This window comes from Cuculus canorus, chromosome 1, assembly GCF_017976375.1.
Source record: "Cuculus canorus isolate bCucCan1 chromosome 1, bCucCan1.pri, whole genome shotgun sequence".
NCBI classification, from domain to species: Eukaryota; Metazoa; Chordata; class Aves; order Cuculiformes; family Cuculidae; genus Cuculus; species Cuculus canorus.
The window spans coordinates 122,518,185-122,589,934 of record NC_071401.1 but is presented as its reverse complement, the minus strand read 5'-3'; the positions used below and the strand labels follow the sequence as shown (position 1 = coordinate 122,589,934).

Here is a 71,750-nt window from a genome sequence, read left to right as displayed (position 1 = left end):
CTAGAAGAGTTTTTTTAAAAACTTGTTGTTATTCTGATCTATAGTTGCGTCTGAAAAGTACTTTGCAAATTGTTTATTGTTTGCAAATTGTTATAAGGGAAGTAGTTTCTTTGTGGGTGTATACGTGCGTGTGTGTATACATGCATGTGTGGGGGAGTGAGCGTGGGCGTGTATGTGTGTGACATATTTTTAGGAAAGGACATTTTTCCTAAAAAAAAAAAAAAAAAAGAGAAATAAAAGTAAATCCAGGACTGCTTTCCTTTGTGACAACCAAAAAAATTCTATAGCCTGAAAATATTTCATGTTCTTTGCTGTGAATCTCTTAAAAACAAGAAGCGCATTTTAGGGTTGAAAGAGAAAAAGAAAAAAACCCACATCTGCTATCCAAAGATTTTAGTCTTTTTCAGGGTTTTTTTGTGTGTCTCTGTTGCTTTATATAATGCAATATTTTGTAGTGAAAATAGATAAATCTGGTTTCTATCTGATGCGTTTTTCATATTTCTCATGAATGGTGAGCTGTTTTACATATAAATAAAAGTATCAAATAAAAGCTGTTTTTTCCTAATTATTTTTTCCATGTTGGTCTTTCTATAAGATGGAGATGTGACATCCTTACAAATAAGGATTACAAAGCTTTCTCAAGTCGTGCATGGGAAAGCTTCAACGTTACCTAGGGAGACTCCGCCTGCAGTCCCTTCAACACAGCTCTCCTGCTCCAGCTCCTCTCAGCTGGCTGCGCTGCCCAAATGCATAAGGGGGCACAGGACCACCACTTTCACCTTCTCCCAATCATGGACACAACTGGCATCTAGTCGCATGTTTCAAATTTCAGGCTGCAAAATGAAACTCCATGCTTGCCAGCACCAGTTTCGCCACATCGCTCTTCGATATGTCCAACTTTGCAACCAAAGTGTACGTGGTTCATCCCGCCTTGTATTGGATATGTATTGGATTTTCTTTCTCTTGTTTGAATTCACTTTTGATCCTTTTGCTGACCAGGTCCAATTCTACCAAAACCAAGTAAAAATCTTGGGCCATTTCCTTGTTTTTGAAAACCTCAACCATGCTCCTTTATAGAAGGGTTCAGTGGCAAAGCCTGTCATTTGAAACACAGATACAGACTCAATAACAGACAGGTTAATGCCTGAGTAACGTGAGACCTCTGTGCCATCCCATTTATTATATCCTTTTCTTGTTTACCACAAGGGGTTAATTTTACCTATAATTTGAATATTGCCATTGACTCGGCATCTGTGTCATCCATTGTTATTTACTGGAGAGATAGTGCCCTCCCCCCCATTTTTATAGCTGACACTTTGCACAGCAGTTTAATTAAGTGTGGGCTTGACCAGCTGAAAAGCTGCATGCAGAAAACCTGTCAGAGAGGCTGTTAAATCCACTTTCTACCAATGCACTCTTCCCATGTCCCAAGGGAGCACGTACCTCTTTGGTGTGGTTTTCAAATTCTGCATTTTTCAGGGCTGGAATAATTCCAACAACTTTGGAGCTGTTTTTCTTTGGGACAGGCTTGTTTCTTAGCTTTTGTCAACACCTGGACACTGGGTTAAGTTTGATAGTAAGTGCCTGAGTGGTATTGTAAATCCTGTCATCCAGCAAGTCTTCATACTACCAAAATTCAGAAAGACCTACTTAATAAAAAGATTAACATATTATTTCCAAAATTCAGAAAGATCTAGTTAATAAAAAGATTAACATATTATTTCCTTTTCAGATGCGGAAGGCACATTTTAGCAAAGACAGTACTCTGCGCTACCTTACTGTAAAGGATGGTATCTCCAATCACTGGTGGTTGATTCAAACACACAGAGCATCGGATAAAGAGATGTGGTCCCAGAGTTCCCTCTGGACACAGTCCCAGGCCTAGGGCTTTTGCAAACACAAAAATGGTCAAGTCGTTTTTTTTTTGGCTGAAAAATGCTCAAACTATGACTCTGCAGGGAAGTTTGCAGCCCAGCAGTGGTTGTTAGCCCGGTGTACTAAGGCCTTAGCTGCGGGCCACTGTGCCCAAGCAATAAGCCAGTGAGTTCTCTGTGTTGTAAGCAGAGGAGAGGGTAGCATGGAGATGTCTGGGAACAGCTCAGGTTTGGAAGCAAGGATAATCATAGAATGGTTTGGGTTGGAAGGGAACTTAAAGTTCATCCTGTTCCAAACTCCCTGCCATGGGCAGGGACACCTGACACTAGAGCAGGTTGCTCAAAGACCCATCCAACCTGGCCTTGAACACCTCCAGGGATGGTGCATTTACACCTTCTCTAGGCAACGTATTCCAGTGTCTCACCACCCTTGTAGTGAAGAGTTGTTCTTTATATCTAATCTAAATCTACCCTCTCACAGCTTAAAGCCATCACCCCTTGTCCCAACACTACATGTCCTTGTAAAGAGCTGCTGCCCATCTTTCCTGTAGGCCTCCTTTAGGTACTGGAAGGCTGCTATGAGGTCTCTCCAGAGCTTGGGATTGCCCCAGTCCAGATGCAGGACCTTGCATTTGGCCTTGTTGAACTTCATGAAATTTGCAGTTCATTGTCTGGGTCATCCCATTCCTGTGATCCAGTGGAACATCGGCGAGCCTGCTTGCACTCAGAGAGAGGGCAGGAAGGGATGATTTTTGTGGCATCCACAGGACCGAGTTTCAGGTTCAGCCTGCAGAAGGGTCATGACACTTGACCTGAAGAGTGTGTCCTTTTCTTCAAAAGTTTTACCTGAGAGAAGAAATTGCTTCTCCCTACAAGCCATATTCATCCGCTCACCAACTTGCTTACATCCTCTCACCACCACAACATCATCCCAACCACTTCTATTATTTCTGCTGGCATAAAAAAAACCAAACACATTCTTGTCCAATAGTTGATAACTGCTGAAAAGAAAACTTAGGTTTTGTTCCTTTTTTTTTTAGCTTTGAGAAATATCAGAGTAGCACATACAAGCTACAAGGCCAACGCAATAAAAAGGCTGTAGGGCTGAATGGTCAGAAGTCTAGACTTATGAAGAATGGGTAAACAATTTTAACTCCACCCCACTGCAAGTCTGTATGAGACAGCAATAAATCTAATTATATAATCAAAGTTACTTTGCTTATGCCTATGTTCCCTCAGTGATACAGGAACAAATGATTTTGAGTGACAATATTATAGGAAGAATGGTGTGGAATTGCTCAACAGAAGTTTTCATCACGCGTGGCCAATCTAGCCATTGGCAGGGAAGAAACACAGAGTTCATATACCCTGTTTTTTTCAGGGACTAAAGCTAAGGTTAAAGCTACATTCAGATACCTTTCTTTAACATTTAAAGAGGAGCTGATCCTATAAACCATGAAAGAAAGCATAATCAGAGACAGAGAAGGCAGAGCACTACTTCTGGACTTTCAGCCGAGGTGCTTTAAGCCTAGCTCCATCCAATATATAAAACATGGCATGGAAATCTCCAGCATTCACAGAGAGGAAATGCTTCTAATGGATAATTCCAGAATATCCCAGGACAACAGATATCCCAGCACACCCTTAGCATAAGGTGGTAACACCTAGTATGACACATTTGTAGACCTGTATGAACATATACCGACATTGAGAGAGATCCATTTTTACATAGGTGTTGTTAAGACACAAGGCATCTAATGCAGCCAAACCCTAGAAACAGATCCCGACCCTGATACAGCAAACAAGGGCAGACAGCAAGCCAAAAGCAACTTCTACAAATAAACTTACTGATTTCCACAGACACAGCTAAGGGGGACTCTTTCTAGGAGTACCATATACTTTCCCAAGAGTAAAGGACATAGAGCATGAAATATTCCAAAATAGAGACATTTATGCTGCTCTTAGATATACAAAAGGAAGGATTTCTAGACACCAACCATCCCTCACCAGCAAAGTGCGTGGTATGTACATGTGCATTCAGGATCACACTACTCACCAGCCTCAAAGTAATGCCTTATTGTTAGAAAGGGAGTGAGTTATATAGGATATTACAACCGATACTGACAGAAGAGAAACTCTGAGAGACTTGGATGTAATTTGATATCTTTGCTGTATTTGTAGCAGAGCAGAGCTTGTGTGCATATGAGAGAGAGAGATTGCGGAGTGGGCAAGCTGAAGAGGACGCTGTATATCAAATTCAACAAAGAAATGGATCTTTTCCAATACAAAGCCATGAAGAAATACCAGCAACATTCTATTTATCTATTCAAATATCTATCCATCTAGCCATCCTGTAACCCAATTAACCCAGTCCTTTTAGGATGAATAAATGTGTTCTAATATCAGCTATTATTTTTCAGTACTCTCAGTTTATTCTCCAGGGTGGGACAGATCAATAACCACAACAGCAACCGACCCAAAAGGAAAAGGCAATCTCTTGGCACTTCTTATTTATTTCTTCAGAGGCGATTTTGATTTTCCTGCCTCTTCCCCCGGTGACAGATTTTGCCTTTCCTATCCAGAATGGTCATGTTGTTTTATCCTGGGCTCTATTTGCATGTGGGCTTCAGATTCGTCTTTGGCTTCTTGCATGGTTTGGGATGAGACCCTCTCGTCCCCAGAGAGGGGGGCAGGTGTTGCTCCAGTCGAGCGAATGGAACCAAATTACAGGACCGTCTGTCGCCTCCTCTGGGAGCTGGCAGAGGGAGGGGAGGAAAGGGAGGGGAATGGGATGCTGTATGACAGAAAAGAAAAGCAGAACATCATACTGATGCTGATAAGAGCTTGAAAACATGAGTCACCCCAGCCCACAGCCCCACCCAAAACCAGGCAGAAGCCACCTGAAAGAGAAATGTCAGGAGTAGAGACAGAAATAAATGGAGTCACTGGGCTGGAATAACTCAGGCTTAAAATGAAACAGAGCTCAGATCCTGTCTGAAAGTGGACAGGAAAGCTTTTGAAAAAGCTCTGAAAGGTTTTTTTTTCCACTCCCTGCTGCATGCTTTGATGTTCCCATCTCTGTCCCTCTAGAGCAGGTTCCTCTGCCCATCATCACTCTCCACCAGCTTGTCACTGCCCAGCTCTGCAAGCCTCCCCTTCAGCCTCTCCTTCCTCCTGCCACTCCTCCTGCTCTCCTCACAGCCATCCTGCCCTTCGAAGTCACTGAGAGTTGCAAGACTGCACAGAGGTCCTGATCCTTCACCACTACTGGCTTACGTCCTCCAGCGCAGCTTGTCTTTGCTCCCACAGGGACCTGCTTGGTGCTCCAGCTCAGGGGCAGGGTGACAGGGCTAGTAGCTTTCTTCCTCTCTAATCCGTGCAGAATCTTACCCAATCAACCTGAGAGAGCAGATGATGTTATGGAACTTACACTCTTCTCACACCTACCCAGATGCCTCATGCTTTCTTGGCGATTTGATACACACACCCCTCCCCTCCTTGTTTCTGGTGCTTCTTCCTCCTAAGCTTCACATACACATATTTGCATGTGTAATGATAACCCTCGCAGTGGCAGAGCACAGAGACAGTTGGAAAGCAACAGGTGACATTTGTTCTGCTGTTCCTCACTGAAACATGAAGATGATCAGAGAAGAGAAAACTGCCCTGGGGAGAATTCAGAGGAGACAGGGAAGAAGGGATATAAAAAGGTACCATTAGAAACATTTAAATCAAAGCAGCACAGTGTAAAAGAGAGAAAGGCGGAGGAAGCCAGGTCACACAGGTGGAGGGGCCTCATCAGTCACAGACTGAGCAATAACGCAATGGATTTTGCATGAGGGTGTTGGGGTGTACAAGTGAACCCGAGCTACATGCAAGTAGAACAATGGGGGGAAAAAAACCCACATAAAAAGTCAGGCAACAAACATGAGAAAAGATAGCAGCAGAAAGTGTGGGGAAGAAGAATGTAAGTTGCTGGGTAGAGCTGCTAGTATGGGAGGATAGGGAGAAGGTGCTCCGTTGAGGCAGAGGCAGCAGCTCACTTCGGGGGTTCGAAGCAAGTTCAACTTAGGAACAGACAGGGAGGGAACTGGAAGGAGTCATCAGTTAGGTATTAGAGACTACTGAGGAGAGATCATCAGAACTTTAATTATGACCAGAGGGATGGACTCGCACAAGAATATTTTTTTCAAGGACTGAAAGACAAGATGTTTGTCATACATACAAAACCAATCCTCCAGAGAAGTCCTCTGTCTTTCTCCTTGCTCAAAACTATTCTGTGCAGGGAAACGTTTGCAGGGTCTGGCAGAAAGTTTTGCAAACCCTGCAGCTACAGCTCAGCACTGGCTCACAAACAAGACAAACACACAAAAAAGAAGAAAGAAAGGAAAGAAAAGAAAAGCAGAGCAGAGCAAGAGAGAGCAGAATTCAACTGTGTGCAGGTACAACATTCAAAGATAACTCTTTGCACATCTCAGACTCAGTATTCCCAACATCAAGTGCCTTCTGCAGATTTAAGCAATTTCAAGGTTTAAGACAGGCTTCAACACTTTCCAAGAAATGACCTCTATAAGATAGAGCCACAAACCTGTATTGAACTCTCATTATTCCATATAATAATCATAAATAAAGACAAGGAGTGGCCATGGGAAATTGCAGAAGGACTGTGCAAGACTGATAAAATAGCACACAAGAAATTCAATCCAAAAAAAGTGATAAGGTGATGCACACAGGGAAGAACATTTCTAACTTCACATCCTGAGTGAACCGTGGAAGCAAGATCTTGTAGATATGATATGTTGTTAAATGATAAGCTTGGTCCTTGGTGGAGTGAAAAAAGATAATGAGATGTTAGATTTTATTATCTTTGTAGAGAGAATGGAACAGGTGGAGAACAAGGCAGAGAGCATCATTATGCCATTGCTTAAAACAAAAGTAAGTCCGCATCCTGAATGCCATGTCCAGCTTTGGTCCGCCAGTCAGTAAGTACACAGTAAAAGTTCAAAAGCATCTGAGAATGGCTGCAGGATAACCCGAAACATGGAGTAGCTTCTGTACAAGAAATGACTAAGTGAAAAGAATTAAGTCAGTGGTGATTTTTGCAGAAAGATGTAGTACCCCAGTTAAGAAGGGAATGGTGGAAAAGGACTAGTTGTTCCCTGTCTCTTCCAATATAATTTGATAGCAGGAGGCATTAAATGTAACTGTTGTGTGTCAGGTTCAAAACAAAGAAAAGGAGTTGTCTCATCACCATCTGCATTAGAGTTGTGGAGCTCCTTCCTCAGGATGTTTTGAAAACAAAAATATTACAGAAGTTCAAGGACAGAAGCTCATGAAGAGAAATTTGCTGAGGATTTTTTAAAGATGTAGACGTTGTCTCCAACTCGGGCTCTTCTCAAGCCATAAATGGCTGAGGGCCAGCAGACTTCTCTAGTACTAAGTATTGTATATACCTTCACTACTGTGACATTCCCCAGGTATCTGGCTTTGGCCTCCATTTGTTCTGAGATGCTGGGCTAGATAGATGTTCAGTTCATCTCAGTGCAACTGCTTTTACATACTTTCTCACGATCTGAAGGAAATGGAACTTTGACAGATGCAAACTTCTTTCAAGTCTCTGTCTCTTTGGATCCAAACACAAAAGCTCTCAATGTGGTAAGTCTCCAGTAGGCCAGTGTGACAAGGTTAATATGAACTTTTGGATCAGAAGAGAGGAGGGCAACAAGAGAAACAAATGTGGTTTTCATGGAAGCCAAAGCGTTAGAGTCTGATGTCAGATCCATAAAGGTAAATCTACTGGTCTCAATGATGTTACTTGGAATTGTCACCAGACAATTCTAAGAAGGATCCCAGGGTTTCATAGGTATTCAAAGATGTCTCAAACAGACAATGAGTTGTGGGTTGACATCATATGTAATTATTCAGACAATCCCAGTATAAACAGACCAGCCTAAATTTTGTGGACAGAGGCTATTTCCAGTATAAGCCAGGTCTTGTTGCTCAGCCAGGTGTGGGGTCTCCAAAAGAAGTTTGGGGACACTCATCCCTGATTTCTTGATGAGGAAACAGAACATAAAAATCATCCAGAGATTCAGAAATTGTCTTTAAATACAAAAATCACTTTCCTGTACATGGGCATATGACTGTTTCAAAGTCTGTGCTCTCTCCTTCAGCCAGTAGCAGAGAAGGCATGGCTCAAGGAAAGTATCTCAAAAAAGCCGCAGAGTAGCCTGCCTGGCTCCCCCAGTCCAGGGCTCCCCACACAAAGCTCATGAATGCCAAAGGATTTCTTGAGAAGGAACTAGCAGATTTCTTGACCCATAAAATAGCTTCAGACAATGTACAAAATAAATCAATGGAAGACTTCCCTACTCCATTCGCTCTGTAACTCCATTCGGTTCTGTAAAGGTGAATTTACCTCACTTAACCTTTTCTTGAATTACTCTTAAAGCAGCTCTCAGTGGTGGGTTTACAGTGCATGCTTGACCTACAGACACTCATAAAACCTCCTCTGTATCATTTCAAGACATCCAGAACTCTTGCTACCAAACAACTTGCTTCTCAAAAGCATCCAAAAGGTGAAGTACTACATGAAATATGATTCAGACTACAGATTTACAATCTACCAAAGTGCATAGTGTTATGAGGAACCAAGGGCAGGGTCAAGTCCCACCAGTCACACAGGGATTCTGGCACCAGACTGTGTTGTAGCCAAAGGGTAGAACTCCCTTGTAATCTTTTTAACCATGCGGATGGTGTCAGTAGTCTCTTCAATATTTCCATAAGAAACATATGTTCAGGCAAGAACCAGCATGGCATGAGCTATTGAGGCAGATCCTAGTGGGATGACTGTTTCAAAATCTCAGAATCTGAAACCCAAAGGGTATTTCATCAGAAACCTCAGAAGATAGCCCGAGGACTAAAGGCACAGTGAAGCTTGCATATGGCCTAAACCACAGTCCCTCTAGTGTGGGGTCAAGTCACACTGGCAAGATGGCACAGAGAATCCTGCATTGCCTCATAGCATAAACAAGCCATAACAGCATTCATTGCCTTTCTACTCAGACAAACCACATTTAATTACTGTGTGTCCAAGTTGCAGTAATCTGGATGCAGATAGATCTGAAGTAAATTGAAAGGAAATGGATTTTATGTGACAATGTAGAAAGGAAAAGCACATTAAGATAAAGATGATTAGATGGATTGTAAGAACCTTGTAAAAGATAATTGCATTCAAAACAATAGCATGTTCAGCAGAGGGCATGGTGGTTTCTTGAGTTTCTTTAAGAGCTGCAGCTTCTGGCTTGACTGACACCAGCAAAGCCATTTCTCTGAATCTCTGAATCTTGCAGCTAGTCTGGTATTTCTTCATGCCTTACATCCTCCTGGGAGACAACATATGCTTTCCCTTCCCACCCTTGATATGTTCAGACTGCAAATGCTCTGTCAGCAGTATAAGGACCTGACCTACCCAAGTGGGAGGATTCACAGCCTGCCCAGTCCCACCCTGTCTCTGAAGCTTCTCAGTTCCATCTTGCTCCATCCCATCACGAGAGGTATATAAACCTTTAGCTAAGACAGTTGTTTACTAGATCCCACAAAAGGACACAGCTACTCTGATATACGCCTCGGAAAAAACAAGAACTGACTCTTTCTGTTTGAGATTAGTTGCATGGGGTTTTAATCCCTCTTTCCAGCAGCGACATCTGAACCAGAGAAAGGCAGCTAAGGAAGACTGTATTTGCCCATCTGTAGTCAGCCTACTTGTTAAGGCGTTATTAAATCCATCAACCAAACTAGAAGCCAGCTTTCAAGTGGTTCAACATCCCAGGCTGTTTTTATCTAGAACTGAGGGTTAGCCTCTGCTTTATTGCTGGCCACTGTGTTAGGAGAGCAGAAACTTTTGCTATTTACCGAATGAGAGTACAAGGCTGCAACTTTCAGTAAGCGCTCAGAAGCAAGGTCACCATCATCCATTCCTGAAAGTAGATGGCATAGTATGATGTGAGTCTCCATCCAAGTTGCATCGCCACTGTTCTTGCCTGCTTCTCCCAAAAGCCAGTTACTGATATGGTTCATCATATAACAGAATCTCTGTTTGACATCCCTGCAGCACAACTTTAAATTAATATCTAAAAAAACATAGAAATATCCATTTAGCTTCTGGATTAGCTGGTCCAGCAATGCCAAGTCTATTATGTCTCCCGGTTTCTTTAGAGAAAGCAGCTGCCAGCTGCAGAGCAGCTGTAAGTCCACTCGTGATCATGTTGTGCCAACTATCTTATTGTGTTTCTGCAGTCCTTGTCTGATGTCCTTCCAAAAAAGAGGTCTGCCTCACTCCAGCCCCATTTCTGCTGGTGTTGTGAGAGGGTGCTCCTTATTTCTTCACTGTATGTATCTATCTGACAAGTTTATTTGACAACAGTAGGTAGGGCAAATCCCACCATTTGCAACTTTGCCTCCTAATGTAAAGACCCATAATAGTGACTCCTGTGTCCCTGAATCGCATATTACCTGTTCTATCTTGGCTTTTTTGTATGTTAGAGTACTCAAGGACTCTGATTCCCAGCATTTTTATCATCATTTTTCTTGTTTTTCACTTTCCCATTGACCATGTGACAGCCCACACCACTTTGAACTGTAACAGTGATGAATACCCACCCAAAACTGGCACTGTGTCCTTCTTCAGTAAGTTCTTTAACAGTAGATCCAATAGATTAAGGAGTACAGATGTTTTGCTGTCAGGTATATTTCATCCAAGAAAAATTGCTTTCACGCACATGGAATCCTCTTGATTCCTGACTGCTGTTTTTTGAACGGGTCTTTTATAGCTTTTCAGATTTTGCAATCTTCACAGGATGAGCTTGCTTCAAAATCTTTTTTACTTCAGCCTCCACAAACCTTAGGTACAGTTGGTGGCCAGTGTCTCTGATTAGTCACTTTGGGCATCTCACGATGATGTTGGCCTTCCTTCCTGCTGGGATAAGAGGAAAGTGACTGGCACTTTCAGTGTGCTGTAAACTTGCTGCCATCCTCCTGTTACCAGAGCCTATTATCTGCCGTGAAGAGACTTGTGCTGGAGCCTGGTTGAAGTCCAGGCCTGACATAAACAGATATAGACATCTTCATCAATGTCTATAAATACGATTACTCTGAGTCATACCCTCAGTGCTCAATATAGATAAGCCTTTCAACCCTTGCTCTGTTCTCTTTCCTTGTGGTTTCACACAGACCCGTATTTCTGTTCCTTTTTTCACTCATGGTAATTTTACCATTTCACTCACAGTAACCGTACTACCTCTGTTACTTGTCTTTAGACATCTGACAAGCTTGATCAACTTCCATGAATCCACTGGCCTTCTGATGCCAGTACGAAACACTTTTGACTTTTCTCTTTGATTTTTTTCATTTCCTGTATACTTTTGATGCATCCCTTTGAACACATTTTTCTTGCCTACCTGGCTGTGTTAACTTCTCTTTCAGGCACATAATTTCCATTGTAAGAAATACAGAGTCTTGATTTTTACTCTGGGAACTCCGGCTTTTTTCAAAGTTGCTCCAAGCCACAGTCATGCTACTTATCTGTTCTTCCCCATATCCAAATATCACCTCTGCAAACCTTAGTATCTTTATACCACCACCCTTGCTGCTGTGTTCCTAGGAGAGGGTTTAGGTGTGAAATACAGACTGAATGACAGTCAAAGGAGGGGATGTTTCCCAGAAAGACAGTTGAACACACGTCAACAAGCACTCAGTTTTTCTAAAGCCTTTGCTGGAAGCCTGTTGATACATCACGTTCAGGTGATATATCTAGGATCACAAAAACTGTCTCTGTTGGCCTGCAGTGAAAAATATTCCCTTTAGTTTATTTGTTTCACATCAAGAACTAAAGGAAGAATTTTATCTGTTTCACCTATGACAGCAAATATATCTGCTTCATTGACTTTTCTCCTTGCTCAGCGACTCCTGTAGCTGTAAGGCAACCTGACTACATTTTTGGCCATTGGTGAAATGCAAAAGAAACTGTCCTGTGTGTCTCTCTCAGCTATATTCCCCGAACTTGCACTGCATACTCTCTCTTGTGGTACTCGGTACCAAAGCAGCCTCACATGGTTTAGTGAACTGCAAGGAAAAGGCAACTTGGGATAGCACACTTCTTTGCTCTCTTGGGAGGGGTCACGCGCAGTGGTGATGAGTGTGAAAAAATGGACAGACTATCTCTCTGTTAAACTCTGACAAAACCCTATTGGGCAAGTGCAAATGAGAATTACTTTGATTTTCTTTGGATGCTCATAATCTGGCCAAAATGGGGGAGTTTTCAGGATGTGACAGAAGTCACATCCCTTGCAGTGGAGGCCCTTTCAAGACAAATTTCTAGCTGCTGGTCCAAAGAAGTTTTAGGTCTTCTCAAAGAAAGGTGCTGCAAGTCAATTTTAAACCATAGATACATCTGTTTCTTTTTCTCTAGCCTTGTTCTGAGAAATTGCTTTTCAACTGCTTCAGATTAAACTCGGTTCCCCTAATCCAAACCGCCAGAGACCTCCACCATGGTGGATCTCAGCCTCAAGAGTTACATTTGTCTAGATTGTAAGACATTGGGAACAGATTCTTACAATCTAGCCTTGTAGAAAGGATTGTCAAAACCTGTGTTTTCTTGTTTTCCACAACTAGCTGTTACAGAAAGCAAATAGAGACCTGAAAGCAACCGCTTATTTTTCCATACCTATCTGCAATGGCAAAGGCCCTAATTCTGCTGCGTTCATTTTTCTGCCTCTCCAGTAAACCAGCTACTACCACAATCCTTTCTCTTTTCAACCTCTGTATACACCCACCTGCACTTTAATCCCAAGAAATCACCTCTTGTGGTTGCTTGATGGGTGAATTCAGCAGAGGCACGTCCTGCTAATATATCAGTAGTGTGCCGTTAGCCCAGGCTCAGGGGTCTGCTTTCAAATGATAGACAAGAGAGCGGCTGTAGCATGCACTCTATGTGTGAGATGGTTCCCCTGTGAGAAGAAGAGTAGAGAGGAGAGGGGATGTGCTGCTCATGCAAATTTTCTACATTAGATTAGCCCCTGGCATTGATGCACAAAAGCAGGTTGCTTCCGATTGCTAAGAAAGGGACACAAAGGAGCAGCGCTGGCCAGTCCTACGATCTCCATACTTTGTTTAATCCCACCTTAAAGAGAAATAGCTGATGACCACTGGAACTTAACAGCTCCCATCTGAAAGGAGAATGTACCTTCCTCGCTTGGAGTGGGAAATACCAACCAAAGCAGGATTTCATCCTGTAAGGAAACAGCTCCACCTGTGCGATTGAAACAAGATGTGAGACACTTAGAAAGATTTCTGAAGCTTACAATAGCATAACCACTACATGCACTCATGGCTTCTTAAATGTATTTATTTGCATTTCTATTGGCGTGAACAATTCAGCTTCAGCTTGTGCACTCTTTCTGATCCATTTCATTTTCTGTGACTCCCTCTCTTTGAGTCAGTGGGAGTCAGGCACCCAGCAGTTAGGCACCCACACGCACGTCAATAAACTTGCAGGATTGGTAGGCATGATAGACATGTTCAGTGGGATCTGTTGTGAAAACGAGGCAGAGCCACTAACACAGCACTAGAAATCTCACTTGAAATTACTGTTTCTGAATATTTTGACCAGGACCAGATTCTGTGCTTTACAAAACTCTCTTTTCTCCTCCACAAGACTGATTCTATTACTGTACCTGGATGCAATCGATTGTCATGGTGAATATCCCTTTAACAGTCCGACACCGATTATTGGTGAGCTATCTGCTCTAAGGAAAGGAACCAGTGAATCTCATTTCTTCACTCACCAAAGATTCCCCTGCCTTCCTTTCCTTCACTACGTTTCTAGAAGCTCTTTTCCTCCTTTTTATTTTAGTCCTGGGTGTCCCCTGAGCTCTGTGATTGCATTTAAAACAGACACAATGACATTATGAAGCATTAAACTAATGGCACTTGAGACCATTTTTCTCCCGTAAACCATTATGACACCCCAGGAATGGCTGGCAGAGGGCTGAGCACCACTGCTGCCAGCCAGGGCTGCATCCCTCTCTGACACTCTGTACCAGCTTTGGGATTTGAGGTTCTATCTCTCGTGCTGCTCTCGCTGTAACAGTCCCCGAGAAAGCTTTTTTGATCTTCAGATGAGTAGTTTGGCATGACCATAATGACAAATATGTGAATGGGGGGTTAACCATGAATTGCAAAGTACCCATCAAATCCCCAGGGTGGAGAGGAATATATCTTCCTTCACACCCTTTTGATGTATAGTTAATTACATGAATTTGGAACTGTTACCATGTGCAAACACAGTGAAAATTGACTTTCTAAGCCATCCTTGGTCCTTCTGCATATGTCACTCGCTCTAGCCCAATACTGTCCTCTCTGTCTGTACACAGCAAAATATATAACCACTGCTGTTTTAGACTCTTTTTTTAGTAATCTAGCTTTATAAAACATTAGAGGGATAGAATGGAATGTAGCATCCTTCAGGCCTGATGCAGCTTTTTTAAAAAGAAGAAAAAAAACTTATTTTATAATGGTTGTTCTTTCTTTTGCCTGAATAAAAGCTTTAGCACAGCTTGAAAGGGTTGCATGTGCTGAAATGTAGCCCAAGGATATGTGTTATTATCCATCCCCTCTTGACCAGCAGGGTCTCAGCTCTCTCTCCCTTTCAGCCTTTTGTTTGAACAGATGGGATTGGGGAACGAATGGAAAGAAAGGCAGTCTGTTCTCATTAACTCTCCCAGTACACAAACACAAACCTGAGCACAGGGGACCTACAGAACAGGACTGCTTCCACTCCATACACATCCACTGAGACCATATGTACCCGCACACAAAGGCAGACAGAAGATGCACATCGGGCCAGCTACTAGGCATTTACCAAGAATGATTCCTCACCAACTAATTACATTTTTTTTTTATGAAGCCCTCATAGGTAATTTCCTTTTTATTCAGCTGTACAATCTAAAAAATAACCTTCAACTGATGTGGTGTTGAGGCTGTTTTAAAAGAAAGATTGTAATCAAATCAGCCTTAAACCTGAGCTGAAAGCATTTGTTGTGTCTTGGTCTGATGTGAGCTATGTGAAGAGGTCTCAGGCTGAACCTGCCAGACCATGGATGAGGTTTATCCAGCCCAGCCTCCTGACAAGGGCCAAGGCTGCTTCTTCTGGAAAAGGTGCTCAGGAACCCCTCATCAGCCATGACGGACTACCTGTCCTTTGAGAACATAAACTGCAGCCAGGGTAGGTCATAAGCCTTCAAATCCAAGTTATTTTGTTTCTATCAGGACTCTTGCATATTTTTCCATATTCACTGACAGAGCTTTTGGAAGCACCATTTAAACAAATATTTGATGCTTTTTTTTGAATTATGCATGGTCATTGGTCTCAGTGATGTGTGGCAGTGAATACCTGCATGGGCAGCATGTGGGGAAACATTTTCTTCTAGCAAAGCTTGACTCTCCACTTTGGGGAAGGACAAGGAGCCCCAACCCCTGCAGCCTGGTGGCGGGTAGCCCTGCAGCAGCTGAGTAAAAGTGACTACCCACAGCCTATGACAAATTCAAAGCAACTTGAACTAGCTTGGCTTGCAAAGACAAGGAGGTGAGGCAGGTTTCCTCAGCCCCTTGCCGCATACCATACATCCATCACAGATGTGGGGGGCACACAGATGGCTACTGCAGTGCGGCTGGCACTTGGCAGCTCATTAAACCACTATACCACAACTACATGCTGGGTTTAGTCCATGCTCAGAACCACAGCAGAGAGGGTCCTGCCTTGAGCCCAGCAAGCTTCTTCAGATACCGAGCTTCCCCTTCATAGGTGGCAACCCTTACTGCAGTGCAAAAAGGGGTTTGGGGCAATTCAGGTCTCGTTGCCTCCTCCTTCTTCTTCAGGTCAGCTCTGGTCCTGTTTGTGTCACTTGCCCTCACCATATCTAATGGGGTCAGACCTGAAGGAAAGATGCCTCAGACATCTGCAGCTGCCTAACAAGGAGGCCCCAGATCAGAAGCATGACGGGCACTTGGCAGCTCTGAAACAAGCACCAGGGTAAAGTGAGTCGAGTCAGGAATCAATTCCCCAAATAGGCTCCTTGGTTAAAGCCCCCAACTGATCTTTGTATTTGATCATATTTCCCCAGGAGCCTCGCTACACCCTGATGAATATTATGTCTTTATTTAGCTGCCGTGTAACAAGATGAGTAAAACTCAAGAGTGGGTCTCCTCCAGCCACTGCTGTGAGCTGGAGACACGGCAGGCTCTTCCCTCAAGTGTATACGGAAATACTCGTGTATTATGTCCAGTATCAGGTAGATCTATCTTTCATTACAGCCCCGGGCATTTGACACGTAGTCTCAAGCAAAGAAAGCTGTCATTTTTTCCCCAGGTATTCCAAGCGTAGGGAAAACAGACCAGAAAATGAAGTGGTTCCCCCTGCAGGGCTGTTTGCAAAAAGATCACAAGGGGGCCAAGGTACAGAAGCATTAGTGCTTCTGCTTGCAAGCTCTCATGTGTTCTCTGGGCACGTAGAGGCAGGTTTCTGTAGCCCCACACCTCCTTTGAACATCATTGCATTGACACATGAACTTCAGGTTATTGCTAGCAGATGAGCAGCTAGCAAAGCACTCTCTGCTGACTTTTTTTCCATGCATAGTCCCCAGTTTCCACAAATAAGAGCAGCAGGAGCAGAGCCCAAATGCAGCAACCTCTGCTACCCAGCTTGCACAGAGTGAGCTAAAAGCTTACAGGCAGCTCTGTGGGTGGTGGGTCCAGGTTGCACAGGAACTATACCATGAAGGTGGAGGCCGCCATTCTAGCTCCATGGTAAGCCACCTCAGGCCCAACTGCTCTTATGAGCTGAAGCACAGCTTGTGTTCTGAAGCAGCACAGTCACTTCAGCATGGTGCAGAGCACAGCTAATAAACCTTGATGGGTCGTAACTGGCAGCAGGCAGGCACAGCACAGCCCTCCTCAGCTCACTGCCAGTGAAGGCAGTGAAAGTAGCACAGCAAAAGGAGACAGGACAGGACAGAACACTTGGTACAAAACAATGTCTAGAAGAACCCCCTTACCTGATTCCGCAGCACACCTCCCATATGCTCCCAGCCCAGACTGGGGTGACAGTGCACCAATATCTGCAGTTAGAAACATTCTTGCTAAGGGCCACCCACATCTCAAGCGCAATGGACATCATCTTTAGTTGCACAGCACTTCAGACAGGCAACACTTAGCAGGAAGAGAGCAAACCACCAACCGCCATGTTGAGCGTCCTGTAAGAACAACAGTGCTACATCTAGCTTGATAATCCCATCAGCACATCTGCACCTGACACTAGGAAGAGAAAATAGATCCTGTTCTTAAAACCTCAGTCAGTCAACCCAGGAACACAGGCCCCCAAGCTTTCTAAACAAATCACTTGAAATCTGGACTCAGCAAACACAATATATGTCAGCAGCCTTCCCTCTTTCCAGTGAGGAATGGCCATACTTTCAGCCAGACCATTACAACTTGTTTACAAAGCAAGAAAATTTTAAAACTTGAACAATCCAGAATATTAAAACTTAACAGTCAGGAAGTGACCAAGGGTCAGGTGAAGTCTAGAATTATAGTCTAGTTTTGCTCTGTCATGTACAAGAGAGTCTCTCTCAGACCATCTGTACCTCAGAGCAGAGCTTAGCACTATGCTACCTGAGCTTGCTGTGTCATGGGAGAGATCACCCTGTGCCAAGTTGTGTCTTGGTGCCACCAGATAATCCCTGGTGGAGCTCCATTCTTTGATGTTTGCTTGAGTCAGAAGATGTCGGTTGGTGGAGGAGCCTTGCCATAACCCAGCTCTCACATAATTACAGATGCCTTGAACAGAAAATGGACAAATGCGCAGGGTACTGCCAACAGCAGGGGCCAAATCCCATATGCCGGCTAGCAGTGGGGGCCCCACAAATGCCAGCATAAGCACTCCTTGGGCCTGTAAGATCTGTCAGTGTAGATATACCTGTTTATACCCAGCTAAAAAGGACCAAGGTTTTACATGTGGAGGCCAAACAGAGTGCCCTCATTGCAAATAATGCAAATCCATGTGCTCAACTACATTAGGAGGAAGGTTGGCCAGCAGATCAAAAGAAGTTGTTATCCCAATATGCTCAGGGCTAGTGAGGCTGTGTCTATATATTTTGTCCTGTTTGGAGCCCTCCAGTTCCAGAGGGATGTCAAAAAACTTGAAAGCATCAGCTGAGATACTGAGGGGCCTGGAGTGCATAATCTATGAGAAAAGAGTATAGGAGGTGGGCTTGTACTCTAGTGAAGAGAGACTACTAGGCAATATAATAGTATCCTACACTTATTCCAAAGGAGCTCCAAAGCTGATGGAGACAAAATGTCATACAGCCCTAGTCACCAAACACACTGACGTGTCAATGCGGAGAGACTGGAGGGAGAGTTCAGTGCCACAGCTTCTGTAAACATGCAGAGTTATTCAGGAGCCAGAGCTGCGGCAGGCAGAATGCAACTGCCCTCTCTCCCAAGTTTTTCTGAGATCAATAGCCAGAGGTCCCAGTTCAAGTCAGGGGTCAAGTGTTTTCATTGAGCTTCAGAACTTGAGATAACTCCTCCAAACAACAGAGGGTGCTCCAAAAATATCTCAGCTGTGCGGGACTGCTTTTAAACTGGTCCTGAATCTACTTTTGCATTTGTTTCCTCCAACTTGCACCATAATTCCCCTTCAAATGAATGTGGCACCATGACCATCCTAATCTATCTACAGTGTTTAAAATTTGATCACAGCTAATACAAAGGGGCTGGAGGCAGCAAGTAAAGCACTATATGTTATTTAGCTATGAAAATTGCTCAAGTCCAAAGCCAAAACTTCCCTTCATCCGAACTCTGTAGAACTCCTGATATGGATGGAGATCTGAATCTTGTGTCTGGCTGATCCAAGTGCTCCTAGGTGGCAATCCCCTATTGATACAGCTAGCTACTGCCACTTCCCAGTACTTCAGCGGTACCCAGTCTGCCACTTGCTCTCGTATCACTGAAACAGCTGAAGCTGGGATGTTCTACTTGAATGGACCTTCAGCTTTGTTGCTTGAACCAGCTTCTACTTGAGAGCTCACTCTTGCTCCCAGTTAGATGGAAAACCAAGGCATCCAGTGTAGCTCTGACATGGACTGGCACAGACCGATGCTTAGATGCCAAGACATGAAAAAAAGGGAAGACTGGGGTGGGTAAGGAAGGCCAAGTAAAGATTGGCTCCACCTCATTCTACTGCCCAGCTCCATGTCATCAGTAGTTACAAGGCTCAGCTCCCAGATGGCTGCCTCTGCAAATGCATGTGCAAGTCTTGTGTGTGAATGTGATTTAGGGACCTCAGAAAAGACTTGGTCCTTTGCTCCCAGATGGTGGGAACACAGGGAGGACAGCAGAGAGAATAAGCAGCCCATCTTGCAATCCAAAATGAAATTGCAGGGCTCAGCAGTGGCAGCACTGGTGGGGGAGCAGCATCCTCTCCATCCTGTCTAGACTATTTCCCAGAAGGGATGGCAAGGCCTGTGTAATCAGGCTCAGCTGCTAATCAGGCGAAGTCCAAACTAGCATAAAGACTAAATTATCCTTTAGTCCTTCCAGCTCAGGGGAAAGGATATTGATAGAAGAGGCGAGGATGGCTGCTGGACTGCAGCTGCCAGCAGCAGCCCATGCAGACAGAGAAATATCTTTCCACCTAACCAACCCCTTGCCTCATCGCCATTCAAATAGCTGGTGCCTGTCGCGCAAAGGGCACTTGCAAATCCCAAGCCCCTACTCAGCCACACACCACCATAGCTGCTATGGGCACCCCACAGCCCTCGGGGGGAAATAACACCATCTGCGCCTACGAGCTCTCACAGAAAGCTGCCTGAAGACCGCGACTTTCTCCTTTCTTCGTTTCTCTGTCTATAAAAAGGGAGAGTGATGTCAGGCTGTCTGACTTGGCATGAAACATGGGCCCAGTAGACTAATTGAGTAGGCTAAAATTGAGTCCAACTGGCTGAGTAACCTCATTTCCATCAGCACTGGAAAAGCGTGCAATATCCTACTGTGGGAAAGGTAAGAGTCTGCCTTGGTGCTGGATTCAACCTTGGGAAAAGGTCTTACCACACTTCTAAACCCCAGCAGACCTGTCCCCACCTGTTCAAAAATCATAGTCCTCAAAGTTGTGTGATCATCTTTAAATCACAAGATTTAAATTTAAAAAATAGATGTGTATGTGTGGTTTTGGTTGGGACAGAACAAGCTTTTTTACACTCCTATTTCTGAACTTTTAAAACCCTCCAGCCCCTTCACCAGCTTTGTTGCTCTTCTCTAGACACACTCCAGAGCTTCAACATCTTTCTTGCAGTGAAGGCCCAGAACTGAACACGGTATTTGAGATGCGGTCTCACCAGTGCCGAGTACAGAGGGAGAATAACCTCCCTGGACCTGCTGGCCATACAAGCCAAGATGCCATTGGCCTTCTTGGCCACCTGGGCACACTGCTGGCTCATGTTCAGTCAGCTGTCAATCAACACCTCCAGGTCCTTCTCCTCCATGCAGCTTTCTAGCCACTCTTCCCCCAGTCTGTAGCACTGCACAGGGTTATTGTGCCCCAAGTGCAGGACCTGGCATTTGGCCTTGTCAAACCTCATGCCATTGGTCTCAGTTCACCAGTCCAGCCTGTTCAGATCCCTTTGAAGTGGAGTCTGAGGGGATATGGAGAGTCTGGGCTGAGGGGAGATTTTATCACTCTCTACAACTACCTGAATGGAGGTTTTTGCAAGGCAAGCATTGGTCTACCTCACGGGTAACAAGTGATAGAACAAGAGGAAATGGCCTCAAGTTGTGCTCGTGGTTTGGGTCAGAAGGGACCTTAAAGATCATCTAGTTCATCTTGGTCACCTCAAAAGTGACCTCAAAAGTGACCCTCTGACTCTCAGCCACTCCTCCTCCCATTGCAGCTGCTCTGTTGACCATGCAAAGACTGTGTGGACCACACTGGAGACCAAATCTCTGAAAAGGTCCTGGTTAAAACACCATCAATGAAACAAAGGCCCTTCTTGAACTGGACTGGTGGTTTAGCCTCATGAAAGGCTGCCAGCACAGCTGACAGAGCAGCTGTCAGGCAAACTGCGTCTCAGGCAGCCCCGAGCTGGCAAGGAAGGTTGCATGCTGCATGCGACATCACTACCTGGCCCAGGCACGGGTTTACCTGTTGTCCCTCCACTCCCCCCAGCACCAAGGCTGGCGGCGCCACGGGCGGGGCGCGTGCGCCACCTGGCGGCCAACGGCGGCAGCGCCTCCTGCCCTGGGGATGCTCCCCAGCTCCTCTTGCGGGGATGCAGAGGGTGATGTGTCACGGACCTTAGTTTGCCAGAAAGGAAGGAGTAAACAAATCGATGGCACCTGTTTCCTAAGAGAATGCATATTTGTGTTGCTGCATGGGTAACGGCTCCCTGTGTGGATGTCCCAGTAAAGTCTGAATCCTTGGACAATTTTCTCTGCAATTGATGAAATGAGGAAGGTCTCAAAAAGGTGAAATAATGCCCGCAGGCTTTGTGAGGGCAGCTGGCCAAGCAGAGGTAGAAGCTGTGTTATTGCCTGTGTTACCAAGTGGCTCTGTGAACTCAGCCCTTATTTGAAGTGATGTAGTCCACTCAGAAATGAGAAACAAGACAGATGTCTTCTGAAAGTAGGAGTTCCTCTGTGATTCCATGTGAGGGAGCTGAGAATCATAGTATCATAGAATCACCAGGCTGGAAAAGACCTCTTGGATCATCGAGTCCAACCATTCCTATCTGCCACTAAACCAGGTCCCTGAACACCTCGTCTACCCATCTTCTAAATACCTCCAGGGGTGGTGACTCAACCACCTCCCTGGGCAGCCTCTGCCAGTGCCTGATGACCCTTTCTGTGAAAAATTTTTTCCTGAAAAAAGAAGTGGAGGCTGAGGGTGTGGGGAGTGTGGACTGAGGAGAGACCTCATTGCTCTCTACAACTGCCTGAATGGAGTTTGTAGTGAGATGGATGTTGGTCTCTTCTCCCATGTAACAAGCGATAGGATGAGAGGAAATGGCCTCAAGTTGCACCAGGGGAGGTCTAGATTGAATGCTAGATAAAAATTCTTTACTGAAAGAGTGGTCAAGCATTGGAACATACTGCCTAGGGAAGTGGTGGAGTTGTGTTCATCCCTGGAGGTGTTCAAAAAGCTTGTGGAAGTGGTACTTTGGGACATGGTTTAGTAGGCATCATGGTGTTGCACTGACGGTTGGATTTGATGATCTTCAACGATTGTCTGATTCTTGAAATTAGTATATATGGGTATGCTGACCCCAAACACTGCTTCTGCACCCTCATGTGCGTCCCTCATCTTTTATTGTGGCAACTGTGTAAGACAGCAACTCTCTCTGTCTTGTGCTCGTGCAGCATCTAGCACTGCTGATGTCCCTGACCTGGGTTCTGTGGTGCTTTGGGAATGCAAGCGAGGGACACTTGTTTGCTGTTTTCCTGTTTAAGGAAGAAATCTCTATGGGTGACTTTAGGAAGAGGCCAAGGGCAGCGAAGCCAAGGAGAGCAGGATGCAGGGAACCACAGGGCCACTTCATGTGAAGGACATCACCTACTTTGCCTGTGTCAGAGGAGATGGAAAGGTCAATTCCTGCCTCCTGCAGCGGCAGGCACGCCTCTGTGCGGGTGACACCAGGGACTATATCCCACCACCTAGGAGACTGGAGAACCAGCATCTTCTGACAAGTGAAATAGAGTCACTATTCAGCTTCATTTTGGGCCCTAATTTAGACTTCTGTGAGTGGGCACTGGGTCTGCAAGGAGGTACAGCCTTGATCAGCTACAGAAAGGCACACCATAAGAAACTTCATTAATTAGAAATTGCCAATGTAGCTGATTGTTTACAAAAAAAGTTGATAAGAGGACGCGTACTTCTGACCTGCTGAGGCTACTCATCACAAATCAGCCACTAATAGTAAAGACAGCAGAATCCTGTTACATTCATTATGCTGTATCATTTGACAAGCTCTATCTAGCTAAATCGTGAAGGACCTTCGGAGCTGGGCTCTGATCCAGGAAAACAGTGACCCGCATGCTTAACTTCTAGCACAAGGGCACACCTAAAGGGATGCAAAATTAAGTGCAGGACTAAGTGTTTTCACTGGGTTCAGGACTATGCAGGTTAACACTTCAGAAAAGGTCAACATCTTGCAGCATGTCAGCGTTAGCAAGGAGATGGATGGAGTGCTGCTTCCTAATTTTACTTATGCTAATAAATTCCCCACCTGTGTCCAGTAATTTACAGGCAAAAAAAAGCCAGCCTACTGTCACTGGGTAGTTATAGATATCAGCTGGTCATCATGTTTGGTTCACTGGAGTTTAATAAGCAAAGTCTATCAGGGCATGAGGACCATGGGCAGATTTGCATGCTCCTTCACTCTCTCCCTGACTACCAGGCTCACTAGTTTTCCTTCACAATGTTCCCAGTGTATGGGAGAAGTTTAGAGCCTGGTACTCACGTGGTGGTCTCCCAGCACCCATCTGAGACACAAATTAAGTACAGAAAGGAAATTCTGGATTAAAATCAAAACAATGCAATTAAAAATGTCAAAAGAAATATATTCCCTCTTTTCTCTGAACAGTTCTGTCAAACTAAAACACAATTGCAAAATCCTTTAATGTTACAGGATCTATGCTTTATGACACTGGAGTTTTAGCTGGGGATCTTTCAATTAGTACTTCAATTAACGTCATTGAGGGCCTGCCTGAGATAATTCTTAGGTAGTCTTCCCTCTTTTTGGCATGTACAGTTATTTGTGTTCACACTGTCAGCATAAATGACGCTGTTCAGCCATATACTTACACGTATGTTCACGACACATGGAATTCAAGAGGACTTAAATTAAAATCTTGCTTGGGGTCTCCAGGAGATGTGAAAAATGTTAAATGAATCATTGGATCAGGCCCTGTCCTGAGTCATTTATCTGCCTACATCTCTGCTTTGTGGGTCTAATCTGGACAAAAAGTAATCAGGGCGAACTGTAGGAACAACAAAAGAGTAGAAGATTTTCATCTTCACATGACTAGCCTTAAATATCTAAATGTCTGTTTAAATCCTAAAAATCCGCTACTTGCAAATGAAATAGTGATCCCCAAATGATTGCAACCTGAGATTGGTCTTTAAAAGGACGTTGTGTTCATAAATCTGCAGGCTTTAACTCAGATGAAATAGTAAAATAAGTAGGCCAGAAAATGTCACTTTATGGCAAGGCAGGCATTTGTATCTTTGTCAAAACATCCCAGGTATGGTAAGAAAAGCTACATAATCCTCCTAGGAATCTTTCCCTCTGTGCGAGATTGAAATGGAAAGGGGAAAAAAATAAAATAATAAAAACACAACACCCCCCCTACTCCCACGCACACATAGAAATAAAAGGAAGGGGAAAAAGAGTCAAGAAAACAGGCTTGACCAAGGAAGAATGGTTATATTTACTAATTTAAAGGTACTTTTGTTTTCTTTGACCAACTGGTAAGAAATAAGCACAAACTGCTGTGCTAGACCCTTTTAGATCCTCTTTTTACATATGACATTTGCTTAACTGCACTAACTAGCGGTAACTCCAGCTCATATTACTCAGTCTCTGCCTTGTATATCCACACCTGCTAATCTTAGGGGCTTTGTGGGAGCTTACTTGCAGCTTTCAGCATTCAGATGCTACACACAGCCCTGAGTGCAGCTCCCGAGAGGCAGAAGAGCCGAGTCTGCAGTGCTGGTTCCTGACGCAGCACACATGTTGGTGATGAACACCATCAATGTACAATCTCACTTCTTACCTAAAACCTGTCACAACTTCTGATCTGACTTGCAACCCCTGTCCACCAAAATACTACCCATTCAGGGGTTTTGAACCTTCACTAGGGCCACAGCACCCAGTAAAGGGGGCTATTGAAAGCAATGTCATAGTTTGCTCTCCCTGTCAGATCATGAAGAATACCCAAATGTTGGCCAGAGACTGGCATCTGGTGATCTAATATTCTCTTTGGTACAGCTCCCCTTCGAGTATACTATGTTGTGCAGCTGGCAGCTGAACAAATAAGTCCAAAGTCATCTTTGATGAACTTAAAAGGGAAGGGTACAATTTATATCCAGTGCAAGAGCCATGCCCTAGTTTTTGAGATCCTCCTTATCAACAATGCCAACTAAAATGCACCTGAAGAAGAAAATTCTTCAGCTGTCTGGAAACAGCCTGTCTCCTATACGGCTGTAGCGGCTCACGCTTTTTCTATATCACTAGAGGAAGCCACACACCTTCCAGAGCTTACATTAGAAACCAGGCACTGTATCTCTTGTACACAGTATTTGCCACATCCCCTTTCCCTCCCAGACCATTCTGCTGTGCCCTTCACCCAGCCACTTCCATGTCCTGTCTGCTGGGAGGTGGGAGGCCCCTTGGCATGCAGGGATGGAAAGAGGAGCACACTCTGTGGAATAACTCCTCGCACTGGGGGGAGAGCTGACCTACACGAGCTGGCATGCTGCAGTGGAGGCAAGTGTCATAAATACGAGCAAATCCAGCAGCCCTTTATGGAAGCCATGGCCCAGGGTGTGGCATGGGGGTGCTGCCAGGTGGTGCTTAGCCATGCTCTGGCCCTGGGCTTGGAGAGACATAGCTACTACCTTTTCTCCAGGAAAGTGCTGGCCGCATATTTTTGGGTGTGTTGGTCTTCTTTGTGTGTGTGTCCCAGGACAGGACTGGTGCAGGAGGCTGCTACTGCTATCTCTTCATCTTAGTAGGCACCTCACCAGATGAAACCTCAGCGTCCACTTCCCATCCTCCCACTATGAGACTCAGAATTGCTCTGTCCCAGGATGAGGTGACTTCAGCAGCACAGGCCGGTGTCTCTTTGAGCATGGATGACAGTTTCTAAGGAGACATGCAAAGAGATTCAAAAGATGCTGTGAGATGTGTCCTCCAGCCACAAAGCTTCTAGCCACCCTTAACTGCTGGTAGCAGCCCATTTTCAGTAAGGCAGAGATATGCTTCTTCCCACCATCAGATGCAACAGCAGTTTTTGGCCATCCCTAAGGAATCAGGCAAGGTTTCCACCTTTTTGCTAGCTTCCACGGTATCATCATATAATCTGTAATTTTATGTCCTTCGGTGGCTCTTGAGTCAGCTGGATTCACACTGTTACTGAAGCATTTCAGCTTCTATTTTCAAACAGAAAAGCTTTAATAAAGAAGCTTTTCCCCTCTTTTGTCGCTGCAGGTAAAAGCTTGAGAATAGGCACCCAGAAGCTGCCACGCCAAGGAAAAATATCACAAGCAAGACACTTCTCAGATCTCCCGATTTCTAGGCTGACTTAACTATCTGAGGGGAGGGGATACCTGTGTCATTACTTCTGAATGCCTGGGCATGCCATGTAACCGTACCTCAGCTACATAATAGTAGTGGGTTTGCTGACAGTAGAGCTTGTTCACATAGAAGAATTTGAATTAAAAATTCACCTGACATTAAAAAGAAAATAAAGGCATTCCCTGAGCAGGCATCAAAGACTGCGTGCAAGACATGCAGGTGCTGCCTGGAAAGCTATTCACCCTAGAAATGCACACGCCTGACAGGTGCCAACAGACTTTTTAGAGAGATTCAAAGCTATCCTAGACTGTACAAAGTCCTGTTACAGCAGAATGATGTCAAAATGGAGCAGAAATTCAAGACCAGCAAAACGTTTCTGTCCCCTTACAAAATTAAGAAGCATGCTAAGCTTGTCCGGCTCATCATCCAAAAGGAATGATGTTCCTGGTGGCACAGTGAGATCACTTCAGCACTTCCCAGCCCTGCCAGCTGCACTCCGCCAAGGGAGGGCGGAAAGTTTTGAGGGGTAGGTCAGGAGGATGAGAGGGAAGGAGAGCTGAGCTGCCAATCCAGAGAAACAGGTGTAAATCTGCTGGGCACAGCTCTGTCAGCAGCAGCCGGCGCCACACCGCTAAATTAAACGTTCCTCCAATCATCAAGTTGTTATTAAATACGCTGGTGCTCTCATGGCTAAGAGAAACCTGAAGTGCAAGGGGCCCCCCAGACCTGGCCATCCCAACCCTGCCTGGTGCAGGATCCTCCGTTTAAATCCTGGCCCAGAGGTCTGGGTGGTTAATGCGTGCACATGTGCAGGCAGAGACATGGAGTTACACTCGGACATACTCTAGGCCAAAGCTAGGCAGGAGTCTAGTGATCCCACCTCCTCTAAGGAAAAGCTAAAGGATTGATGGAAATGGCCAGACTGGGCTGTGTGTGCCCTAAGGGTTTCCAGAAGGGAATGTACTGTGTAAGACCATACTTTTTTTTTCTTTTACTATATTATTACTATATTATTAGTAATGGCTGAGGTCCCTGGGCCAGGGCTCAGCCTGCCCCCATTCACAACCCAGCTCCCAGCTTTGGGCCCCACTTTCACACTGGCTCAGGGCTTGGCTCTGGATCACCATGTTTCCATGGAGATCACCCACAGCTCACCTCTCAGCATCTCTCATGGGAACATGCCTGGCAAGGTCTCTGAACCAGCTCTGCCGAAAGCATGGCTAGCAGCGGTTGTGACCCCTTCTCCAGCTCTCAAGTATGCCTAAGTCTTCAGGAACCTGGACTTGTCACAGGCTCTCTGCTTGCCTAAAGCACTAACAACCATCAGTCTAGCGTCTAAACACCTTGCGACATCACACCATCCCCAGGCCCTGCTGGCACAGTTTGGATGGAGAATTGAGACATGGAGGGATTTTTCCAAAATACTATGGGAAGCCTGTGGAGTGGAAAACTTGAATGTCCATCTACCCACAGCCACCTCCTGTCCTTTTTGAAGCATCTGTCTGCACCTTTCCCCCAGCAGGAGATTATACCCCTGTCTCAGGGTCAACTGCTTTAACTCAGCAGTTGTGATGCAGAACAGGGCAGGTTAACAGTGACATAGAATCCCAGAATCATAGAATGGTTTGGGTTGGAAAGGGCCTCAAAGTTCAAATGGTTCCAACTCCCTTGCCATGGGCAGAGACACCTGTCACTAAACTAGGTTGCTCAAAGCCCCATACAACCTGGCCTCGATTACCTCCATGGATGGGTCATCCACAACTTCTCTGGAAAATCTGTTCCAGGGCCTCACCACCCTCATAGTATAGGATTTCTTCTTTATACCTAATCTAAATTTAGCCTCTTTCAGTTTAAAGCCATTACCCGTTGTCTTATCATTACATGTCCTTGTAAAAATTCTCTCTCCAGGTTTCTTGTATCAGATACCATAAGTCTCCTCTAAGGTCTTTTCAGAGCCTTCTCTTCTCCAGGCTGAAAAATGCCAACTTTCTCAGTACGTCTTCATAGAAGAAGGACAACAAATTTGTCAGGTATGATTTGCCCTTAGTGAAGCCTTGTTGGCTGTCACAAATCACCTCCTTATTTTCTATGTGCCTTAGAATACCTTCCAGGATGCTGTCGGTGATCTTGCCAGGCACAAAGGTGAGACTGACAGGCCTGTAGTTCACAGGGTCTTCCTTTTTTTCTTTTTTGAAATGTTCCCCCTTTTCCAGTCTGTGGGAACTTCACTGGACTGCTATGACTTCTCAAATATGATGGACAGTGGCTTAGCAAATTCCTCTGCCAGTTTCCTCAGGACCTGTGGATGGATCTCACAGAGTGCCATGGACCTGGCACTTTCACATTCCTTAGATGGTCTCAAACATTGTCTTCCTAGTGGGCAGTTCTTCATTCTCCCAGTCCCTGTCTTTGCCTTCTGTGCCTTAGGCAGTGTGGCTTGAGCATTTGCTGGTGAAGACTGAGGCAAAAAGGTTGTTGAGTTCCTCAGACTTCTCCAACTCCTGATTAACCAAGTCTCCCATTTCCTTCCAGATGGGCCCCACACTTTCCATAGTCTTCCTTTTATCACTAGTGTACATTTTCGTGTTGTCCTTGATGTCCATGGCCAGACTTAGTTCTGTCCAGGCTTTGGCTTTCCTAACATGATCCCTGGCTGCTCAGACAATTTCTCTGTATTCCTCCCAGGCTTACTCTCCTTGCTTCTATCCTCTGTAGGCTTCCTTTTTGTTTTTCAGTTGGTCCAGGAGCTAGTTGTTCATCCAGACAGGCTTCCTGGCATTTTCGCTAGACTTCCTCCTTGCTGGGATGCATCACTCCTGAGCTTGGAGAACGTGATTCTTGAATATTAACCAGCTTTCTTGGGCCTCTTTTCCCTCTAGGACTTCATCGCATGGTACTGTACCAAGCAGATCCCTGAAGAGGCAAAAGTCTGCTTTCCTGAAGTCTAGGGCAGTGAGCTTGCTGTGTGCTCTCCTCACTGCCCTAAGGAACTTGAACTCTACCATTTCATGGTCATGCCATATGATTTGTCCTATGGGAGAGTTTTTCAGTATATGGCACTGGATTTTTTTCTTAAATAGGGTGCGTTAGAGGTATGTAGGAAAAAAAGAACCTCTCATCAGTTTAAAATTGTTATAGACTCATAGAGTCATAGAATCATAGAATAGTTAGGGTCAGAAGTGACCTTAAAGATCATCTAGTTCCAACCCCCCTGCCATGGGCAGGACATCCCACTAGATCAGGCTGCCCAGGGCCCCATCCGACCTGGCCTTGAACACATCCAGGGATGGGGCATCCACAACTTCCTTTGGCAACATGTTCCAGTGTCTCACCACTCTCATGGTGAAGAAATTCTTTCTAATATCTAGTCTAAATCTGCCCCTCTCCAGTTTGTACCTGTTTCCCCTCATCCTATCCCGACAAGCCTCTGTGAATAGCCCCTCTCCAGCTTTCTTGTAGCTCCTTCAGGTACTGGAAGGTCACTGCAAGATGTCCTCTGAGCCTTCTCTGCTCCATGCTGAACAACCCCAACTATCTCAGCCTGTCCTCATAGGGAAAGTGCTCCAGCCCCCTGATCACCCTTGTAGCCCTCCTCTGGACCCATTCCAACAGCTCCATATCCTTCTTACATTGAGGATTCCAGAACTGGACACAGTATTCCAGATGAGGTCTCACAAGAGGGGAACAGAGGGGCAGAATCACTTCCCTCAACCTGCTGTCCACACTTCTTTTGATGCAGCCCAGGACAAGTTTGGCTTTCTGGGCTGCGAGAGCATATTGCCGGCTCATGTCGAGCTTCTCATCAACCAACACCCCAAGGGAAAGTCTGCTTCCAGCATTTCCTCTTATGCTTTTCATTTTCATTTTACTGTTCTCCTTCACAGCCATTTCTATCCATGCCAATGTGCCCATTTCCATTTGTGATATCTGAGTTAAATCCCTTCTTGCTCTGTAGGGATCACAAACCCATTAGGAGGTAACCATTCCAATCCTTCTGGGGCAGTCCCTATTTTGACTAAACTGCTTTCTGACCTGTATAAGACACAGGTTCCAGACCAGCTCCCAAAGACAGAGAGGTGCAATGATCTCCATAAAGTGGCACAGAGCAACTTTGCTCCAGGGGACACAATGTCTAAACAAGACAAGACTTTTTTGAAATGTCTATAAGCAAAATCCCTACATGTCTCAGAGTAAGTCAGGTTTTCTGAGTCATCTTGTTGACCTTCCTTTTACAACTCATATATAATTTTGTGTAAGTGCTTTTGTCTGTGTTATGTTTTATTTTCCTCATCAAAAATTGTGTCTGTGTGTCAGAAAACAGGAAGGTTTGTAGCATCTTCTTGTCACACAGGTCTTGGAACACCTGAGTCAAAACATACAAAGATCTCTGGCAGTTTAAAACAGGAAAAAAAGGGAGGGAGTGCAGATGATACAACTTCTCTGCCTTGTACTTGCCACCATTGACATGACTGCATTAGAGTACAGGCAACATAAAACATTGTGAGGGACTTGTCACCTTTCAGGGCTGAAGGAAAGGGAGACAGAACTAGGTTTTCTCACACTGCAGAGCTTTCCTTAAGATGATAGTGATCCCCTCAGTCTGCTTAGAAAGGTTCAGTATGTCTCTGAGGCTTCCACCCTAGTAATAGTGGTACAATTAAAGTTGTGAGCTGTGACCTTGTTTGGCTAGCTGGTGGCAAAAGACATATTTTCTGAATACTCCTATCTTGCAAAACATACAGGGTTTTAGGAGCTTGAAAAGAGATTAGCTAAAGCAGAGCTGTAAATCCTGAAGCCCTGGAAAAAAAGGCTCACTGAAGCATTTGGATCAGCAGTGGCTGGGGACTTCCTTTTCTGTGGGAGCCAGGACAATGAAGGTGAGAATGACAGCATGGGGTGCAGCTACATTGGACCAGTAAGTAGATATCCCTAATTTCTAATACCAATAGGAAAAAAATCAACAAGAAGGAGATTTTTATTTATCCTATATCCCCACCCTGCATTTCTTCAGGCCTGAAGTGAAGGGCTGAGATGATACTATTTTGAGAACTGCTATTGTATTTCTGTTTCTGGCTACCTATGCCCACAAGATTCAAAGAGACAATGAAAAATCCCACTTCAATGCATGTCAGGGATGGGTTTGCAACCTAATTCCCTGCAGCCAAGATTTTGCTCAATTAATATACCCCAAAGAGCTTAGAATAGTGGATAAACCAACGGCAAGATTTTCCTTTAATTCTCTCTTTCTTTGCCTGAAGTTTTGAGGCCAGTTCTGAAGGCTGTTTGAACAACGTGGGCATCTACCCAGGTGAATGGGCTTTGAGCCTTAGTTCATTTCTCAGAGAGTTTTCAGGTGAATGGTGAGGTGATTCAGCAGGGAAGAGCATCATACTGATTTCTAGAGGCAAGACTAAAATATGGTTAAAGAGTCAGGGTCAAGAGGTCAAGCCTTGCAGTCAACTTGTATCAGAGACTAACAGATGCCAGCTTTGCCAGGGAATGAGCTGAAGGACAAATGTCCCAGGACACGGTGCTGACCATATCATTCTCTCATATGGCACTGGTCACAGAAACAGATGTGTAGCAACCACAGGCAATTAATGGGATCAGGAAGACCTTGTACTATGCAGAAAGATAACACAAAGTGTTGTAGTGAATCTGTGAATGCAAAATCCAAATTTTCATAGAAAAGCTCTTTATTACCCCTCATCCTTCCCTCCTGTGAAGAACTGCTATTGCTTTTACTCTACAGGGGAGGATCTGGTACACAGAAACCTTTCATCATTGTCCCATAGAAATGAGTCTTCAACAAAACTCAGGTTCCCCAATTCATGAGGTCTAAACATTGTTCTTTTCTTAGTAGTAAGCCTGCCTCAAAATGTCCCTGATGCTTTGAGTGGAGAGAGAGAGACGTACTCTCCAGTGACTGTGACATCCAGCGTGGGTCTGCTGGAGGAATTCTGTTTGGGGCAGAGGTGAAGCCTAACAGTCACAGATCATTGCTACTCATGCCATGGGCAGATAAAATAGATGTAAAGGGGCTAATAAGGCAACACTTTCTACGAATAAAAAGCCTTTTTGTTCCTTTTTCTTTTTGATAGTGAAAAGAGGATAAAATGAAAATTGATTGTGTCTATTTTTAGCCAGATTAAAAAGTTATTCAGACTAAAGAGAAAGAACCTCAAAAACAGCTTGAGCGGTGTGAAATTGGAGCAACTGTTGAAAATCTACAGGAGTAAAAGGAGGGCAGAAGCCTGGGAAACCAGTTTTGAAGTAGCTCTGAACGCTTCAGTATTATAGCCCTGTCTGATGTGTGCCTGATTTAAAACACACTGATGCCAGTGGAAGTCTGCCTCTGCAGCCCAAACCCATAGGGTAATTCAAAGGCAACCAACCAGCCTGATGTATGTCTGGTAATCCCACAAGTTCAGTTGTGCATTTTACAGTCTAAACATTCAGCAAAAGCCTAGACAACCGTTGTGGCTTAAGTCTTGTGCCTCTCATTAAAAGCAACCAGATGCATCCAGGTTTCTTCCTTCTCCCTCTAGAAATGACCACTCCTGAAGGGTGGCTTCTTAGAGAGTGCATTTCTGAGGCTGTCTTGCTCTGGCTTCTACCCACGTTCCTTAGGCTTCTTCGTTAGCACTTCAAGTTGCAGGCAAAGGTTTAACTTCTGAAAAGGCATGAGCAGAAACTTAAAGGAGGTTTTGGAAGTAAGACAGACTTGGAAACTCTTTCCCACAGAGTTTCAGTCAGTGTGTCTTGGGCCTTTCAAGCTGGATGTGAAAGCTGGGGTGATGTGTGTTCCCAAGTCAGCCAGGAGATGTGTATAATCTTCCTAGGGAAGTGATTGAGTCACCATCCCTGGAAGTATTTAAAAGATGTTTATATGTGGCACTCAGGGACATGGTTTATTGGTGGACTTGGCAGTGCTAGGTTTACAATGAAATTCAATGATCTTAAAGATCTTTCACAACCTAAATGATTCTGTGATTCTATGATTCTGTAGTTTCTAAGTAACACTCGCCTTTCACCCCAAATATTAAAGTAATCCCAGTCATACAATTAAATGGTAGCAGCTAGCTGGGATGAGAGTTGCATGCACCAACAAAAGGAATCATCTCCTTTCTGGCATGGATGGAGCAATGCTGAGATGGAGCAACACGCAAGGAGGAGGCCTGATAAGGACACTTGTCTGTACATCATTTTGGCAGGGGCCTGAGACTCAAGCTCTTCTCTGCCAGCCCCTCAGCATGCCTTCTCCAGTGGATCCGCGCCAACCTGGGAGCTGACATGCAGCCAACTGGCTTGCCTCCATCTGCCTGTTGCTGCCAGTCATGAGGCAGCAGTGACACCCCGGTCAGAGGAGGGGAAGAGGTGAAAAACTGCCATTCTCCTCCAGCAGCATGGTGTAGGTGATGCAGCAAAGCAGCAACTGGTGTTGAGTTCACAGGAAAGGGAAACTGGTCACCATTCCTGGGAAATGAAGAGGAAGGAATACGTGGGACTGCCTGCTGGGAAATGCAACAAGTTTTTGTGAAAAACCTGCTCCAGGCCTGCAGGCAGGGCCAAGGAAGGGAGGCGAACAGTGATGATGGCAGATTTCCATCATCTGGAGGAGTGCCCTGCCTCCTGTCCCAAGACACTAGCCTGGACACATGCGTCCTGCCTTCCATCCCCCTTAGCACAATAAGGTTTTAACCACTCGCCAGCAGTGTGTGGGGCTCGGTAACTGCTGTGAGCATGTGAGTTTGCAACGTAAGGTGCCCTCTGCTTTGGGATTATATTGGAACAGGCAGCCAAGGGAAGTGGTAGAGTCTCCTTCTCTGGAGCTGTGCAGAAAATGTGTAGAGGTGGAACTTGGGAACAGGGTTTAGGTTGCTTGATGTTGTTGGGATGACGGTTGGACTTGGTGATCTTAGAGGTATTCTCCAACCTCATTGTTTTTATAATTCTGTGATTTAGGACCTAGTACCCTGCAAGAAAGAAGGTGCTTCAGAAAAGAGCTTGAATGTCAGCTGGCATCTCCAGCCAATGCCTCAGGCAGGAGGAGGAGGAGGAGAAAATCCCAGGAGTGCTCACCTCCTTTGCTGCTGAGGAAATGGGACTTTTCCTCTAGCAGTGAAGATAGGCTCTGAAACTGTTTAATCTGACATCTGTTGCCCAAAGCCTAATCACTATGATGCCCAAGGGGTTACAGAGAGAGATACCCTTATTAAAAATGCAGTAAATACCTTCTATTTTTGTTAAGCTAGTAGGACGGGCTGTGCCTCAGTTCCCTGTACAAGTGAAGTCTGTCCCTTTGCAAATCCCGCCTGCATATACCCAGTATCGACATCTTCCACACCGTCACTCTTGCTTGCTCTCTCTCTCTGAGAGGATGTAGAGTGCCAGCAAGTCCCTCAATGGTGTCATATCTGTCCTTTTTATTCATTGCAGGGTTTATTTTTAGCCTGAAACAACTGCTTCCTAAAAATGGAGTTCCTAATGACACGGGAGCTGGACACAGCTATGTAAGGTATCCAGGGCTTGGCCTGACAGCTTCTCCTGTCTGTCTCTTTGTTGTGAGCCCAGGCCAGCAAGGTTTGCTGCTCCCCACCAGCTTTGCAGTGTTTGGGCTGATCACTAGGAAGGCAACAGAAGGAGAAACTCGGTTTGAACTTCACCTGGAACCTTTGGTCTACCCCTCTTTTCAAATTAAGAAGGAGGGGGGCATTTACCTGCCCTCTGCTGTACTCCAAGGGCTCCCCTATGAAGGTGACTTGCTGGATCCTGGCAGGTTTTTACCTGCTTTTCTGCTGCAAGGCAGAAGAGGGACTGAACTTCCCCACTTATGATGGGAAAGACCGAGTGATCGACCTGAACGAGAAGAACTACAAGCAGGCCCTGAAGAAGTATGACATGCTCTGCCTGCTCTTCCATGAGCCTGTGAGTTCTGACAAGGTCTCCCAGAAGCAGTTCCAGATGACAGAGATGGTCCTGGAGGTAAGCACTGCTGCACGTCCCATCTGGGGTTAATACCACAACATTGATTGGAGCTGTGGAGAGAATCTGTGGAACAGGACAGTCAAAAGGTCTTGGGTTTGTTTACTTGGATTTGAGTTAGCCCTTGAGTTCTGTGAAGCCCAGGAAAAAAAGCCTCTTTGTGCTGTTCTGAGTTGTTTGCTGGGAAATGGGCTTTCTGGATTGTGTATCTGAAACCCAGGCAATAGCAAGTAATCTCACAAACGTCAGCAATGCAAACTCAGCTCGGAGCTGAGCTTTCCCAAATCTCAGCAAACACCTGCGTCCATAGCTTAAAATTTGTAGATCTTCTCCCATTCTGTGCAGGCCAGTATCCTCATGTATTCTCTATTCAGTCCCATTTCCTATACCTCTAGAAATGATTAGCCAAAAATTCTTCCCAAACTGTACTGCAAATGGGTGTCCTACCTCTCCATCTCAGAAGCTCCCTGTTGGTGGAGGATTAAATCCGTTTTTATTCTTCTGACACTTTGTTACCTGCTTGGAATCGGTCTGTACCTGCTTGTTAATGCAGCCATTCACTTCTGTGCTGGAAAAAACCTGCTATTAATTCTTTGGTGAAAGAATGATTCATCCTCAGTAAAATACGTCATGGTAAAAACTGAGAAGTAGATTCATAGAATTCTTTCTTGTAGAGTAGCTGTAATCTAGGGAATCATATAACAACAAGCCTGAATTATTAGGTGATTGTTTCCTACCAGGGTCTTACAAATATTCCCTCTTAAATATAAGACACATTTGGAAAGAAAGTGAGAGTGGCAGAAGAAACACATAAGCTTTATTTATCAGATCCAGAGAGAAAATACATTCCATCCCTAGGAGTATAGCAAGTGTGAATTAGAAAATACACTTGCTGAAGGGCAGGACCTGCAAAAGTCCAATGTCAAGTTTAAAGTCTACTGATCTTCTCAGCAAGCCTCGCAAAAAGAAAGATTCAAAAGCTAACTAGATATTATTCACCTGTCAGGAACAGTTACTTGCTCCAGGTGAACGATCAAATAACATCTAGCAATGAAAAGAAAAAATAATGCTGGAACTCCAGTTGAAATGTTGATGTTTTGTAGTACAATTGTATTCTTATTTAATAGGATAGCTATTTCATGTTTGATAGATGGCAAGTGGTTACTAAATACATATTTATAGAAACCTGACAGAAGCAGGTATCTGCTGTATACTGTCACTTGTAGTCCCCATGACACCTATACCCATGTTAACAATCAGCCATATCAAGGGTGCGATGACTACAATAAAATCTGGCTTAAAGCTTTTATTTTGCAGGATTTGATTCAGCAGTGAGTACATTAGTTTAAGAGTGGTGATTTGATTTCCAATTGCCTCCCTGCCATCGACTTCTTACGTGACCTTGGGCAAGAGACCGATTAGATCGGCGACAAACTTTACATAATTGTAGTGCTTTGGTCCACTAATGCTCAGCTACTTGTGCCTTTGACCTCAAAATTTCCCAAGCCCTTGCAATGCTGATTCAATGCATGTCTTGAAGTTTCACAGCTTGTGCCTGGACTGGGAACTGCAGCAGCAGCAGCAATCTGACAGCCCAATTACAAGAGCAATCTGCAGTCTGAGCCTTCTTTTGCCTCTGTCACCTGAAGGATTCAGACAGGGAAAAGGTCTCAGAAGGCAGCAGAGAAGATAGGATGTGTCCCATCCTGCATAGAGCACAGCACAGCAGGGTGCTACTGCTTCTGGTTTCTGTATTAACTGAACCATGGGAGCACTTGTGAAAGGAGTGGGCAAGGCAGGTTATAATCTTCTCACTCTCATGACAGCATTCACTTGCCTCACCACAAACCATAACGTTGCGTCATGGGGTTCACTCTCAATCTCCCTGCCAGCGCTCATCCAGCTGTGAGACTTCACTGTGTGTTCACCAGGACAGGGGGAAGGAAAGAAATGGCTGCAGCGGCTCAGTAGCTGAGGTATGGAGCCACTCACCAAGGAGATGAACTGCCTGAGATTGATCTCCCTGGAAAAAGTCAGCAGTTGAACCCAGGTCTCCCATAATTTGAGCAGGTACTCAGAGTAGTGAGCTAGTGAGTAGACACAGGAGCAATGACAGGGACTCTCCTTCCAGCCAAGCTTGGGAATAGTTCACTCGGAAAGTGAATGTATGTCGAATTTCAGTAGGGGGCTCAGGGTTATGGATGCTGAAGGTCCTTCATGCCTGAAATAAGGTATCTAAAAGGCAAACACTCCAGCCCTTTCTATTCCCTGTTGGCCAGTTTGAGGGGTTCCTGGCATCAAGCGCTACCTGCAGCAAAATGCCTTTCTGAAGAACCACATGTTTTTCCATTTTACTGTACTGAGAGTTTACCTTCTGACTCACAAGATATGCTGCTTCAATAACTGGAAGCACCAGTTTCTGACATTAGGAACAGCAGATAGCCTTCATCTGAAATACAGACAGGTATAAAGCTAAGAAGAGATCTGAGCTGCATGGTTACACCCTATTACCTGGTGAACATGAGTGTGTGTGCACATGAGAGGGAATGGGCTTAGTGGATCTTAAGTCCAGAAAGCCCCCAGAGAGTCCACCTTTTCTGTTTCTCCCACATGCACCTTATTTATAATATATTTATAAGAAATTTGTAATTCCGAGGACCAAAGACCTGAAGAAATATCTTAGACACCCAGAAAAGGACAGGAGAGAGACAGCATGGTTTTCTTGAAATACGTAGATTGTGATCAGTAATAAGTTCTGACTGGGGCTTCTCCCATGAGTGAGGAGCAGGCAAGGGTCTCTCTTGCCTTAGTCCTTTGGTGTCTAACAGGGGTTGAGCTCACATAGCAATATTTCCTTCTTTCAAAGCACTTCATTCTCTTCCCTTCCAGTCCTTACTCTTCATGAAGCTTGCAATAACTTTATTTTGCCTGAGACCTCGGACTTCGAAAAACTTGGTTGAAAAGAACCAAGAGCTAGAAAAATTAATAGGGAAGGCAGACAGACAGACCTGAGGAGAGAGAGAAGAGAATCATAAAGGGTCTCAAATCCTTACAAAATGAAGCTGAAAACCTGACAGCGCATGAGAAAACTTAAGTACATATTTAAGGACTTCATGAAAGCATAACTACAAAAAGTAGACTGAGGAGAATGTGATACGATAGGAAAGCTAATATTACAGTGAGACAGCACACATGGTCTTCAGCTCCACACATCCAGGCATACTGGAAACTGTCACCATGCAGCCCAGGGTCCATTTCCAGTTTAGAAAAGGAATGAAAGTGAAAAACAATCATGAATCAGTCCTGACAACTCCTGACACCTGCACTGCTGGGTGCTACCTGGTGGAAACATGGTCTGCGTAACACTGAGCCCCTGTGGGAGCAACAGCATTTCCTCTGCACTGTCATTTGTGCATGGCAATAGCTCCAAGGATGGCAGTGCCAGCCCCTCAACTGGGGGCTGTTAAGTTAGTCTATCAGGAAAGTAGTCAAAGCAATGTTTGGAGGTACAGCTGCTTACTGCTTTATGGCTAGGGTAGAAAAGGGTTGGGAAAGGATTGTAACAAGACAACCCAGGGCAGAAACCACACGAGCATAGGCTGCTTCACATCTCCGGTTAAAGGGCTCTTCTTTTCTTGCCTTTCTCCTATGACTCTACTCTGCATACTGAAAAGTACCTGCAGCTTGAGTGGGGAAAAGCCTCCATAAAGGGCAGCGGCAGAGGGTGAACCAGGCAGTCCTGGAGGTAACAGAAGCCATTCCTGCTCTGTGGCATTGTTTATAAGAGCCCCACATGCCCCATAAGGTAAGAACAGTGAAGAAGAAAATGAAAAAGCTTTAATGAAGAAGGGTCAGAAGAGGAAGTTACTAAAGCAGTGAAGCTGAGAAATATCTGTTCTGATTTTCTTCACCTCTGTGGCTTCCCTACCATGTTCTGTCTTGTCTCATACCACCACTTCTCAGACTTTCTTCCCTCTCCTTCTTATTCCTAGGTCTCCTAAATATTAGGTTAATTTTGCCTTCCAGCAGGTAATGAGCAGTGGGGTTAGGGACTTTCCTTTTGCACTTGAGAAGCTCTCTCCAGCAACTGAGGGTGTTTCACTACCATAGTAGGCTGCCTGCAATGTAGATCATGGTCTCCATTACCCTCTCAGCTGCTGAAACTCATTCAGTCCTGGCCCCTCTGTCATTCTTTGTCATCTGTGTGCATGTGTAATATCCTTAAAAAAAGAGGTTCATCAAGCCCAGATATTTTAGGCCCTTCAATGCAACAGTGTCCCTGGGCTGTAAATTCAAGGAGAACTGCCCTTGTATAATTAGAAGTTTGATTAGAAGTAAGAGAAGAGGGATGCGGTTCTGCCTTTCCAGACCAGGTCTAGGATCAGTCTGGCCTCTAATAATGACAACAGAACAGAAAATTTCTATGAACATGGGGATTTGAGTCTGTGAGATCACTTTGCGTGAGATCTTCCTTCTAGGGCCCAGCCACAGTCAGAAGTTACCTGTGCTATCAGAATGAAAGTTAGATTTTGAGTCCTGTAAAAGGTCAAGGTTAAACTGGGTGTAAGGTCTAGCGCTTCACAGCTAACTTGTGTTCAGGTTTGAGAAACTTGCAAGCAAGGACTTATTTTCAAGTGTTGAAACTATTGCAGCTTCCAACTTGGGATGGAAAAACTGGTGCTAGCTCAGCTGGTTTTGGAGTAGTTCCACCCACATGGTCTTGAATCTTGAGAAGAGATGTTTTCTAGGAGAACTCAGAGCCGTGTAATATATAACAAAAAGCATTTTTCTGCTTCTGATGCAACACAGAAAAAAGTTTAACAAGTTTAAGTCTATGAAGTTTATCCCAGAAATTCATAGGAACGAGCAGATGAGATTCTAGTTTATCCCTGTCTCTAAGTAGAGTACAGATGTAAATGTAAATGTAAATGTAAATATAAATATAACCGTATTTATAAACATATATATAAATCCAAACTCTTTCTTTAAACATCCTTCTCTATTTTTTTCACAGACTCAAATTTCAGTCTTTTTGTTTGAAAATGTGTATGTACATGAGACACAATTTCCTGGGCTGGGTAAATGTGATACAAGTTATGTTCATTGAGTGCCACAGAAACTGTAAAGAGGTGAAAGAAGAGATACACCTGGCTGGATAGGTATGTGCAGAAGCCTACAGTACAAGTGCCTTGTACATACCTGTAATAAAAGAGGTGGTTTGGTTTCCATGGTTACTTAAGCAGTGCCTTCCACTACAGATAAGTTAGTGCAAAAATAAGCTAGGAAGTAAGAGAAAAGAAAAAATTGTGCACTGATTACTTTGTCTTATGAGATGATGTAAGTAGGTCTCAACTCATCAGTAGCCAGCAGGGAAAGAATGCTGATTTTTAGTAGTAACACTTATGAGGGTTTCACTCATTGACATGCCAGTCACCAAAAGAAGTTATGCTGTACTCCCCATTTCACAGATGGGCACAATGATGTCCAGGGACAAGTATGTGATTTTAGACTTTCTGCATAATTGTAGCAGAAAAAAATTCCACAGTTGCTTTAGCTGTTACTGCCCAGATTCTTTGAAGTCCCTCTGATGGTTCACAGCAGTGAGTTTGGACTGGCTGCATGAGCCATATCTAGCACAAGACCCCACTTCCAGTGCCATAATTGCTCTTTGAAAGGCCCCTTTCTCAGCTGCTAAAGTATGATCAGAGGGTACTGACAGCAGTTCTCAGAGCAGACACCAGCTGTAATCCCAGGATCTAAAGAGAATCAAGCTGGTTTCATCCAGAGACCCAGCTTTTATGCAGATGTCACCTGGAGACATGGCAGACCTCTGCAAGCTTGACTTTGATTGCCGACCCTTCGCTTGCAAGCCTGCTTGGCCTTTGCAGGCTTTCTTGGCCCTGGTGTGAGGAGCTCTTCTCGCTGTCCAGCTGGAAAGTAGACAATATCTGTATATGCTATGCAAGACCATAAGACTCATGGAGACTCCCACGTTATCCCTCCCTTCGGAAGTCCAGTTAAGGAAAAATGTTGAAGAGCCCATCCTGCTATACTAGTCATATTCCCAAAACAGTGCCAGCAAGGGTTTCCCACCCTCTCCTGCTGCTCTGGTTCCTGGGAGGCACGTTCTTTTGTATAACAAGGTGCCTTTGCCCCATCCTGAGTGAGGCACCTCAAAAGGACTAGCTTGACCTAACACTTGCCTACTCAGCGGACGTGTGTGGTATTTTTAATTATCATTTCATGTTCTCCACCCTGGACCCTGACATTTCTCAGGAGTCTGCCTGCGGGATGGGGCAGCTGTCGCTCTATTAGGCAGACTGGGTACGGAGGGCCATGCCATGCTCGCCCACCGTGACCTTACTCCAGAACTTGCTCTGCCAGTGCCCTTCATCTAAAACCAAACTAATCAAAGCCTGTGACTGTCCTTCCTTCATGTCTGAGCTTCATTTGTGGAGAGAATGGAAAGGGGATACGATAATTCTCTATAAACACCCAAGAGGGAGAAGAGCTATTTAAGCACAAAGCCTAAGGACAAATGGGCTATGAATAAACCAAGTCTGGAAACTAAGAAGTCTCTAGTCACCAAAGGAGGAAGATGTCAAGGGGAGAACAGCCAGACAAATTTTAAATGGACATTGACCACGTTGTGACAGTGCTACGTTTGATGACCAGAGGTGTCCTTTTGCAACCTCGGTCCCTGAATAACAGGCGCTCAGACAATGAATCCATGGCCTAGGAAAGAAGTGACTTGGCAAAGTCCATGTTCTCTTTTTTTTTAAAACTTCTTTGCACATTGGGATTTACCTACATACATGAGAAAAAACCTTGCCCAAGGAAATAGAGCAAGCAGTGAAGAACACAAATCCCTCGGTGGGCTGCAGAGCAGGTGTTTGCTCCTCCCCTCTGCAGTGCCCTGGGACGGCCAACGCTCCCTGCTAAGCAGTGCTGATGGTGCTCATTCCTGCATGCTCTCTGGTACAGCTTTGGCAAAGGCCAGCTGCCGTACTATGATATGTTCTTTTTCTGGGAAGGCTGTCCAGCCCTGGCAGGAAACAGACTGCCGTCAGCTAGCAGACCTCTGACACTTCAAACCCTGCGCAAAGGGGGCTGTGTGTTTCTAAAGATTTCCTTGGTTCTTATTTCTCTCTGCTCACTCCTTGGATAAAAGTCCCTTCTTGTCTCAAGGACCCCTCCATTCCCCCAGGCCACCACTGGCCTCTCATCCTTCCTATGGATGCAGGGTGGGAGGTCCCAGCTCCTGCCTGCAACATCCTGGGATCTCCAGGATTTCAGAGGCACTGGCTTACACCCACTTGCTCAGAAACTCAAGAAATCTGACTTATTCCTGGGAGCTGGAGGCGTAGGAATGATATGGGCAATGATCTGGTCTGCGGAGGTGAACAAGCTGAATATCAAGCATTCTTCCCTCCTCCAGCACATACTGAAAGGAGCCAGGTTGTGTCCTGCATCGGCTTCACAGCAGCATCCAGCCTTCGGTTTCAAAGCAGCCTCTCTGAGGCCAAGAAGACAACAAGGCAGCAGTGGCCTTATTTTTATTGAGAACAGTCCCCAGATTGTGCCTCTGGTCTCTGTGTTGTCAAGGGGGAGCTTAGAGATGTGGCATCCAGGGACCATCCCCGACTCAATGACCTGGGTCAGCACACACACACACACACACACACACACATGTACGCATGCTCTGGTCTTTGCTTGGCATGCAAGCTGCCCAGCTGAGTTGGCAAAACATCTGTGATGCACTGCCAGCAAGCACGGGCCAGCAGCAGCAGCAGCAGGTGGCCCTTGCACCCGTGGGTGCTTGGTGGCATGGGCATCAGCCCCGGTTAGCTCATGGCTGGTTGGGAGGTTGCACTTTGGCTTACAGCTCTCTAAAATTAGGGATGCCTAGTGTGGATAAAAATACAGCCCTAACTATGCAAAACCTTTAGGGAGGCAGCCAAAGAGCACATCGTATATCTGATCGAGCTGAGAGGCTGCACAGCAATTAAAGGCCCCAGGCAGAGTTCTTGGAGTGTTACCTGTGAAAGCCACCTCAGCCAGAGTGACCTTTGGGTGTTCCATATTTGGAGACTTGCCTTTTAATCCAAAGAGCAGTAACCCCTTAGGAGGTCAGGTTCAGCAATAAACAGCCTCTCCAGGCAGCTCAGGTGGTAGAAAAGGGCAGAACGATGGGACCAGCATGGTCCCCCTGGTCCTCACTGCCAGCAGAGTGGCTTCTCTAGTGGCAGCTCAGCAGGCCTCTGTCCCACAATGCTTCAGAAGCCCTAATTCAGCAGCCTGCGTTATGCAAGAACCTGAAACTTTGCTGGTGGGTCGTGCAGGAAGATGTTAGAGGAGAAACAACAGTATTAGGAAGGAGAGAGATACCCCTTTGCTGTCCAACAGACTTCCCACCAGCTTGAACAGAGAAGCCAACCAAAGCTTGAAGGCATGAGTCTGCCATAAGGATTCAAAGCTTTTGGGGAAATACCCTAGACTTTTGCCATCTCCTCCCCCTGTTTCTGAAAATAAAAATCCTGACGTTTTGGGATATGAAATCATCACCATTAAATCAACCAAGTTCTGAAAATCAATATAAACTCCAGCTTTATAGAGAGCAGCACAGATACAGCACAGAACTATAGACTGCTTGAAGGCAATTCCCTCAACATCTCCTGTTTCTCTCCTCTTTGCATTATTGAATTTAGTTTTTCCACTGTGGCCAGCTAGGGAAGCAGAAGGCTCCCTGTGCTTAAGAGAAATTTACTCATGACATCTCTCACAGACAGACGCAAATGTCCCTGGTGCCCAGCTTCTCAACCTAAGCAGCTGGGGAAGATGAACCTTACTGCCTGTGGGAACTCTTGACAGGTGCTAGAAAAGTGGGAAGAAAATCCAGGCCACAAACCCATACTATCACTCCATAACGAAAAACTGACCATGCTAGAACACCCGCTCCTCCCACCCTGACTTGTAACCCTCTCTTCTGGATTTTGTCTGCCATTTAGCAGCAAAGTGTAAGGTTTGGAACAATCAGTGTTGTCTGCAGCTGGAATAGGAACATGGTCAGGCAGCTGGGAACAGTTCTGCTGCTTTATAATGTAGGATTTAGGAATCACAGAATCATAGAATAGTTTGGGTTGGAAGGGACCTTAAAGATCATCTAGTCCCAACCCCCTTGCAATGGGCAGGGACACCTCCCACCATCCAACCTGTCCTTGAACACCTACAGGGATGGGGCAGCCACAACTTCCCTGGGCAACCTGTGCCGGTGCCTCACCACTATCATCGTGGAGAAATTTCTCCTTATGTCTAGGCAAAATCTGCCCCTCTCCAGTTTTTAGCCATTGCGCCTAGTCCTATCACTACAAGCCTTTGTAAAAAGTCCCTCCCCAGCTTTCTTGTAGGCCCCCTTAAGGTACTGGAAGGTCTCTATAATATCTCATCAAAGCCTCCTCCAGGCTAAACAACCCCAACTATCTCCGACAGTCTTCATATGGGAGGTGCTCCAGCCCTCTGATCATCTTTGTAACCTTCTTTTGGACCCGTTCCAACAGTTCCGTATCATTCTTATGTTGAGAATTCCAGAACTGGAGACAATACTTCAGATGACTTCTCATAAGAGAGGAATAGAGGGGCAGAATCACCTCCCTCGACCTACTGCCCACGCTTCTTTGACTCTGTGGGTCATCTTAAACCTCCCAAAACCTGACAGCATCACACTTAGGTTCAGATAGGATATAGTAGGCATGAAGCTGAGATATTCTGTCTGGGAGTTGTTTCTTTCCATCTCTGTTATTTAGATTTCCTGTAACTGTTGACATTGTCCAAGTTGAGGTGGTGCTTGCTTACTTGGCGGTACTCAGGCTTCACTTTGGGCTGGGTCTTCTCGCACATCCCAGAGGGCTATGCTCTCCCTTACACTTACCCAGATTCAAGTATGGCCATTTGTCAAGGGAAACAAGAGAAAATAGGAGTGGTTCCAAACTCCCACTTCCTCTTCCGAAGTTTGCACAGGACACAGCTTGTGATCCTGTGGCAAGGAAGTATTGCGAAGTCTTCATATACATGGAAGGAAGGCTGCAAAATATGCATGAGATAAGAGCTTACAAGTTACTGGGGTCTTTGCTCATGTTCTCAACCAGCTGTGCCTGCCTGAAATTCCTGGTGTACCTCAGGGACTGTATGACCAGGTAGGTCAAGTTCTTCCAGGATAGTTTCTCCACCCCCCACCCCCCCCATATCTCCATGCAGCTGTTGAAGCTAAATTACTCTCTATAGAGGCTGAAAAAAAAGGCAAGGGCTCTGGTTGGCCAAGACTTCAAGTGATATGAATTTAAAGGGAGGAGGAAGAAGAGGGGGTGGAGGACAGGCTGTGTTCTTACATTACAGCTGCCTCTGTCCCAAGGTCCTGAGCCAAGAGGATTGTCAAGATTAGAAACATTATCTGCATTCAAATCCCACTAGCATTATGGAATCAGAAAATACTGTAAGGAGATATATAGGTGCTTGATACTGTAATGGGCAGAGGGCAACAAGCCAAGCTGCTATGCCTCTGGCATACTCTGTATTTTGCTGCCTTATTGGGTTCAAACACAGGTGTGGGAATACAACCTCACTGAAGGACTGGTCAGACTCACCTGCTGCTCTGGAAAACTGGGAAAGCAAGGTCAGGAGCAATGGCCAGCCCCTGCATAACTTGCACTTGAAAAAGCCACCATAGATAGTGACACTCTGCAAAGGTCTCCTGCTTCTGGGTGCTGCCACGTGGAAAAAGCTTCTGAGAGTGTCACGCATAAAGTTTTCCTTGATGCAGGACCCCAGCGCTCTGCGTATGGGTACTGGCTGTACCAGTCACCTCATCTTATTAGCATGAAAATTCCAGCAAAGGGGGCAGGCTCCTTGCTTAGCTCTCAGCTCCATCTCCACGGGAACACACTCTTGTATACTACTGTTGCACATCTCTCAGAATGAGCTTCTTCAGAGGAACATCACCAAGTGCTTATACTCGCAGTCACTCCTAGAAACAGTTTTGCCAGACACAGTCACACAAGCCCTGCCATGCTGGCAGGCACACCTCCAGCATTACTGTGACCTTTTTTGCCTCCTGAGCCCTAATGAAGTGCACACTCCCACAGTCTCACACAGAGGCTTTCATTCCATCACCCACATTTTCTTCACACATTTACTCATTCCCAGCAAGCTCCCATGCTCACAGCTACATGGCTGCACCCACATCCCACTTGAAGCACTGCCTTGTGTACACTGCATGCTGACATACATTACTCCTGATTAATGCCTCTTCTCTTGCAAACATCCCAGCTCATGCTCAGCCACCTGTCTGCAGCAGGTGTTGCAGCTTTTCTACACATTTATAAGCTTCTTAAAACACCCCCGAGAAACCTTAACCACCTCCTATGTGCAGGAATCAAGAATTATTTGGCTTCAACTGCCTTGACTTCATCCAGCACATGGCTAACATAGCTGTAGGTAAGTAGCTAGATCAAGTATGGACTGGACAGTATATGACTGGACAGACTTCTTCCCATGGGCTTTCTGTGCTTTACCTCTGCCAACAGTGCAGTCAGAGGCTCAAACATTGACTCTGAGGAACCTCTTACTGGTCTACATCACTGCCAACAAGTGAGGACTTGCTGACAATATCCTGTAAAGCTGATGAACCTACAGGCTCCATTGCTTTGTCCAGTAAATGCAGATCCCTGTAATGGAGAAAAGAAAAAAGCTTCTCCCATCACTGCCCATTTGCAGATGTCTATGGGACTCACAAGACGTGTCCATCCCTCTCTATGTTATTGGGTACCAGCTGCTCTCAGGTGCTCTAGCATGAATGGCAGTAGCCTGAGCCAGGAGATGAGATGACAGATGAGCCGGACCAGTGTTCAAACCCTGTTGTCAATGGATGTGCAAATATGGATCAGTACTCTACCCTGTTCAGACAGTATCCCCTGTAAGCACAAGCCCTGAACGTGCAGCCTCACCATTATCTCAAAGCATTGGCAGAGAGCAAGGAAAGAGCGTTGATTCCTGCCTTACACAAGCACCTCTTTCACCTTACATAGCAGCATTTCCTTCTAAAGACAAATGGACAGTAGGTGCACAGGGGATCGCGGTTGTAATGGTGCCATGTTGTTGTGATGGCTGGTGGAGAATACATCCTTCTAGAAGGCTTCAGGACAGGCCTGGGAACACGTATTAGGTGGAAGGAAGAAGACAACCACAGTCTCCATTACTCCCCTTTGCCCAAGCAAGGCCCAGGAACCCTGATCACCAAGGTGTCTGCTCTCTCCCCCAGGATTCTGGGGAAGGGCTGGGCAGTGCCAGCATTGGCCAGTCCTGTGACAACCCAGTGTTCAGGAAAGGGGGCTGCCCCACCAGTTTTGCTTCACGATGTCTTTAATTCCTGCTTGCTCTCACAGTGGCTGGGCACAGGCAGAGGCTATTTATAGCAGGGGAGCCAAGGGGCCATGTGGCCATGGGGGCAGTGCTGCTGGGTGACATTCAAACCAACTTTGAGGCCAGGGGGTGTGCCAAAACGGGTCGTGGGAGAGAACGTTCCTCATAAATCAGCCTACCATCCCTCCAGCCGCAGCTTTTTCTCTACCACCTTCCAGCCTCCAGCTACTGAGTGCAGGAAGCTGTGCCCTAGTAGGTGCATTCCTGTCCCAGAGGCTCCCAATCCCTTGTTCCCATTGCCTCCCTCCACTCTCCGCCCTCGCATTCAGCAGGATTGGGAGCAGCAGAGCAAGACCATCAATATCAGAGACATCCGTGAAGCTGGGAGGGAGAGGGAAGAGGACGTGGCTCTTACAGCTGCTTAGAAATCTCAGAGCATCATTATCGCCTTGTAGGGTCTCTGGCATGCTTGTGGTAGGGCTAAGTCAGCCATCTGGTGAGTAAGGGGACTCATTTCCCAGGGTTACTGCATCTCTACAGAGCCCATATGGAATTCACAGGGTCTCACTCAGCGCTGCTCTCAACACAGGGCACTTGCAGAGCGTCTCTCCTTTCCTCACATATCTATTTTCACAAAACAGGCAGGAACTCGATATCTTCAAGAGGCCCCTTCGTCAAAAGTGGTGGGGACAGAGGGAGCAGTGGTTTCCAAAGCTGCAAGGAGTCAAACATGAGTGTTGCTGGGATTAGGCTCATTTCTGCAGAGAAAAGAAGGAGCCAGGAACTGGGAGGGTGACTGAAGCCTGCACAGGAGGCCTGACTTAAAGAATTTCATAGAAGAGTCCAGTTCTGCAAAGCCAGGAGACCCTCTGCTTTGTTTTGCTGGCAGTCTGTTCTGGCCATCTCATCACATATACAAAAGAAAAATGAAGCTGCAGTGCCCTGCATCCAGTCCTGTTTGCAGCCACTGCTGCCTGGCACAAAGCACTTCCAGAACTAAACTATTTGCAGTGCTCACATGTCAAAGTCCCCCACTGGTGGCCACCAGACACAAGGGAGAAGGCAGCCTTTACTTTGCGTTTTTGGTTTATGTCAGTGGCGCAGGTCTTTCTCCTAGCCAGGTCCATGGCCTTGGTGCTCAAGATTCAGCCAGGAGCCTTCTTTTGATGCCTAAGTGTCAAACATCAGCTAGCAGAATGTGGTATCATCAACAAACTCGGTGCTGAGACACAGTGGGAAAAAATCCAATCCTTGTGACCCGTGGGCAACGTTATCTCAGCAGGGAGACAGCATGTGACGCATCCCACCCATTGGTGCTGCCTGAAAGCAGAATATGGGTCATTTGTGACTGTTGTGTCATGCCAGCAGGGCATGATGCCCTTTAGCTACCCTGTGGTGTTAATGCCGCTAACACTGGGCTTTTTTGTTCCTCCCACAGCTGGCAGCTCAGGTCCTGGAGCCCAGGAGCATTGGTTTTGGGATGGTGGACTCCAAGAAGGATGCCAAACTTGCCAAAAAGCTAGGTGAGTCCCATGTATGATATCTCTGGAACTGCTTAAAGAGAGTGTGGGAGTGAGGCAGCTCTAGCGAGGACAGACAAAACTTTGTCACCAGGATGAGGAGGGTGACAGTGGCAATTACAGATTGACCATGCATCCAACATGGATGAGATCAAATTGAGGGGTGAGGATCCAAGGGGTGAGCCAGTGTCTTTCCAGCAAAAAAATCCTGGCTGAGAGTGCCAAAACAAAACCAAACCAAGTGAAAAAGAAAGCCAGTCCATGCCGTGACAGGGCAGAAGCTCACAGACTGCTAGGCAGAAACTGTAAATAGGTGTCATGGAGTAAGTCTGTGCTTTTCCTGCACAGAGACAAGTCTGACACAGTGATGCAGAATTAAAACCTACAGAGACATTACATAGACACCTAAATGTCACCAGTCCCGTGGCAGAGTGACCCACAGCTACTAATGGGGGAGCCACAACCTTGCAGTAGGTTGGCAGCCAGGTGCCAACCCTCTCCAATGTGCTCTGCAGACAGAAGAGGAAACCTACCATAAAGGTGAAATGTTGCTGCATTGCCCACCTCTGGAAAAAGCTACCTTCCAGGAGCTTCAAGGAATCATCAAGAGCTGATGATTCTTTCATATTTTAGCCAACAAGGAAATATGGAAATACTATGGCACATAAATACAACAGCACATAAATATACCACTAGACAAAAGGGCATACTCTTTAAACATACTGGACTCTGTACTGGATTGTAATTTCCTAAATTAGGGGCTAAATTTGCTTGTGGAAGCTAAATTAAAGCTGAGAGCTTCTGCCTCTCCAAGAAGGAACCAACTACCCACCACCTTGACCTGTGGTACCCTGCTATCATGCATGGCAGAAGCTCAGTGCTGCTGGTTATGGAGCCTCTGCTGAGACGCTGTGGCACCCAGCTCTCAGTCCAGTGATATACTGTTCAAATCTGCCAGCCTGGTGCCTGTGGCATCTCTACCATAGGTTTCTAAACCTTTTGCCAAGGCTAGCTAAGCTGCAAAGAGTGTGAAGCTCGCTTTGGCTTCCAGCTCACTGATTATGTTCCCATAGTTCAGCCTTCTCTGGGCTGAACACAGCACACATCAAAATCCATTTTCCATCTAGTGTCAGGTTGTTCCAGTCTGGGACAGCTGTTACAGCCCAGTATTTCCTGCAATATAGTTTAGCCAAGCTCAAACAAGTTCTCAGTTCTCTTTCCAACTGAGGCCAAACTGTGACCTGAACAAAAAGTTCAACATTTGGGAAGAAACTAACACAAGTTATGGCTGAGGACCAGGCCTTGTATCGTGAGGTATCAGTCAGGAGATTGCTCAGGTTGTTTCTAACTGGACCAACACAATGAAATGGCAATTGTGTTTTCCCAGGAGGTGTTGCTAGAATAACAAGCTAGATACTCTGTCCTAAAAATGTTTTTTACTGACATGTTGACCAAATTATGTTTCCTGCCTCCCTCTTTCAGGCTTGGTTGAAGAGGGAAGCCTCTACGTCTTTAAGGAGGAGCGGTTGATTGAATTTGATGGGGAACTGTCGGCAGATGTCTTGGTGGAATTCCTCTTGGATGTAAGCACAGATAAGCTTAGAGTTAGATAAACCCTCTTAGAGAAGACCTTGCAATTACTCACTTTGCTAAAACACACTGGTTTATCTTTATTTGAAATTCCATCCCTGTTTGCTACACACTGGTAGAGATGACATTTTCCAGCTTCCCAAATACTTGCCTGACCATGAGTTCCCAGGAAAGCTGATACCTTTACATGCCACCAAACATTTCTATTTTAAAGATGTCCTTCTCTCTTTTCTGTTTATGCAGTATTTGACTGAATCAAGCAACAATTCCACATAACTAACTGCTAGTCACTCACCTCAGTTAGCAAGCTGGCATGCAAGCACTTGGCATTTGCAAAATCTTTAATTCTTTTTTTTTTTAAAAAAAACAGAAGGGTTATTTAAAAAAAATAAATCCAAGAAGTAATATTCTATTAGAGCAACCAGAAAGAGCTCAATTAATTGAAAAATAATATTCTGCAAACTATTTGCCCATTTCTAGACACAACAGCACAAACAACGTAGTGTACTCCTGCCTCTACAGTGAACTTGCTGAATTGCACTGCCACAAGTTAGAGAAGAGCCTAGGACTTAGTGCTCTTGAGATATATCGTGTTCACCCTTGTGCCTAAATGCAAAAGAGATGCTGACTGTCTCATCAGCTCATTGCACTTCTCTTTCTTTACATTTTATTATTTATTACTTTGCTTTGTAGTGAAACCTTTTGCAGTAGCCTGGCTTTCCTTTGAAATGAAGCTCCCTTAATAAACAGCCATGCAATAAAGCACATAAGGGAGGTAAGACGAGCAGTGGAGCTGGCAGGGATTTTCCCAGGGTAGCAGGACCTCAGCCTAAATTGTCATCTGCAGTGCAGGAGTGTCAGTGGTCAAAGGCACAGCTGGGGAAGAGAAACACCTTTCTAGGACCTTCACTGTCCTATGACAATGCATCTGTGGCTGCATGAATCAGATATTGTGGCCCAAACACACTCAAGTGTCTTCAGGGACAAAAGCAGGCATCTTGCACCACCCAGGAGGACCATGGGCAAGGCAGAGATTTGCTGCAACCCCAGCACCATTGAAATCCCTGGTTCCTGTGGCTCAGGCCAGTACAGGAGCAGGGAGCTACACACACTGCTCTCCGTTCAGTAAAATGTACAGCCACACACTGGAACACCACTTGCAAAGGCTGCATCAAAAGGCATTTTGTGAGGCTTTGCTCACTGTGTTTTGTGGTGTGGTGCTGAAAAAAATCATGTTCTGTGAGTAAAGGAAGAGAGCAAGGATATCTCTTTGCATGTTTTTGCACTCAAGAGGGAAAATACCCAGCAAAGCAAGGAACAAACCCAACTGGGCTGGCTCATCCGCCTGATCTCAGAGGAAAAAAATCCCAGAAGTCCTCTGTTCCTCTGTAGTCTGTACAGTGGTCTACCTGTGTGTTTTGGTTTTTTTTTAATGAAACCACACCTGATTTACACCCGTATTCCTGGGAAAAATATTCAGACCAAATCTTTTCACTAGCAGTATCTGGTTAAGAGAAATGAAACAAAGTCTGGACTAATGATGGGCTGAAGCAGCAGACAGGTCTTCCAGCTTCACCGTGATTTGTCTGGGCCCAAAGTATACATTTAACCATTATGCATAGGAGGATCAGCCATGAAAATTCATATTCAGACTTTCCACTGCTCCAAAACATTGTTTGGTCACCCTCTAGCATGCTGGTTTTAATGTTTTCCAAAAGCAAGTTCTTTGCAATGACCTCTTCCAGCAAATGACACTTGAAAACAAATATATCCATCATTCAGAGAAGTTCAGTCCCCATACCGGTCCCTTTCAACTGCTGACCTCCTAGATTTTCTTAACCTCACTAAAGCCAGCTGCAATTGCAACCCCCTACCTTTCAGCACAACATGTCCCTCAGCATGCGTTACCCAGACCTCTCTCAGTTTCCCTCTTGATGCTTCAGCCTATCCAGTGAACCTACCAATGGCCCTGTCTGAAGGTATGCATTTCTTGGTTCCCTCACATTAAGGCAGAGAGCACTAAGTAGGGTTTTCCAGCAACAGAGAAATTGGGTGACTTCTTTCTAGTCACTTTGGCTGATAATGACAAACCTTTGTCAGGCATAGGCTGGTGCTGCAAATTGTTGTGTTATCAAATGCATTTGTCATGGCAGCTGCTAGAAGACCCTGTGGAGATCTTAAACAACAAGCTGGAGCTTCAGGCCTTTGATGAAATTGATGATGAAATCAAACTCATTGGCTACTTCAAAGGAGAAGACTCTGAACGTAAGATGATTATGTTGCTCACGGGGCTTGGAGACTGGCTGGGGGTGCTGCTGTCAGGTGTTAGTTCTTCTGCATGAACATTAAGGGTCTTAGGGGTGTACATCAGCTTGTGACAGCGCCAAAGTTGCTGGAGGGTGAGGTGGGGTTGCAGGCAAGTTTCTGCTGTTGCTATGCATGATCCTCTTCCTACTCCACCAGGAGTGATCCTTCTGCAAGGTATCAATCTGCTGGCTGTAGAAGGGAGTGATAATCCAGCATCACTTGAAATAAAATGTCTGCCTCACACAAAACCAGCTGAGGTTACAGTTACACTGGGTGAGCACATAAAGAGAGAAAAGCTCTCCCTATTATGAGCAGTGAAAATAAAAAGTTAAATAAACTAAGACAGAGGGGGAAATAAAGGGAGAGGGACACACATTAAATACTATCATGGCAAACATAAAGCAGCAGTTAAGCAGGATGCCTTAGGGCAGCCTGGCAGAAACACTGATCTATTTCTCTTCACCGAACCCCAACACTGAGGAGAGGCTGGTCTGGTGCCCTTGGGGACCATTACAAGGAAAATGGTCAGTGTTCACGAGCCTTGAGAAACACTCACCAGGTTCTCTTCCCAGAAAGCCCCAGCAGCCTTGTCTGCTAGTCCCGAGTGCTCTCTCTGCTCACAGTGTGGTGAAGACAGCATGGATCCCACACTTCTAAGGCTTGCCTGGCTTGCCTTTAGCAAAAAGACAGATATTCCTACCTGAATGATCAACATATCACCAGGTCTGCTGCACCAGAAGAGCCATCCACCTCTCCCTTCAGGTTTCTCACTAGTTCAAAATGGGCTGCAGGGCAGCTTGAGCAGGACTGTGCCCCTCCCTAATGCTGTTCTGTAGTGAGTGTTTTGAAGAAAGGTGGTAAATAACTGTTGGGAACAGCTCCCTCCAGGGTGAGAACATCCTTCCTGACCACAGCTGAGGACCTGATACCAGTAACAGTAAAACCACAACTCGTTCCTTCTGCCTCCTCCTGCAGCAGAAGGAGCGTGCCTAATTGTGCTTGGTGAATATTTAGGGAATGGCAGCAATCATTAATGCTGGAGAAATTCCATATGTTTCCTAGGCTGAACTACTGCTTCTGCAAGAAGGCAGCAGCAAACACCCTTGTCAACAGACTGGAGTTGCAGTTCCTGGACCTGCTTTGCAAGGCTGACAATTTCAGACCCAGTTAAGCATGGTGTGCCAGGTTCTGTAGTTTTCCTGAGCAGTATGGGGCTGCATGATGTGTTCTGCTCACTCCACATGAAATGATCCTTTCTTGTACATTCTGGGAGGGTGGAAGAAACATAGTGCCACCATCTGATGTATTTTGCAATAATTTATATTTGTTCTTCCCTGATGCTTTCTGTGCTGATCATAGTGCGGCCAGCTGTCTATGAATCTTTTCTGCATTCCCCTTTTCTCCTTCCAGATTACAAGGCATTTGAAGAAGCTGCTGAACACTTCCAGCCATACATCAAGTTCTTTGCCACCTTTGACAAAGGAGTAAGCATCCATGCACCTAACTGTGGCGGCTCACATACACCACCACCTGTTTTCCAGAAGCTCAGGATGTTACTAGATTTAATACCTGTCTCTAGCTTCCTGGTTTTGGTGTTAGTGTAATTTGCGGTATTGGTGTCTGCATTTGGATTTGGCCTCGTCACAAGATAAAAGGCCATTTCTGCAGTGTGGAGGCAGGTCCTAATTTGGGTTTGGAAACCAGCCCCATTAGGTTTGCTGGACCGTAACTCTAGCCTTGTGCTGCCCCAGTGCTTGAGACCAGTAGTGCAGAGAGCATCAGTTGTCTCTACCATGGAAAGATCCATTCCTATTTTGTTGGCCACCCCTAAGACTACCTGCTCTGAAAGAGGCCAAGAACCTTGACCTCAGGTCTGTCAGTGGGAGAGACTCTGGGTAAGCAAAGAGGTACATCAGGTTCACTCACCTCTGACCATTTGTACTGCAACAGGTTGCCAAGAAGCTAGGTTTGAAGATGAACGAGGTGGACTTCTATGAACCATTTATGGATGAGCCTGTTCACATCCCTGATAAGCCTTACACAGAAGAGGAGCTGGTTGAATTTGTGAATGAGCACAAAAGGTACGTAGTGTGCAGGATGCTCCTGGCCATGGAAAGCAGGTAGATGTGTCTGTCCTCAGAATCTTGCCCCTCAAGGGCATCTCTCTCAGCAAAAATTAGGACAATGACCACTTTTCGGCAATTTGCTGACCTGTGCTTCAAATTTTGGCTGGTATTTTCCCAATCCCAGAGATGCAGGTATCTGTGCTACAATCAGCACCATGGGGCTGTGACAACACAGCTTCCCTCCTCCTTCTCCCTGGTTAGTTCTTCCTCAAGGAGGAGGGAGGTTTGCAGGCCACGGGGAGCAGAAACCTTGTCCTACTTACCCATGCTTTTTAATTTAGGTCTGTACAGAAGATGATCTTCTTCAAGGCCTCTCAAGCCAAATCCCAATTCTGTTCAGCCCTCTCCTCCCCCAAAACAGCCTCACCAATGGGTATATCCCTCTCATGGTGTCAGATACATCTATGGGCAGGCTCTGAGCTCAGACCAAGCTCAGAGGAACCAAGATGGACTAAGAGGCTGCTGCTGACCATGGGCATAGAGAGAAAGCCCCTGCTGTTACAGTTGCATTGGGTCCCATGTGCCCAAGGTGCTGAGCACCTACAGTATTTGATCAACTCAGCAGAAGCTGTGGATGCTTGGTGCTTTTTGCAGTCAGGTCTGTTAGGGACTCAGCCACCAACAGCCTGGAAGTATCTGGAAAGGCTGATGCCATGTAAAAGCAAAAGGTTAAATGTAAGGGCAAAACTATCTATGAGGTGCTGTATTTTTTTATCCTTAAAAATACAGCACAGTATAGTCTTGCAGGCTACCTGCTTCTCCTGAAACTGTATTTCCTTGCAGGCATTTAACAAAGCAGAGAAGAGTTCAAGAAAAGCAGGGCCATCAATACCCCCAGGGGATCACAAATCAGGCTGAGCTGGAGGTTTGTGTTCATACACAGAGCATTTAGACATGGGAGATCATCTCCAGAATCCACGAGTCACTAGATATGGAAAAAGATCTCTGCTTTTTCTGAAATATGAAGGGGTCCCCTATCTCGCAGGTCACTCACAAGTCACTTTGCTGACCTCCTAGATTTTCTGACCTCAGTTCTTCCCATCTTTTTATCCCCAAGCTCTTCCACTCAGGCAGCAGCCTCAGGAGGTTGATTAAACAGTCAGCTAAATGCCAGCGTAATAAGGCAAGCTCTCCATCAGCACGAAATTGCAGTGGAAACTCCTCAAGTCATTTCAAGGTGTTCTGTGGTGCTCAGTAGGAGGGAGAGTTTGGGCCATTTAATTTGCAAGTGCCAAGACTCAGAAGGCAATTAAAAGGAGTCTTGTGAAACTGGATCTCTGAAATCTCAAACCTGCCAAGGTGCTGGCATGGCAGGGGAAAAAAAAATGGGGTGACATTGATAATTTCCTAGCAGTTCTGTCTCTCAGAGTAGAAGTGCTTCTTCCTGTAAAGCACCTAAAGTCAAAGGCTGAAAGTGGAATTAGATAAGGCAATGATCAGGCCTGTAGAGAAAAATGAAGCAATCTCAGCACCTGTCGTTCGCTTATTCCCTGTGGACAACTCAGCAGGATCTTCTCCTCTGCTATAAGGTGTAGGGGACCACCCACGAACTGCCCCTCACACAGCAGACCTTATTGCTTTACCCCAACCAGCAGGCATAGGCTGTTCCTCTGCTAAGGTTCAAAGCCCCACTGCCACCTCTCCATCCCCCAGGAGAAGCCCTGGGTAAAGGTCCCATTGCTCAACAGTACCCGCGCTCTTTGGCATGCTTTAAACATACTTTTCAAAAAGGGCTTCCTGCTGCTGTGCCCAGATGGGGTTCGCCACCTCTTCTTCCAGCCCCGCACAGGATTTGGGGTATGATGAAGTTTCTCTGCAGGCTTGAGATGGGAGCTGAAGCAGATGCCCAGCCTCCCAGCTGATGCTTCCCTGGGCAGCTGCAGGCCATGGTGGGAAAGTTCATCATCTCTGGAGAGGTCAGAAAGTGACTGTTCAGCATGGTGGGGTGGTTCGTCCAAGGTCACACAGCAGACAGATGTCCAGCTAGCGATGGCTGCCAGGCAGCACAACTCAGGTCTCAGCCCAGGTTTTGCTCTTGGCTGAACAAATACAAATATTGTGGTATTTCCTCTGCCTGCAGCAGGAGGTCTCTGGGCTTATACTTGTTTTGCATGCAAAATGCTGGAGCTGGACACCTCCTTTCCTCCCCTCCTCTGTAACCTAAGTGTAGTGACATAGGTCTGAATTCTGCTCCCTCTTACTCACCTAAACCACGCTTATTCCAGCTTATCCAGCACTGGGGAGTTACCAGAGTAAACATTGGGTACGTCTGCAGCAACTGGTCCCTGTGGGCATGATCAAATCCTTCTCACTGAGTTTCCTTTCTCCAAGATCTGCCCCCAGAGAACATCTAGAGAAAATGCCTTGAAAGCCAGGTACAAGTACATAATATGCATTCACCTGATATAATGGCCAGTTTCTGATAATCATCAATGTGTATCCTCAGTCTTGTGCCTAATGGCTATTTCTTTGATTTCTATAGTTGTTTTTTACCTCATTTCTATTTCGATGCAGAAAGTATCCGATTGTAATGAGTTCAGCAGCCAGATTATTGATTGCATCAAAAGAGCACTTCTATTTGTTCAGTTTATACCCGTTACCTAATAAATTTACTGTATGCCTACTAGCTTTTATGCCAAGAGGAACAATCACTAGCCATTCTCTGTTTCACCTTGGTTTTTAACACAATTTTTCAGACATCCTACCAATACCCTCTTCATTCACCTCTATTATAATGTAAAGACTTATTTAATCTCCACCAAACAGAGGTCATTACATACCTTCATTCCCAGCTGCTGTGTTTCTATGTCCCTTTTTCAGTTGTTCCATATTGTTTCTGTGATGGAATGACCAGAACCACAAATACATTCACTGTGGAAGTGCACAATGTAGTTATCCAATGCCGTAGCTGTATGATGAGTTTCACTCTTTAGTCAGCCCACTTGTAACGTTCTTCTTGCCTTTTTGCCTTTGGAGCTGATGTTTTCTTAATTTGCAACACCCAGGCCCCCTGCCTGAAAGACAATAACTAATTACAACTCATTTAGAACCCATCGTTGCACCTGTACAATCAGGGTTGTTTTTCTGCAAGTGTATTACTGACTATACGTCTATCATGCAGACACTCAAGTCTCAGGAGATCCCTCTGTATCTCTTCATGCTCAGACCTGGTGTCGGCCATCTGATTAATTGGATATGATAAGCAAATGCTGCTCTATTCCTATTTCCCATCTCTTTCAGACTGTGTGAGAATGTGTTACGCATATGATCATGCCAAAGGATATGCAATGAATGTCAATTGGTTAACTTGTTCTCATGTGAAAACTGATCATTTGTCTCCACCCTTCACAGAACCACTTGCTGACTTGCTCTGGGAACTCCAGGAGATCCGTGGCCATAAATTTCCTTTTAAAGGCCATACATCTCTTTTTTATCATGGTATCATAGTATCATACTATAGTACCATAGTATAGTTAGTATTGGAACGGACCCTAAAGATCACCCAGTTCCAACCCTCCAGCCATGGGCAGGGACGCCCCACTAGATCAGGCTGCCCAAGGCCCCATGCAACCCAGCCTTGAACACCTCCAGGGATGGGGAATTCACAGCTTCCCTGGGCAACCTGTACCAGTGTCTCACCACTCTCATGGTGAAGAAATTCTTCCTAATGTCCTGTCTAAATCTGCCCCTCTCCAGTTTATACCAGTTTATACCAGTTCCCCCTGGTCCTATCCCCACAAGCCTTTGTGAATAGCCTCTCTCCAGATTTCCTGTAGCCCCTTCAGGTACTGGAAGGTTGCTGTAACATCTGCTCGAAGCCTTGTCTTCTCCAGGCTGAACAGGCACAACTCTCTCAGCCTGTCCTCGTAGCGAAGGTGCTCCAGTCCTCCGATCATCTTTATAGCCCTTCTCTGGACCCATTTCAACAGCTCCATATCCTTCTTACATTGAGGATTCCAGAACTGGTTACAGTATTCCAGATGAGGTTTCACAAGAGAGGAATAGAGGGGCAGAGTCACCTCCCTCAACCTGCTGGCCACACTTCGTTTGATGCAGCCCAGAATACGGTTGGCCTTCTGGGCTGCAATTGCATGTTGCTGGCTCATGTCAAGCTTTTTATCGACCAGCACCCCCAAGTCCTTCTCTGCAGGGCTGCTCTCAAGCACGAGTCGCATTTTATCGCATCTTATCGCATTATATTCATTCAAACGTCTGTTAACTCTACTTTTTCTGGTAGCATTTTGCCCATGAGGAAGCCATCTTTCCAGATCTGTTGCTCCTGGTAGCAAAGCGATCCGAAGCAACATGTTACACATCTCATTGACACCAACTGGTCCTGACATCAAGTTGCTACTCCTTTTACCAATCTGTTCTAGGACCTCATTGACCAAAACCTCTCTTTGTGGTAGATCCTGGGTCTGGTCAGCCAGGGACACTTGCTCTGCTGGGGAGACTCCCTCAACGTATTATACCAGAATAAGCAATGGTGCAAAGGATTACAAGGGCTTGTCTGTTATTGTTTTGTGTTCCTTGGGTGCCACTTCAATACCTTAGTCACCATTCAGCCTGCGAGACTCTCTGACAGGCTTCCTGCTATGGATGTGTCTGAAAACATTTAGACTTCTTTCTTCTTTTTTGTCCTTTTTGAATGATTTCTCAAAAAAATTTGCTCTAGTCAGTCTTAATGTTTAATTTTTCTTGCCAGAATTTATTCTGCCTTCTTCAGCAGAGTCTGGAAGGATTTCTGTGGTGGAATTACATTGACGTAAAACTAGGAGGAAAGGAGACCAAAGAAAGCCCAGTAAGAAAAAAAAAGTGTGACCATCCCATAGACTGCAATGCACAAGTGAATGGGTAACCTTATACTCTCAGCACGGACAGAACAATCTGCCATGTGTGGGAATAATCCGCCAATGTATCCCAGGACAGAGAGGCATGTCATCTTCCCAAGCACAAATAGAGGCAGCAGTGACTCCAACTGGGGGCAAGGACAGGGTTGCATAGCCATAAATGAAAGCATAATTTGACCTACTGTGCCCCTCTGCTTGCATTCAAAGTGTAGTGGCCGATGGCGCTGACTCCAGCCGCCAACCAAACATGCCACAGTGACCTTCACCGTGACACCAGCAGCATCATGTGTGACAGTGCTGGATGCATCCTCAAAGAGTATTTCTGTCTTCCTTTCAGGGCCACTTTGCGGAAGCTGCGCCCAGAGGACATGTTTGAGACATGGGTAAGCACATTCAGTGGGGATCCTTGTTTCCCTAATAGCTTCTAATAAGAAAGAACTACTCAAAAGCTCTAGCCTATGGCTGGACAAAACATCACCCTTTCCTTGCAAAACCACTTTCCCTCCTCTGGGAAGAAGAAAAAGCCTTGGCTATGAAGCCCAGTGCCTGAGTTCAAATAATGTGTTCAAATGCTTTGGTCAACAGTGGTGGACTGCTGAGCTAGGTCCTGTTTGCTCCACATAGAGAGTAGGAAAAGCTAATCAAGTGTGCCAGGTGGGTGTTGAGCCCCTGTAGAGGCCATGAAATAGCTATGGAGAGCATTCTTCCCAAGGAGGCTCTATCTTATCTCACACTCTACAAGTCTGGAGGAAAAGGAGAAGGGTCAAAATGAAATAATGTCTATCAATTTACCCCTTTGCTGTGACTGAGGATGATGTTAACAGCCAGTTAGGGACCTTCGAGTGCCAGGTGAATGCTGAAAACCAAAGCTGAATGGGTGATTACAGGTGCTAAGGGAGGTGCAGTCATTCCTTTAAAAAGCCTGGCACATTTATAACAGCATTCAGTTGCCTCCTTGTTTGGCTGTGTAACATGAAACACTGCAGGACTCCAAAGCACCAAAAACCTTGGAAGACTTCACTACAACAAGACAAGAGGTAAAAAAACTGAACCAGGAGCTATGAGCCACTTTGGTGTGATAGCGAGCCTCTGCTACGAGCAGGCAACTCGTACCTACAGGAGAAAGCAGGCTGGATTCTGATCTCACTGCAAGTTCAGAATGTCTCCAACGACTTCAGTGGAGTTACTCCAGTTTTGTTTGCTGCCTGTGAGGTCAGAATAGAGCTATATTATATACCTATATATATAATCATATATGGCTTTTTTTTTTTTTTAAATTGCTGTCTGACAATGCTGCTGGCAAATATGAAGAAAAGCAACAGGGTAGATTTTGCCAGCTGTAAGTGGTCTGAATCCCAAGTAAATCTGCCTAGAATGCCCTGATGAAAACATATTCCCTGAAGATGCCCGCAAAGGCCCAGTATCCGCTTTTGTTTTTAAAGATAATATTTTCCACTTAATCTTTCAGGGTTTTTTTCCTCCTTTCAGTTTTTGATGGTGGCTTTGTCACCTCTGGGCTCAGAAGGGAAAAGAAATTAGCATTTAGATGGGAATTTTTTCTCACATTAAAACCAATTGAAATGGAAACAGGGACCGGCAGCGGGTGAGGAAAGTGAAGCCAATCCATGGGATAATTCAGAAATGACATTCATAGCAGGTGGATGATGAACTCGCTGGCAAATCCATTGGCCTTTACCAATATCATTGCCCATTACTCATGTGTCTCATAGAGAAAAGCAGTCCACCAGGCTGTCATTTCCACTCTCCATTTACTGGAGCCCCAAAATGAGCCTTCCGCTCAATTCCCCTTGCTGTTCATGGAGACCCTCACCTAGAGCAGAGACCCTTCACCTCCCAAGAAGTGCCCAAATGAGCCAACTTGCCTCTTGTGAAGAAACTTCTTTTGCTGGCCCCGAAGTACTATGTTTGGTGTCTGAGTTGGTGGTAAATATCTGTTTTCCCACAAACCATCCTCTGGCAGCTGTGGATTAGTGAGGGTAGACTGCCTTGGGCATGGAGTGTGACCATATTCTGCCCTAAAGAGCCCTTGGCTTTCTCTGCAATCAAGGTTTTGCTCCACACCATCAGAAGTTCCCTTGCCACCATGATAACCACCTCTTTTTTAGCTGCAAGGTTTCAGCAACACTACCCAAACTACTCACTTCGGTGCCTAATACCTCAATGACTCAGTCTCACCTCAGTTCCCATTTCTGGTGTCCTGATGGGGCTGCAATCAAGCCTCTCTTTGCAATTGTCGGGTTCATTTGAAGGCATCTCACCACTACTTATCTCCAGCAACTGCCTGGACTCTGTCCTCAACACCCATGGCCCATCAGTAGTAGATTTTTTTGTTTTCAGGAGGACGACATGGACGGAATTCACATTGTGGCCTTTGCTGAAGAGGATGACCCAGGTAGGAGGCTGGTTTCCTCCTTGTGTGACTCTCTGTCACTCAAGACACTGTAGTTTCAGATGCTCTATTTTCACTGTGGAGCCCCACACCTTGGCTGGGGTGGGGAGCCTCAGCCTGCTGGGCAAAGGATCCAGGATCCTTCTGGGTGTTTACACTAGTGACACCATAGCACCAGGATTTGCTCTTAACTCTGAGCTCATTCTGCTGATTGGCTTCAGGAAAGTGCTGAGGGCTGTGTGTGTGATGGGCACGCAGGAAACCCATGGGCATCAGCTCCTGAAAAGCCATGGCATCAATGCTTCTTAGTGTCATTCATGCACTGAAAAGCTTCAGCCTCTCAGGGGCTCAGTTCCTCCCTTGACACAAGAAAATAGCGACATTGTTCCACTCCACACGAGGATTACGAGACTTAATTCATGTGTAACTAATTCCAGTACCCGGGGAGGATGCTCGAAATTAAAAGCCTTATTATCAGAAGAAAGAGCTGGGAGACAGCATTTTAATGAAAACTATAAACAACTCCTGCGTGCATAGAGAGGGTGAGGGAAGTTGAAAACTCCGCAAGCAAAAAATGCCTGCATGTTTGCAGGAGCTGTCTGCAGCAGTTCATGTATCTTTTCAGATGGTTTTGAGTTCCTGGAAATCCTGAAGCAGGTTGCCAGGGACAACACTGATAATCCTGACCTGAGCATTGTGTGGATTGACCCCGATGACTTTCCTCTGGTGAGTGGCGGGGATCCTCGCCTTTTCTCTGTTTAATTCATGGATGTGTGCGTGAGTGAGAGCGTGTTGGTGTGCACAATCACAGGAGTTGCCCCGGCACGAGCACAGGAGATAAAGGACTCAAAACCAGACCATGGTGAACGCTAGACCTGCTCCCACGGAGGTGGAGTCTTGGGAACATCCCCGGAGCTGGCACTTTTCCTTTGCCATTTGCGGTGGTCCAAGCTGTGTTCAACCTCTCTTCTCTCCCATTCACTCAGTGATGAACGCTCCCCACACCACAGCCCAGCCAGTTGAATGAATGCAAGAAGCTATGGCAAACATTCTTGTCTGAGCTTTGTTTCTCATTCCTGCAGCTGATCACTTACTGGGAGAAGACTTTCAAGATTGACCTGTTCAGACCACAGATCGGGGTGGTGAACGTCACAGATGTGAGTAGCATGTGCCCAAAAAATCCACCAACCCCAAGACTGCTAGAAAAAACAGGATCTGAGGTGTGCTGGAATCTGTGGGACTTTCTGCTAAGTGCAGGTAGACCAGGCCTTTTCCCAAAGGAAAATTTGTAGAGACCTCACCATTCCCACATGTAGCTGGGTTCAAAATGCCTCTGATGTCAGGGTTCAGGGCTTTGGTCTGAGTGTTTTTTCTGCTGCCAAGTCACACATAAACCACATCTTCTGAGGACAGAACCAGTCCCTGTGGTCTGAACTTCAGGACTTTGCCTGGTTTTGTTTTCAAGGTCTCACATTTCCATTCCAGCCCATAGCACGGAGCATTGTGACCTGCTCTGACTGAAACTGGGTGGGCTCGTGGGGAAAAAGTGTGTATGTAGGGGAGGGAAAGCAAGCTCTGCTTAGGGGAGGAGAAGAAGAGAAAAACGAGGGCGTTTTTGCAGCCAAAGCAGAATGGCCCAGCTTAAGTGTAGGAAGGATAGTCTCCAACAGATGAAAGGGAGCAACTCCACAGCTTGAAAAATCCCCAAATAAATAGCCTTAATAAGAATATGACATAAACTGGTAGAGGAGTGATCCTGCTGAGGTGAAGAGGCTGTACTGGGAATAATCCAAGCCCCTACCTTCCTCAGCCACCTCTGTGCAGGTGATGCTGGAGGAATTTGGCTGGGAAGAGCAGATGTGTCTGCCTCACAGCTCATGCAGTGAAGGATTTCCATGCTGTCCCACAGCTGGCAGCACTGCAGAGGGAGAGCTGCACAGGCAGGTCCTGCTTTGCAATGGCTGTGGTGATGGTGGTGGTAACCACAGCATCCACAGCTGTGTTAGCAGATCACCTATCTAGCACCTAGTGTTTTCACTATCGTTGCCTTCAAGCTGGCAAGCCACGGCACTGATGTCAGGTTGCCTGCACACTGTGAGCTTTTAAGGAAAGTGGGAGAGGAACCCAATCTGACCCCACCAGCAGAGATCTGAGGAGAGCTGCTAAGTGCAATGTAACATGTATCACAGCCCTGTCAGGACTACAAAGAGAAAACATTTTTCCTCTTTCTGATAATAACAGCCAAAACGATAAAAGAGCATGTAAATTAGTGTGCTCCAACTTGGCTCGCTTATTACACTTAGTTTATTTTGGATAGTTCAGTGCTGGATGTTTTAACCTCCTTAAGATGAACCTGTGGTTAAAATGAACCAGTGCCTCTTGAAGCCAAAATCTCACCACTGCAGAGGTGTTCATAATTTGGTGCTTGACTTCTTTGTGTTTGAAATTTCAGCTGCATGAAAACCTGATATCTCCTTAGAAAAGAGCAGGGAGGACTTCAGAGTTGGGACAACTGGCCAAGGCTGTACACTGGTCCTGGCCCCACCACCACCATTTCTCCAAGCCCCTTTGTCCTCTTTCTTGTATCTCCCCAGAAGAAAGAGGGACAGTGAAGGTGTACTAGATGATTGTGGCTCCAGTTATAACAAATGCTGCAAGACCATAGGATGGGAAATATGATCAGGAAGGCAAAGAGATGGTGTTATAAAGCAAGTGGAGACTGTGGATCTTGCCTATTCCATTGAGGGGAATGAGAGGGAAGTACACAAACTGACTTAAGAGTCACAGAATAGATGTGGCTCTGGCTGGATGTAGGCAGTGCTTTACCTGTAAAAGAGCAGCATTTGTTCTACCATGGGACAGACCTAGAGAATGGGTTAAGGCTTGTTAGCAGAATTGCTGAGAAAGACAACAGGGAAGAGGGCCAAGATAGCATCTGTCACCTAAAATCATGCAAGAAATGGACAGGCCAGAAATAGAGCCCGAGTCTTAGTCTATTGCCCTTATTACTCACCTGCAGTATCTCTTCATTATGTTTACCACAGCTGACCGTGTTTAACCCATATCAAAGCTACATTAAACAGCTATTAATGGGAATTCATGGAAGTAGGATTATCAGCGGCAAGATAATCATATAGAAAGCAGTATTAGGCAGGAACATAACGCCTTATTATTCAGCAGTTACTCAGAGACTGTAAAAATTCATGCATTATCTAGCTTTGATATAGTAAAAGTTTCGTGTTGTTTACTATATTATTTGCAGCTTTTATTTCATTCCTCTTAAGTCTCTTTTATATTCCCCAAGACAGAGATTTAAGAAAGTTCTAGTGTGGCAGGTGATATCTAAAACAAACACTTAGCTCATTTCATTATTTCAGTGTTACATCACTGCATTCAGCCAAGTTGCACAGGTACAAAATGGAGCTTACACAACAGAGTAAAAATAAACACTGTTCTTGGCTTCAGTGGACATAACCCCTGTGACCCCATTGCTTCTCTAAAAACCTGCCAATACAAACACCGGAGTTCCCAGTGGCCCCCACTGGCCCATCGCATCTTGGTGGCTCAGGATGAGGGACATGACACACTGCAGAATATTGCTGCTTTCTTTGTGCAGCATCTTCTCTAGATGCAGTGGGTCCACTCTTGTTCCCCTTATTTAAAGCTGTCCCTTTTTGCTGCACAAACAGTCCTGAGGCTGGGGACAAGATCATTCACATGAAGGAAGAGCTCCATGCCTTTCCCGTTTTTTTGTACAGTTGTGGTGTTATAATAGTAAAACATCGTAAGGGAGAAACAGCTTTCCTTGAGCAGAAATTGGTCTGGGTTTTTTAGCAAGCCATGTAACAAAGAGAATTAGGTACCACAGACAGAGGAAGAAGCAGGGTGCATTTTCAAAAGCAGGTAGTTATCTTCTGACATATGAAAAGCACTTGCTTCTGCAACATCAAATGCTGAATGAGATAACCTCATAGCACCTCTGCAGAATAGGAAGCCGATCCTGCTTCATGGAGGAGAGACAGTAAAGGGGAAGGGGCTTAACCAGGCATTTACCCAAGGAATCTATAGCAAAGCAGGGAGAAAGCCTTTCATTTTGGGCCCCAGAGACCATATAAGCTATGCTTCCCATCCCTCACTAACAGCCAGAATTAGGTAGCACCTTCTCACTGCATTTTAGACAGCATCTCCTTACTGAATCCCCCCATCTCCTCCAGTATATGGAAGTAATGCAGAAGCTGGAAAGAAGGAGCAGGAGGCACCTGTAGTCAAAGGCATCAGTGGTTTTTGTCATTCTTCAGATGGAGCGTGGTTGAGACGATCTGAGGAAAGGCTCTTCCAAGAGGAGCAACCACTATCACACATAAAGAGTCCAGAGCAACATCCTGGGGCAAAGGTGAAGGCAAAGGGGGCTGAGAAGAAGGGCTGCTGACAGCAGAGTGTAAAGGCTTAAACAGAGAAGTCTCAGAGAGGCTCTGGAATGAAAGAGGGAAACACTGAGACGTCCTGTGGACAAGGGCAATGCAGGGGGATCTTGTACAGGTCTCTTTATCATAGAATCATAGAATAGTTAGGGTTGGAAGGGACCTTAAAGATCATCTGGTTCCAACCTCCCTGCCATGGGCAGGGATATCCCACTAGATCAGGCTGCCCAAAGTCCCATCCAACCCAGCCTTGAACACCTCCAGGGATGGGGCATCCACAACCTCCTTTGGCAACATATTCCAGTGTCTCACCACTCTCATGGTGAAGAAATTCTTCCTAATGTCTAGTCTAAATCTGCCCCTCTCCAGTTTGTACCCATTCCACCTCATCCTATCCCTACAAGCCTTTGTGAATAGCCCCTCTCCAGCTTTCTTGTAGGACCCCTTCAGGTACTGGATGGTTGCTATAAGATCTCCATAAAGGTGCCTATAAGATCTCCATCTTTATGTAGACTTGCAGTCTACAGAACTGGCCAGACAAAGTGAGGACAATGCATCAGGTAGATTGTGGTTCCTCTTGCTCACCGGTGTAAGCAGCACAAGAGAGGAACAGGCAGTGGGCGCACATCTAACCCAAGGCAAACAGGAACACAGGCTCATGTAAACTCACTGACCAGTCCCGCCACCTCTAGTCATAAGTAACAGCACTTCAGGGGCAAATGAAGTGTGTGGGCAGAGAGAAACCACAGGCTGTAGCAGAGAGCGAGCAAATCTCGCAAAAACCCCCTGCATCCCGCCTGTGGTTCAGACCTTAACCCCACAATGGCAATGAGCCCAATCTCTTCCATGTGTCTGTAACGATAGCTAATCCCCCATCACCTGTCCCTGCAGGCTGACAGCATCTGGATGGAGATCAGAGATGATGATGACCTGCCCACAGCTGAGGAGCTGGAGGACTGGATAGAGGATGTGCTTTCTGGGAAGATAAATACTGAAGACGATGATGATGATGACGATGATGATGATGATGACGACGATGATGATGACGACGATGATGATGATGATGATGACGATGATGACGACGATGACGATGACTAACTGTGATTCTGTGCAGTTTGACTTGTGGGGGCCAAGAGGCCTCCCCCTGCGGCAGGTCCCTCCATCGGAAGACCTGTGTTTGAGCGTCAGCAAGCACTGTTGCTCCTCTTTCCCCCTTGCCCCGCTCTCCCTGCCGCTGCCCTTGCCGGGACCCCCCAGCCTGATTTTCAGCAGTGCTGAGCCACCGGGGGTGAACTGTGCCTACAGGCACACAGCACGGCTGTAAATCATGCCTCCTTAGTAAGGCCAATAGGAATCTGCAGAGAATCTGCCCCAGGTGCTCCAAGGCATGAAGAAAGTGCCTGCCTGCTCACTGCCAGAGGGACACAGGGAGCCAGTTTTTCTTTTCCATGCTCATCGGCCCACCACTTACATCTAAAGACCAAACCTCACTCCAAGACATAGGAAAGGCCACTATAAAGTTTCGTCCTTTTATTAAAGAAAATGCCCTTTGTGGATACTCTGCCAAGACCCCTCAATCCTGCAGGTTCTGCTGCGGGAGTCTATAGCTACTTATTAATATGCTAGGAGCAGTGAATTCCTTTGGGAGGGGAGAAAGGTTTTAGGGATGCTGTTCAAAATTTCAGTGATTCCATGTAACAACAGGATATTCTTGTCCAGCAGAGCAATGCAAAACTAAACACTGTGGTCCCCGTCTGAACCTCTTTCTTCTTGAAAGCTCAGGCAAAAGACAGGGTAAGTCCAGGTGGCCCGATATGGGACAACCTGAACAGCTGGAAAGGCTGATCCAAGTCTGAGCTTGAGGCTGAAGATCGTGGCACTGAGCCAAATCATTGGTCTTAATCTCAAAGAAACACCAGAGCATCTGCAGGCCAGTTCCAAACACCTGCAGCCAGGTCTGGGCCAGGCCTCGTTTCACTTTCAGGTGAATCTGAGCTGGATTGAAGATGGTGCACATGAGATAGCACACTCCTGCCAGTGGAAACTTTCTTAGGGGCCCACCCTGAAACCCTGCTATTCCCCATGATTTTCCAGCTTTAGCTGACTTTTAACTCAAAGTCAACATAGTACCTTTTCCCATGACCAAGATGATGGGAGGGAACACATCTGTCCAACCATATTAGATGCTGGATAACATGTACTGGGCAATGAGCAGTGAAAGGAGTCAAGCTGTTTTGATTTAAGCATTCAGTTGCACAGTCACTCCCTGCTTAGAGACTCAGATGTCTTGTGGTAGCCTGTGAGAAGCCCCTTTTGACTGCAGACTGAGAAGGAGCTCAGGGCGCAAGTTCATGGTCAAGGAGGTCACTCACAGAGCAAAGGGTCAGCAACTCAGTCCTGGCAAGTGCAGCACCATCCATGTGCAGGTCACTGTGACAGTGTTAGGTCTCCCTGCTTTCCCATGCTGGCAGATTTAAATTGTCTTAGCTTATTAGGTTTGACAATAGTGCAATGAATGGAGAGTTTGGAGATAGTTTTATCTTCATAAATACATTTATAAATATGTTCTCCAGTCGTTCAGACTTGTTAGCATAGGTAGGTACACATGTTCTCTCTTGCTACAGATGAAAAATATTATTCTGACCTTTCTTACAGCTGTTTACGTCAGAGGTAAGTGATGTTAGTGGAAATAGCAGTGCAAGGGGCAGGAGAATTGGAGCTTGTTACATGAATGCGAACCAGTCTGATGAGAAACAAGGTTTATACATTACACATTTCCTTTATCAGATGAACTGCAAAGCCAGACTTCATAGGATTTTTTTTCCTGCCTGTTGATCGGTCTCTTTGACTCTCTCTACATAAGCTGCAATAGAAATTTGAAAATATTGGTGTAAAAAGGCTGAAGTACTGATAATACCCCTATGTGTGCCATATCCTCTTGGTGGAAAGTGCCAGCATGAACAACACACATCTGGATATCTATACATCTCTACGTATACGCATTAATATTGTGCTTATATGGTATGACCACTTACATGACCACAGGCCACATTAATTCCTCATTGAACATCAAACACTCAACCCATGCTTTTAAGGCACACCCTATTAGAAGAATGGACAGGATAGCAAAGCCCCTGGGTCAGCTTTCTGCCCTTTCTTGCTTCTTTACGATGCATAAGCACTGCCTGGAAGACTTTGCCAGTGTGTTTGGGAAGATCATCCACCTCACTGCGTTGGGATTACGAATAACTCGACTCCATCCCAGAGCACCCGACAGAGACTTTCAAAAGCCTTGAAATGCAGAGTCCTCTAAACCCAGAGGTCCCTCCTCTCTTTCACTCACATATCCCCCTCTACGGGCCAGAGGGGTGCCCAGTACCTTCCTTCTGCTCTCTCCTTTCAGCTGTTTCCTGAGGAGGTTTGCTGGAGGACCCCAGCTCAGAGAAAGAGGGAGCAATTGGGACTCAAGGTGTCATTTATTTACATGGGTAAGAAGTGAGAACAAGAGGCAAAACTAGTAGTTTAGTAGTCTTCTAGTCTGTGATTAGGGGACAAATGCTGCTTATATTACTCACTTGAGCAAAGTACTTGTTTGTTTTTACTTTGGGTGATTCTCAGGAGTAAAACATGCAGTTTCACCCTGCACAGGCCCCGCAGCTCCAGACCAGTTACCGCAAGGTGCTGTGAATTTCTATAAACTTGAATTAAAAACGAGAAGTTTCTCTAGTGCCTTTCCCAGCTGGCACTGAGTCCAGGCATCCCAGTTGCCTATGTATTCTCCATATCTCTCCGCTCCCACTGTGGATGCCTTCCTAATCTGATCTGCTCCTCTCTAAATGCTCTGGAAGGCACAGCTTTCACAGGCACAGCAGAAAGTCCTGCAAATGGCACTACAAATGTGTTCAAGAGCTCAGGTGTTTCACAGGAATGTACATATGTCAGTGCACCAAACCACAGAGCTTGGAGGAGGAAATAATATAGTGATTCTTAGGCTCATACAGAGGCCAGTGAAGGCTGAGCTCATATCAGGGCTGGTGTGCTGGTGTCAGCAATCTATGGAAAATTTCCCTCACGTTATGAGAGATAGGTCCAGTCCTGTGGTTGCTACTCCTTCGTGGTGCCAGCACAGTCCTTGACAGGGCCACTCTTTCCCTCTACCCTCATTCCTCTGTTATGGTTTTCACAGTTCTCTTTGCTCACAAATGGGAACCTTTTATCTTCAGCTTATGGGATAAATACATAAAAAGTTTTAAAAAAAAATTGTGGCAGAGGAAGGATTGCAGCAATGAAGATGAACAGGGAGCAAAGCCTCTCCCATTCACTCATAATGGCTTGTTTGCCCCAATCTCCATTTCATAGTGACCAAACCACTGAACACAGTAGTACCTCTTGTGAAGAAGATGGCAGCTTGAATTTGAGTGTCTTCCTTGCAGGGACAGGTAAGATACTGCTGTGGGGAGGTATCACCCTGTCACAGACAATCCTGGGCTTCTTGGTCAGAAGTAGGCACAACTGGCACATGAAAGGCACAGGAGACCCTGAGGAGCAAAGTCAGCCTAACCCTGCCCACTACACACTGGAAAGCAAAAGGTCAGTATGTTTGGATGAGAAATTATCAAAAATCTTCTTAATTTTTTAAAAAAAGCATGTGGACAATGCTGTTTCTGCAAGCAAGTCTGTAAAGACTGTCCCTCTCCTAGCAAATAGTTCTTTTTCTCTGAAGTGTTAATTACACATTCAAATTAAATAGATTTTAATAGATATAAAAAAAACCCCAAAGAATCATACTTTGCTCTCATCCAACTATGAGTACATCGAGCTGGTCAGTCACTTCAATGTATCCAAAAAA

General features: G+C 45.6%; 1 protein-coding gene across 1 annotated transcript; it reads left to right on the top strand.

Moving 5' to 3' along the window:
• Positions 1–34,784: 34,784 nt before the first annotated feature.
• Positions 34,785–69,786, top strand: CASQ2 (calsequestrin 2). The gene is made up of 11 exons (XM_009556991.2): positions 34,785–35,263; positions 49,116–49,200; positions 50,680–50,780; positions 52,941–53,052; positions 54,505–54,578; positions 55,045–55,175; positions 60,408–60,453; positions 62,429–62,483; positions 63,106–63,206; positions 63,563–63,637; positions 67,793–69,786. Exons 1-11 carry the CDS (start codon positions 35,030–35,032, stop codon positions 67,997–67,999), a joined length of 1,221 nt encoding a protein of 406 aa, XP_009555286.1. The 5' UTR covers positions 34,785–35,029; the 3' UTR covers positions 68,000–69,786.
• Positions 69,787–71,750: the final 1,964 nt, after the last annotated feature.

Excerpts from the sequence above, each read along its gene's own strand:
- CASQ2 (XM_009556991.2), top strand. The coding sequence starts at position 35,030 with ATGAAGGTGACTTGCTGGATCCTGGCAGGTTTTTACCTGCTTTTCTGC. Across the intron at positions 35,264-49,115 it reads TGACAGAGATGGTCCTGGAG|CTGGCAGCTCAGGTCCTGGA; the intron begins GTAAGCACTGCT and ends TTCCTCCCACAG. Across the intron at positions 54,579-55,044 it reads TTGCCACCTTTGACAAAGGA|GTTGCCAAGAAGCTAGGTTT; the intron begins GTAAGCATCCAT and ends GTACTGCAACAG.